The 69470-nt window shown below is 36.2% G+C and overlaps 8 protein-coding genes across 11 annotated transcripts; 5 read left to right on the top strand and 3 right to left on the bottom strand.

Moving 5' to 3' along the window:
• The first annotated feature begins 10278 nt into the window (after positions 1–10278).
• LOC132166468 (peroxidase 25-like) lies at positions 10279–12293 on the top strand. Of its 2 annotated transcripts, XM_088511693.1 has the most exons (5): positions 10287–10479; positions 10567–10746; positions 11030–11192; positions 11328–11330; positions 11869–12293. In XM_088511693.1, the coding sequence occupies exons 1-5, from the start codon at positions 10288–10290 to the stop codon at positions 12291–12293; spliced, it is 963 nt and encodes a 320-aa protein (XP_088367819.1). In that variant the 5' UTR covers position 10287. The 2 variants fall into 2 exon arrangements, with proteins under 2 accessions (XP_059433267.2, XP_088367819.1); XM_059577284.2 differs by lacking the exon at positions 11328–11330 and having other exon boundaries at positions 10279–10479.
• A 5678-nt stretch (positions 12294–17971) lies between these two features.
• LOC132166330 (peroxidase 25-like) lies at positions 17972–20049 on the top strand. Its single transcript, XM_059577133.2, has 4 exons — positions 17972–18227; positions 18308–18487; positions 18766–18928; positions 19588–20049. The coding sequence occupies exons 1-4, from the start codon at positions 18018–18020 to the stop codon at positions 20010–20012; spliced, it is 978 nt and encodes a 325-aa protein (XP_059433116.2). The 5' UTR covers positions 17972–18017; the 3' UTR covers positions 20013–20049.
• A 13174-nt stretch (positions 20050–33223) lies between these two features.
• On the top strand, positions 33224–36983 carry TED4 (Plant heme oxygenase (decyclizing) family protein). Its single transcript, XM_059575729.2, has 4 exons — positions 33224–34061; positions 35154–35377; positions 36379–36486; positions 36751–36983. The coding sequence occupies exons 1-4, from the start codon at positions 33632–33634 to the stop codon at positions 36841–36843; spliced, it is 855 nt and encodes a 284-aa protein (XP_059431712.2). The 5' UTR covers positions 33224–33631; the 3' UTR covers positions 36844–36983.
• Positions 36984–38054: 1071 nt separating this feature from the next.
• On the bottom strand, positions 38055–41431 carry LOC132165249 (DnaJ/Hsp40 cysteine-rich domain superfamily protein). Its single transcript, XM_059575733.2, has 5 exons — positions 41247–41431; positions 40991–41088; positions 40212–40275; positions 39153–39249; positions 38055–38326 (listed from the first exon to the last, which is right to left on the bottom strand). The coding sequence occupies exons 1-5, from the start codon at positions 41302–41304 to the stop codon at positions 38248–38250; spliced, it is 396 nt and encodes a 131-aa protein (XP_059431716.1). The 5' UTR covers positions 41305–41431; the 3' UTR covers positions 38055–38247.
• A 98-nt stretch (positions 41432–41529) lies between these two features.
• Positions 41530–47803, top strand: LOC132165248 (uncharacterized). Of its 2 annotated transcripts, none has more exons than XM_059575731.2 (4): positions 41530–41727; positions 45137–45310; positions 46777–47032; positions 47149–47803. In XM_059575731.2, exons 2-4 carry the CDS (start codon positions 45142–45144, stop codon positions 47471–47473), a joined length of 750 nt encoding a protein of 249 aa, XP_059431714.1. In that variant the 5' UTR covers positions 41530–41727; positions 45137–45141; the 3' UTR covers positions 47474–47803. The 2 variants fall into 2 exon arrangements, with proteins under 2 accessions (XP_059431714.1, XP_088367766.1); XM_088511640.1 differs by having other exon boundaries at positions 41610–41727; positions 44980–45310.
• A 1317-nt stretch (positions 47804–49120) lies between these two features.
• LOC132166660 (LL-diaminopimelate aminotransferase, chloroplastic) lies at positions 49121–57523 on the bottom strand. Its single transcript, XM_059577510.2, has 10 exons — positions 57354–57523; positions 57050–57126; positions 55836–55903; positions 55457–55573; positions 54639–54701; positions 53838–53942; positions 53325–53375; positions 52102–52422; positions 50042–50248; positions 49121–49781 (listed from the first exon to the last, which is right to left on the bottom strand). Exons 1-10 carry the CDS (start codon positions 57431–57433, stop codon positions 49488–49490), a joined length of 1383 nt encoding a protein of 460 aa, XP_059433493.2. The 5' UTR covers positions 57434–57523; the 3' UTR covers positions 49121–49487.
• A 1214-nt stretch (positions 57524–58737) lies between these two features.
• LOC132166770 (uncharacterized) lies at positions 58738–63362 on the top strand. Its single transcript, XM_059577654.2, has 9 exons — positions 58738–58910; positions 59159–59286; positions 59513–59585; positions 60225–60307; positions 60590–60628; positions 61627–61697; positions 61776–61890; positions 62159–62304; positions 63076–63362. Exons 1-8 carry the CDS (start codon positions 58865–58867, stop codon positions 62225–62227), a joined length of 624 nt encoding a protein of 207 aa, XP_059433637.1. The 5' UTR covers positions 58738–58864; the 3' UTR covers positions 62228–62304; positions 63076–63362.
• Positions 63363–64136: 774 nt separating this feature from the next.
• On the bottom strand, positions 64137–66898 carry LOC132165640 (FkbM family methyltransferase). 2 transcript variants are annotated; one of them, XM_059576285.2, is made up of 3 exons: positions 66015–66898; positions 64501–64584; positions 64137–64428 (listed from the first exon to the last, which is right to left on the bottom strand). In XM_059576285.2, the coding sequence occupies exons 1-3, from the start codon at positions 66618–66620 to the stop codon at positions 64222–64224; spliced, it is 897 nt and encodes a 298-aa protein (XP_059432268.1). In that variant the 5' UTR covers positions 66621–66898; the 3' UTR covers positions 64137–64221. The 2 variants fall into 2 exon arrangements, with proteins under 2 accessions (XP_059432268.1, XP_059432267.2); XM_059576284.2 differs by having other exon boundaries at positions 64137–64584.
• Positions 66899–69470: the final 2572 nt, after the last annotated feature.

The raw sequence follows: 69470 nt of genomic DNA, 5'->3' as shown, positions 1-69470 counted from the left end.
TTAAAAAAAAAAAAAAAACTAAGTAGCAAATAAAAAAAATGTGTGAAGGAATAATATCTATTTTTGGTCCTTTTATTTGGTATTTTTTTTTAAATAAAAAATATTATTTTTCTTCATAATAATGTCCTTCACACATTTTTTTATTGAGAAAATATATAATAAATCCCTGAGTCAACCCTTCAAAATTTAAATCACCTTAAGTTTTTTTTTTTTTTTTTTTTTCGAAAATTTAGTCCCTGGGTCAATTGAAGTGACAATAAAATTTTTTAACTGCTGTTAGGGCAACTCAAAATGCACTGTTTTACATAATTAAAATATTAATTTTTTATTAATTTAATTTAAAAAATTAAATCTAAAAAAATAAAATAAAAAAAATTTTGAAGGTTGGCCAAGGGTGGTGCTGCCACCCCTGGCCACCACCAAACTCCTATGGGGTGGTTTGCAGCCACCCCCAAGTGGTTTGCTCCACCCATGAGGTGGCTCGCGGGCATCCCAAACCCCGTGACCCCTGGGGTGGTTTGCGGCCACCCCATAAGGTTGGGTGGTGGCCAGGGGTGGCAACGTCATTTTTTTTTTTTAGATTTAATTTTTTAAATTAAATTATTAAAAAATTAAGATTTTAATCAGGTAAAACAATGCATTTTGAGTTGGCCTAATGGCAGTTAAAGAATTTTGACAGCAAAGATTTTATTGTCATTTCAATTGACTCAAGGATTAAATTTTCGAAAGAAAAAAATTTTGGGAGATTTAAATTTTGGAGGGTTGACTCAGAGACTTATTATACATTTTCCCTTATATATATATATATATATATATATATATATATATTAAAAAAAAAAAAAATAAGGCCAAAGTTGAACATAAGTTGGGCAAAAGAGTTGGGTACCTATCATCATTATATATATATGGGAAAAATATAAAAAAGCCCCCCAAACTACTAGCCATTTTCGATTTAGCCCCATAATGTTCCAAAAGTGATAAAATAACCCCCCAAACTACCAAACTATTGCATTTTGGTCACTCTGTTAGTCAAAACCATCAATTTGGACAGAAACTGCAAAACAACGTCGTTTTGTTACGGGAAAGTTACTACAATGCCCTTTTATGAAAAAAAAAAAAATTTGGCAAAATATAAAAAAGCCCCCCAAACTATCAACTGTTTTCATTTTAACCCCATAATGTTCAGAAAGTGATAAAGTAGCCCCAAACTACCAACTAGTTGCAATTTGACCACTCCGTTAGTTATTACTGTCAAATATGATGAAAAATTTTAAACTACGTCGTTTTGGCAAGGGTAAGTTACCAAAATGCCATTTGTGAAAAAAAAAATCATATTAAAACAAGCAAGCAAAACGGCACCGTTTTGCTTAAAATTAGGGTTTCCTTACACTTACCAAAACGGCGCCGCTTTGGTAAGTGTTAGGAATTAAAAGAAAAAACTCTAGACCCCACGAAAAAACTCCGAAGCCCAGTTTATCTCTCTCCCCAAAACCGCCGGCTACCACGTCGTTCTATCTCCGGCAGCCTGTAAATCTTATCGATAACTCAATCTTTTTATTGTATTTCATGGTATAGCTGTCGGATCGGTGTTGTTTATTTACGAACGTGATTTTTTTGTTTGATTTCTACGATGGGTAAGAATTTTTCAATGGCGGTTTGTAGCCACTGGATGGTGTGGCCAGCGGTGATGGATGGTAATGGCAGGGGCAGGGGCAGTCGGTTTTGAGAGAGAGAGAGGGGCGTTAAGTTTTTTTCACTTGAGGGAGAAGGTTGTCGGAGATAGAACGATGTGGTGGCCGGTGGTTTGTGGGAGAGAGATAACTGGAGTTGGGGGTTTTTTCTGCGTGGGGTCTAAGGTTTTTTTCTTTTAATTCCTAACACTTACCAAAACGGCACCGCTTTGGTAAGTGTAAGGAAACCCTAATTTCAAGCAAAACAGCACCATTTTGCGTGCTTGTTTTAATATGATTTTTTTTTTTTCTAAAATGGCATTTTAGTAACTTACCCCTGTCAAAACAGTGTAGTTTTGAATTTTCCATCATATTTGACAATAATGACTAACGGAGTGGTCAAATTGCAACTGTTTGGTAGTTAGGGGCTACTTTATCACTTTTTGAATATTATGGGGTTAAAATGAAAACGGCTGGTAGTTTGGGGGGCTTTTTTTTTTATATTTTTCCCAAAATTTTTTTTTTCATAAAAGGGCATTGTAGTAACTTACCCATAACAAAATGACGTCGTTTTGCAGTTTTCGTCCAAACTGACAGTTTTGACTAACAGAGTGGTCAAAATGTAATAGTTTGGTAGTTTGGGAGGCTACTTTTTTTCTTTTAGAACATTAGGGGGCTAAATCGAAAAAAGCTGATAATTTGGGGGGCTTTTTTATATTTTTCCTTATATATATATATATATATAAAGAAATGCGGATGCGAATACCCTAAAACTATTATTCGCATTTGCAGATATTAATTTTTGCTACCCACATCCGCATCCGCATATGCAGATAACAGATAAGTGCGGATAGCAAATGCAAACGATTATTATCCACCTGCATTTTTACCCTTAATTAAAAGTGGGGGAAAATTACAGTTTACCCCCCTAAAGTTGATAGCGTTTTTCAATTCGAACACCAAAGTTTCAATTTTTGCAATCCACCCCCTCAAAGTTCCAAATTTTTGCAATTTGACCAATTGTATCCAAAACTTTCCATATTGCCCCTAATTTTTATTTTTTTATTTTTATTTTTTTTAAAATTCTGGGTGGCTCTTTAGCTGTTTGGCCATTTTTGCACCCTAAATTTTTTTTTTTTCATAAAAAATAAAAAAATAAAAAATAAATCAGGGGCAATATGGAAATTTTGGGATAATATTGGTGAAATTAAAAAAAAAATTAGAACTTTGTGGGGGTGAATTACAAAAATTAAAATTTTGATATTTGAATTGAAAAACGTTGTCAACTTTAGAGGAGTAAATTATAATTTTTCTTAAAAGTGGTCAAACCAAAAACAAAAAGGAGAGAGAGACTTGAAATCCCGAAACTGAAACTCAATGCTAACTTTGACACTATCATATTTCAATAAACATGAAACCAAACATCTACATATCGATACTGATCAAATCATTTGCTGACAGTTAATAATATAAGTCGTTCGAATGAGCCTGATACGATCAATCGAGCACCCTTTATGTCAGAATATAAGTTTATTTATGTCACGTCATGTTACCTTTTCATAAAAAAAAAAAAAAAAAAAAAAAAAATCACACACACATGTTATCAAACAAAAAGTTACAGCTGCTAGCCTGCTACACAGCTTTAAACGTCGGGCTCTAGGGTTTGTTTGGTAATGGGGATGGGGATGGGCCAAACACTATTTATTACCATTTTTTAAAAAAATCAACATCAAAACATTCTAACTCTTTCACTTTTAATACCAAATCATTCACTTTTTATTATTATTCAAATAAAAAAATCACTACAAAACAAAACTTTTTCACTTTTCCATACCACTTTTTCATTTTTTTTATACCAAACATTCTTATTTTTTTTCACATCAATCTACATCAATATCAGTGTTTAGGCCATCCCATTTGCCAAACACTCCCTAAAGCTTTTCATTCTATTTTCACTACACGTACGAACTGTAACTAAAATTATTCGGATTCTTGTAGCTTTAACCTTTAGGCAATGTTCTAGGACAAGTACTTCTCCTTCTCCATCTCCATCTCTTCTTCTTTTCTTTTTGGTCAATTACTTCTTCTCAAATACAATGGTAAATTCCACCACCAATCTTATTTGTGACACTTATTATTACGCGAGAGGATCCATTATTACCAAAATACTCATCAATTACTCAATATTTGATTTAACGAGTATAAGAGCTATGATTAATTATTGATAATTTTTTACACAACTTAAGCTAGTGTTGAAGAGTTTAACTTATTTAATTAAATGAGTCAAGTTAAAAATAATATATACAATCTTATATTCATATTTCGACACAACTCGAACTCGACTAACAGCATAATGATAAAAAAATTTTGACATGACTCATGAATCTGACACGAATCCAATATAAAATTAGAGAGTTATAATTGACAATTTTATTTAATTAAATTGGTCAAATTATAATTAATTTATATACACCAAGCGAGTACAATTGCCACCCTTATTATTGCTTATTGTAGTTCACATTTGCTCGAATTAAAAAAAAGAAAGAAAAATGAAAAAGAAAAAGAAGAATATTGTAGTCAACAGTTGAAGCCGCTGCAACGTACTGGTAGGAAAAAACGCGGTCGAACATCGGCCTCCATTGCACTTTACAGCATGCATGTTGAGTCGTTGACCCATGTCAACGCGCTTGAACTGGGCCTTAGATTATGTTGCACTTGAACATACTATTAAATATAAGATTTAATAAAATCATAAAGGTCAATTTTAATTTGATTAATTTAATTAAATGGGTTAAAATTTTAAATTTTAACCACTAATTTTGTGTTGGATTTGCGAGTTGCATTAAAAACTTGTCATCCCTTATGTCGTGTATCCATTTTAAGTTTTTTTTTTTTTAATGGAAAAATTTTATACTCATTCATTGCTAAAAGGTTGCGAGCAAAGCTCTTACAAATAGAGCAAAAACTCTGAAAGCAAATCATAGCCGAAGCTAAAGTTACATACGTCAACAACATACCAATCAACCATTACAAAACATCCGTTAACCCATGACTATTCATCAGGTTTAAAAACAGATCTGCACCAAACAGACACCTTCTAATGTAGAGGTAGCGCTTATTCCTCGGCCTTGAGAGTAAATAACCCCCAAGCCGAAACTCTTCCTCCTCGACCCGATAGCCAAGATATCGTTCACATCCACAACCCAAAGGTCAAGACCAAAGCAGCAACAGGCAGATCAAAGAAAAACGTACAAGAAAATAAAGGGATAAAACGGAAATACAAGCAAAAATAGGGAAAAAAAAAAAAAAGGAAAAAAACACTATGCGGATAACGGCAGCCGGGAGGAAGCCGATTGCGTGTTGGCCGAAAATCGACGCTGAAGGTGGCGTTGGAAGTTCATCATAGTGGGGACGTGAGAAAGACCCAATAATGGATGGTGGACAATAGAACGGGCGCAGAGGAGATCGGTGGCGCACACAAAACAAACTGGGGGGGGGGGGGGGGAGGGGGGAGTTTGAGTGAATCTCCCAAGAACAGCATCCACAGAGTGTGCCAAACAAGCAACAGAAACAAATAACAATACACCAAGATTAACGTCAAAAAAACAAACCAGAAAACGAAATCAAAACCACAGCCGGAGGGAACATAAACCCAAAACACAGCCGGAAATACCGATCCAGTGCAAAATTTGGGATGGGCACAGGTGAAACCGGTTAGCAAGGTGGTAGCACATGCATCGAGGTGGAAGGCGGAGGGTAGTAGATCAGGCGAAAACAAACCGGTCCAAAGCCAAGCCTGATCCAGCAAAAAAACGCAGCAGAGGGTGATGGCGGGGGAGGAAAGCAGCAAGGTGGAGAAAGGGAGAAGGGCCATGCCCCATGCTAGAGAAAATCGGACCAGAGGGGGGAAAGAGCGGCAGAGAAGGGGGAGAGAGGAGGCAACGGGGCAAGGGTGATGTAGCTCGGATAATGATTTCTAGTAGTGCACTCGAGCACACTAAAGTGCGATTGAACGCACCTACGCTCATTGCGCCTTGTGACTGCGATTGATCACACAATCGAGCGCACCTGCTCTTTGGAACTGTGATTGAGCGCCCACGTGCTGCAATCGAGCGCACGCGGGACCATTATGTTATTTTTTGCGTTTTAATTAGGTTAAACCGACTTTATGTTGTTATTTTATTAGGGTTAGAGTTTTGGAAGTCTTTATTTCATTATTTTACTATACTTAGGGTTTTGGAGGTATTTATGTCATGTTTTATTAGGTTTAGGAGTCTTGGGGCTATAAATACATGCTTATAACCTCTAGTTTATGTTGTTTATTGAATTTTGTTGAATAAGAATTACTCATAGGTGAGTTTTTTTTTTTCATATTTTTCCTTGAAATTATAAATAGACTCTATATTTTGAGAAGAATTATCAGATCATTGATGGACTCAAGATCTAGAATTATTTATCCGCTGCTTATTGATGTTCCTTGCTACAGCCCACTAAGTCACGCTGCATCAGTTAGTATCAGAGCTCAATTACTTTCCATGAATGGGGAGGAGTAACCGCTTTGCAGACATGAACGAGGTGCACGTGCACACAGAGGCAGCACGTAGGGAGCAAACGGCAATCATTCAGCTGAACGGTTATCGCCACCAACCAAGATAGCGATTCGCGCAGGCGGAAGGCAAATTTAATGGTGAGTGGTGGCAATACAAGAAGGATCGACTCAAGGCTATGAGGGATCAAATTGAAAACCTCACTACCTAAGTATCTGACTAGTGTCGTCACAATGGGAATGGATCTAGAAACCCGTTTACGGAGCGCCGAAATGCTGGGACGTCAGCACCTTGCGCAAGCTCATGCCAATCAGCGGTTAAGTAGATTAAAACTCGATACACCGGAATTCCAAGGTTGCTTGCAACCTAAAGAGTTCATGGTGGTAGAAAAAAATAGAAAATTTTCACAAAAAGAAGTACCTAGGAAGATGACGGAGTTGGTGCCTAAGGAGGTGGCGGAGATCAAGTGTCGTTCGGTGTCTCGATACATTAAACATACGTGCCGACCATTTCAAACTATATGCGCCACGTGAGGCAAGGGGGCCAAGCTTATCATTGATCCAAGGAGTCATGAGAATATAGTCTTGGAGGAAGCAGTTCGCAAGTTGGGGCTTGAGACCAAGAGACATCCTACTCCCTATCAATTGGAGTTGCTCACAAAAGGAAACGAGGTAATAATTTCTAAACGTTTTCTAGTGTCCTTTACCATTGTAGCTAAATATAGAGATATTGTATGGTGTGATGTGGTCGACCTGGAGACGTGTCACCTGTTATTGGGCAAGCCATGGCAAGATGATAAAGCTGCTATCCATAATGAAACAAAGAACACGTACAACTTCATGTTAGGTAAAACCAGATTGATATTGCTATATAGCCCATGGGCGGAGCCAAAACCTTCACAAGGGGATGGTCAATCCTTTGTAGCCAAGCAGGAGTTGACAGACACGGAAAGCGGCATCAAGGGAGTGGTACCGGGGCTGATAAAGGAGCTGTTGGGAAGATTTGTCAACGTGGTCCGAGCAGAATTACCAAAAACGGTACCGTCGTTGCGAGACATTCAACCTCAACTTGATTTGGTGACGGGGTCAAATGTTCCTAATCTTCCGCACGACATTTAGAGTCCTAAAAAGTTTGAGGAATTGGGGAAAGAAGTGAAAGAGGTAAACCTTTCAGAGAGTATCGCAATTTTTCATGAAGAAGAGGAATCCTTGGAAGAGGTAAATCTTTATGATAGTTTTGCAATTTTTCATGAAGAAGAGGAACCCTTGAAAGAGGTAAATCTTTCGGATAGTTTTGCACTTTTTTACGACAATTCTACACATCATATGCTTGATAAGAGCCTCAAAGATAAAGTCTTCGATTTTAGTGTTGAGCTAATTAACTATGTTGATTTCATTGAAATAGATGTTATTTTATCAAATTATTCTAACCAAAATTGTGATAAGATCTATATGGTGGAGAAAACTTTTCTGTCACAGATTGAAAAGGTCTTTATGAGTTCTTTGGGGATTCTCATGGCCTGTGGGAAGAGCAAAGCATGAGAGAAGCATCACAAGTTTACACAACAAAGGGTTGTGTGGGGATTTCATGACATACATCGACGTGTGCCAATGATGAAGAGCATCGCATTTATTGTGGAGTGTTACTTTGTCTTGATCCTGAGGAACGGCGAGTGGGATGAGTTGACTGGGCATCCAAAGGACTGTGGAAAGAATCAGTCGAATTCGAGGACGAATTCTCTCCAACCATGTGAGAATGATGTAGCTCGGATAATGGTTTCTGGTAGTACGCTCAAGCGCACTAAAGCGCGATCGAGCGCACCTGCGCTCAAGCGCACTAAAGCGCGATCGAGCGCACCTGCGCTCAAGCGCACTAAAGCGCGATCGAGCGCACCTGCGCTCGTTACGCCCTGTGACTGCGATCGATCACAAAATCAAGCGCACCTGCTCTCTGGAACTACGATCGAGCGCCCGCGTGATGCGATCGAGTGCACGTTGGACCATTATATTATTTTCTGCGTTTTAATTAGGTTAAACCGACTTTATGTTGTTATTTTATTAGGGTTAGAGTTTTGAGTGTCTTTATTTCGTTATTTTATTAGATTTAGGGTTTTGAGAGTGTTTATGTTATGTTTTATTAGGTTTAGGAGTCTTGAGACTATAAATATATGCATATAGCCTCTAGTTTATCAGTTTATATTGTTTATTGAATTTTGTTGAATAAGAATTACTCATATATAGGTGAGTTTTCTTCATATTTTTCCTTGAAATCATAGATAGACTTTATATTTGGAGAAGAATTCTTAGATCATTGATAGACTCAAGATCTAGAACTATTTATCCGCTGCTTATTGATGTTCTTCGCTGCCGCCCACTAAGTCACACTACATCATAGGTGCATTAGGTAAACTTCTAGCACCCGTTGCGAAGAGGGCAAGGGGAGGAGGGAGGTAGCCAACGGCCTTCCTTCCTCCCCAAGCCTAGAGATACCTTACATGTGCGGCTGCGGCGCTCAGAGAGAAAGGAGCTAGGGTTTGGAATGTACATGATTGTGTTAAAGCATTCGGTCTATGACCTACATTCACATATAAAGCCCAAATTGCTACATTATACTCTTATTACTTGATTAATATTAACTATGCATAAGACTATATAGATTAATACTAACTTAACTTATTTAATTGAAGGAAAAATTACAGTTCACCCCCCAAACTTGACAGCGTTTTTCAATTCGAACATCAAAGTTTCAATTTTTGAAATCCACTCTCACAAAGTTCCAATTTTTTTCAATTCGACCAATATCATCCCAAAATTCCCATATTGCCCCTAATTTTGTTTTTTAATTTTTTTTTTTTATGAAAACGAAAACAAATTTGGGGGGTGCAAAAATGACCAAATGACCAGCCATCCCAATTTTTTAAAAAATTTTTTTTTTATAAAAAATAAAAAAATAAAAATTAGGGGTAATATGGGAAGTTTTGGATAAAATTGGTCAAATTGCAAAAATTGAAACTTTGGTGTTCGAATTGAAAAACGCTGTCAATTTTGAGGGGGTAAAATATAATTTTTCCTTAATTAAATGAGTCAAATCTTTTAACTTCAACTTACTAATTTTGTATTGGGTTCATATTAATTTGCGAATTGTATCAAAAATTAACCGTCTTAAAATCGAGAAATGATTTATTTCAATGAGGCTTCTTAACCCATTTGAAATGGGTATACTCGATCCTCACTTTTGATTGAAGTAAAAGTGAGGATCAATCAGCAATTGCGTCACCTAAATTAAAGTAAAATGTTAAAGAAATAAAAGTGAATTGTTGGTCTTCAAATGGGTATACTCGATCCTCACTTTTGATTGAAGTAAAAGTGAGGATCAATCAGCAATTGCGTCACCTAAATTAAAGCAAAATGTTAAAGAAATAAATGTGAGTTGTTGTTCTATTGGATAATTCTGTAGATGCATACTGGAATGCCAGTGTGGCTACCCATTGACCTTTTTTTTAAAAATAAAACGCATGTAGATTGACTGTATTAGGCACTAATGAAACTCTTGGAGTAGTATATACCAAACTTGATAAACATCAATTAAGTTACTCCAAGAATTAATTCCATCATATATGCCTGAGAATCGTGAATATTAAGCCGATCCATATAAACCCAGTGCATGTATGAAAGCTAATGTGAACACTTTGCCACGAAAACAATTAATTGAAGGAAAAGGAGAAAAAGATAATAGAGATTGAGAGAGAGAATCCCCTCGATCAAGGAATAAAAAGCTAAAAAAGTATCAAGGAAAAGAGGCCACCAAAGACCAGTATGCTGTTGAAATCCATCTCCAGGTCTCCAATACAAAAACAAAAATATGCACCATCTTCTACTACCCCAAGCGTACGTTGATCTCCACTAACAAAAATGTTTAAAGAAAGCCCAAAATTCTACGAAAAGTAGCTTTACACCACCCATATATATATAGATCTAATAAGATGAGTGCTACAAAGTTGGTAGTGAGGAGAAAGAAATTCTGAACTGGGATTAGCATAATTAATTTTGTTAATGGTGCAAATGGAAGCCATGTGGTTTTCTTTCCTTGTGATTTTAGTGGTGATTTCACCTGTTGAAAGCCAGCTGAAAACTGGGTTTTATTCTTCTTCCTGCCCAAGAGCCGAGGCCATAGTGAGATCCACCGTTGAAACACACTTCAACAGAGACCCCACGATTGCTGCTGGCTTGCTCAGGCTTCACTTCCATGATTGCTTTGTTCAGGTCCATCGTCTTCCTAATCCCCTTCTCCTCATGCATGAATATTTTCTGAAATCGACATTAATTGATGCATATATATAAATTGCACAGGGGTGTGATGGTTCGGTGTTGATCACGGGGTCTTCTGCTGAGAGGAATGCACAGCCAAACCTTGGGTTAAGAGGGTTTGAAGCAATCGATGATGCAAAATCACAGCTAGAGGCCTCGTGCCCTGGTGTGGTTTCATGCGCCGACATACTTGCACTTGCTGCTCGTGATTCTGTGGACTTGGTATATATACAAATCTCTCTTTATTTGAGTTGGTTTTTAAATAACGGGTCAAATAATGAATTATGTTCAATTCAACTCAACACTATCTATTTATCAAACAGGTCATACCCGCTTATTTAAATGAGTTGTGTCAAGATTGAAGAATCAAACATGTTTAACTAAACAGATGGTGTTAGAATCAACCTTTAATGAGTTTGTGAGTCAAACGGGTTGACACGCCAATCCTGCATGACGTGTTTCAAACTTCGGGATCTAACCATATATGTATATCCCCAAATCTCAGAGTGATGGTCCAAGTTGGCAAGTGCCCACCGGAAGGAGAGATGGCAGGGTATCTTTGTCTTCCCAAGCCTCAAATTTACCTTCTCCTCTTGATCCTGTCTCTATTCAGAGGCAAAAATTCGCTGCTAAAGGCCTTGACGATCATGATCTTGTCACATTAGTTGGTACTCTCTCTCTCTCTCTCTCTCTTAGTTATTTACATGGAGATGGTGTGTAATTAACAACAGGAGTGGAACTAGAATTTAGAATTTGGGGAGCAAAATTAAAAAATATAGGAGTAAATAGATAAGAGTGAAAAGGCGGTTAGCAGTTATTGGCTAAAATCGCTAATCGTAAACTCCTAGGCGGTTAACTGACAATTAGAGGTTAGTAACTCTAATAACCGCTAACCGCTTCTTAAAAGAAAAAATTTTAATTTTTTTTTTTAAAAAAAGAAAAATCAAAACGATGTCGTTTCTATGGTAAGACAATAATATCGTACTACATATGACATCGTTTCTAGATATATATATAAAAAATTTTAAACACAAAAATGACATTGTGTGTCATTTCATGTATTTTTATATATAAAATATAATATGTATATAGGCACGGTTTTGCTAACCGCCTACAAAAGCGGTTAGCGGTTAGTGCAGTTAGCAGGTAGTTATTAACCGCTCGCCTTTTCACCCCTATAAATAGAGTTTGAGAGGGCAAAATTAAAAAATTTAGGGGTGAAATTTAAATTTGTAAAAAATTTGAAGGACTTTTTTCAAAAAACAAAAGGTAATGTAGTTAGTTCTGCCCCTGATTAGCATACTTTTTTTTATGGGGGATTTGCATGTGGATGTGGATGTGCAGGTGCGCACACCATAGGACAAACGGACTGTTCATTCTTCCGGTACCGTTTATACAACTTCACGGCCACCGGCAACTCCGACCCCACCATAAACCAAGCATTTCTGGCGCAGCTTAAAGCCCTCTGCCCCAAAGATGGCGACGGCTCAAAACGCGTCGCGTTAGACAAAGACAGCCAGGCGAAGTTCGACGTGAGTTTCTTCAAGAACGTGCGTGACGGCAACGCAGTTCTGGAGTCGGACCAGAGGCTCTGGGGAGACGAAGCAACGCGTAGCGTGGTGCAGAATTATGCGGGGAGCATCAGGGGATTGCTGGGGATAACATTTGATAATGATTTTCCAAAGGCTATGATTAAGATGAGTAGCATTGAGGTGAAGACGACAGATGCACAGGGGGAGATTAGGAAACTCTGTTCCAAGTTTAATTGATCATCAAGAAATTAATCAACCCCAAGAAGATGCATGTGTGGGCTGACTATATTTATGAAGAAGAAATATATATGTACTTCTATGTGAAAGGAAAATGAAAATATTTCTTTCTTTCTTTTTTTTTTTTCAATTTCACCTCTACATTAAATCTTGTCCTCTATATTTTTTTTTTTTTTTTTCAAAGATTTAAGCATGGGCATTTTTACAAATTCTGTTAAATCCTGACCAACGCTTAAATCGTTTCAATTTTTCTTTTTCTTTTTTTCCCTGAAAAAAAGTAAGCATTTTGAGAATTCTATCGGCTTAATGTTCAATACCTTATTAGCGAAGCAATGTTGGAGGCTTATTCAATACCCTCAGAGTTTGGCAGCTCAGATTATTAAGGCTAAATATTATCCCAAGGCTTCCCTTTTAGAGGCAATGTTGGGGAGTAGACCATCTCTTGCTTGGCGGAGCATTCTATCGGCAAAACCCTTGTTCCATGCAGGGATGATTTGGAGGATAGGGGATGGCCGTACAATGAAGATATGGGGGGATAAATGGTTACCAAAACCAATGACATATATTATCCAATGTCCATGCCGTCAATTGGATGTGGATGCTACTGTTGCTGAACTGATTGATAGGAATACGGGTGGGTGAAATATTTCTCTTATCCATAGTATTTTTTGGAAAGAGGAAGTTGAGATCATATGCAACTTACCTTTGAGCCGATATTATCAAAGTGATAAGATGATTTGGCTGGCTACCTCTACGGGGGTTTTCACGGTTCGAAGCGCTTATTACTCGGAGAATAAGAGGAAAAATATGATGGCTGGGTAAGGGTCCAACCAAGCTCGGAGTAATGGGGTTTGGAAGAATCTTTGGAACCTTCAGGTACCCAATTCTACTAAGGTTTTTCTTTGGAGGGCTTGCAATAATATCATTCCTACTAAGGATAATTTATGGCGGAGAGGAGTAGTGGAGGCGGATCTATGTCCTATCTACCGTAGGGTCTTAGAAACGGTAGTTCATGTACAATGGGAATGCCCAACTGCTAGTGATGTATTGGGAGGTAGCCAACGAATGATTCAAAAATGCAGTAGTAAAGGTAGTAGCTTTTTTGAATTTCTGGAAGCTCTTTTGTTACAGTGCAATGGGGGAAGAGATGGCCGTTATAGCAACCACGGCTCGAGGCATATGGACCTGCCGAATTCACGTTGTGCATGGCGGGCCTTTTGCTCATCCGAACTATATTGTAAAAGAGGTGGAGGAGGTGATTGCCCAATTCTGGAACTCTCGGGATAAAATGGAAGATGGCCAGCCTAATAAACCTGCTCCAACCTGAACGAAGTGGATTAATCCTCCTTGTAGAACGATGAAGGCGAATTGGGATGTGTCTGTCAACTTAGATAGCAAACGTATTAGAGTAGGTGTGATTATATGGGACTCCAACGGTTTGGTGACACTTAGTCGCACTATGGAAGCCTGTCTAGTGCATATCATAGCTGAAGCAATGGCTTTACAAGCAATGTAATTTTGCCGAGACCTGGGATTATCGGATATAATTTTGGAAGGAAATTTACTTCAAGTGGTCGAGGCTATTATTGCAAAGGGAGATCAATGGCTTCGGTTTGGACAGAGTATTGTTGATGTGTAGGTGGTTCTCTTATGCTTTTGAAGGTGGGAGGTTACACATGCAAAACATGAAGCCAATTCACAGCTCATGGACTAGCTAAATTAACGGTGCAAGAACCTACAAAGAAGATATGGATGGAAGAGATTCCTTTTTTGTATTTTTGATGTAGTTCTTTTAAAGCAATATGCTTTTCTTGTTTAGAGTTTTTATACTCTAGATCTTTGCTATTGAAATGAAAGAAGTCTTTTATTAAAAAAAATAAATAAATAAAATAATAATAATAATAATTAACATTAAAAATATTTAAAAAGAGTATTGAAATTAAAAGGAGAGAGAGGAGTAGAGAGATACTTAAGTGGTTGAACAATCTAGCTTGAAGTAAAGATATGTTTAGGGAAGTATGTTTCATGACAATCATGATATGTTATCACTAAATGTATCTGGTAAGGTACATCACAAGCAAATATTGCATTGCTGTTGAGCCTTACTAAATAGCTTATAGAAATGAGGCTATCGACCTAACCACACAAATTGTCGTCCCTTGAACCACTTTATTAAAAAATTTGAAAAGGGCTTTTAAAACCTTTTGTAGTGAAGGCCAATTGAGGAATTAAATATGCTGGTTTAGCAAGCCATTTACTGTCATTGAAGAAGACGTGAAGAAACATGAGAAAAAAAAAAAAAGAAAAAAGAATATCTGGAATATTAGGAGACCAAATTTTCAACATACTAAAAGAAACAAAAAAAAACCTATAAAAAGTAAGCTATCTCATTCATTAAGTATAATACCAAAATTAGAGAAATGCGATCCATACTCTCATGTGTATACTTTCTTATGTGGTTGGAAAAATCACCATTAAATTTTTTATAGATCACTATTAAATTTTGGATCCATAGTGATTTTTACAACCACGTGCTATCCGTATCCGCATTATGTAACTACTATCCGCATCCGCATGGTTAATGCGGATATTATTCGCTATCCACATTGGAGGTAATGAGCGTTTTAAACCTTGAAGTTGTCATTCACTAATTATTGCTTCTAGTAAATACCAAAAAAAAAAAAAAAAATTATACTTGAAAACTATTATTTATATCACACTTGCTAATTATTTTGCCAATAAAATTTTCATCACATATATTATTTAATATTTAGCTTTAGTAAATCTATAGTTGGTGACAAGAAAAAATATTTAAAATAATAATAATATATAATAATAACAACATATAAGGCAATTAAATCATAACAAATCAATCCTCAAGAAGTAGTTCAATCGACTCGGACCATGCCTAATGAAGCGAAGGTCACTAATTCGAATCCTTCTCCCTCCTCTTGTGCGGACATGTTAAAAAAAAAAAACATAACAAATCAAAATACTTTCTTAAAGTGAAATCCAACAACATAATCCAACAAATCTAAAAAACATAAATTAAAAAATATTAAATTATATATATGGAAAATGATAGAGTTCCAACTACTTTGGCCTTATTTTTTTTATTTTTAGAAAAAAAAAACTAAATAGCAAAGAAAAAAAATGTGTACTTAAGTTGAGCAAAAGAGTTAGGTACCTATCATCTATATATATAAAAAAATGCGGATACAAATATTATCGCATACCCGAAAATTGCAATCTGCATTTGAGGATATTTGCTACCCGCATCCACATATGCAGATAACAGATAAGTGTAGATAGAAAATACGAACAATTATTATCGGCCTACATTTTCACCCTAATTGAAAGCGGTCAAACCAAAAATCAAAAGGAGAAAGAGACTTGAAATCCGGAAACTGAAACTCAATGCTAACTTTGACACTATCATATTTCAATAAACATCAAACGAAACATGTACAATATCGATACTGATAAAATCATTTGCTGACAGATAATAATATAAGTCGTTCGAACGAGCCTTATACGATCAATCGAGCACCCTTTATGTCAGAATATAAGTTTATTTATGTCACGTCATGTTACGTTTTTTTTTAAAAAAAAAAACACACACACACGTTATCAAACAAAAAGTTACAGCTGCTAGCCTGCTACGTAGCTTTAAACGTCGGGCTCTGAAGCTTTTCATTCTATTCACACTACACGTACGAACTGTAACTAAAATTATTAGCATTCTTGTAGCTTTAACCTTTAGGTAATGGGTTATCATACACACAACGCGGGCGAACTGAAACAAAAAAAAATTGTTTTTTTTTTATTAAAATATTAAAAATATATATTTTTTGTTTGGCGTGCTCGGCGTTCTGTTTTACGTCACCCTTAAGGAATATTCTAGGACAAGTACTTCTCCTTCTCCTTCTCCTTCCCCTTCTTTTCTTTTTGGTCAATTACTTCTTCTCAAATACAATGGTAAATTCCACCACCAATCTTATTTGTGACACTTATTATTACGCGAGAGGATCCATTATTACCAAAACACTCATCGATTACCAATATTTGATTTAACAAGTATAAGAGCTATGGTCAATTATTGATAATTTTTGATACTATCTATAAATCTGATACAAAGTTAATGTTGAAGAGTTTAACTTATTTAATTAAATGGATCAAGTTAAAAATAATATATACAATTTTATATTCATATTTCGACACAATTCGAACCTGACTAACAACATAATAATAGAAAATTTTTGACATTATTCATGAACTCGACATGAACCCAATATAAAATTAGAGAGTTATAATTGACAAGTTTATCCTATTTAATTAAATTGGTTGAATTATATATAATCTTATATACATATGTCTAGACACGGAGCTGGTACAATTGCCACCCTTATTATTGCTTATTGTATAGTTCACATTTGCTCGAATTAAAAAAAGAAAGAAAAAAGAAAGAGAAGAATAATGTAGTCAACAGTTGAAGCCGCGGCAACGTACTAGTATAGGAAAAAACGCGGTTGGACATCGGACTCCATTGCACTTTACAGCATGCATGTTGAGTCGTTGACCCATGTCAACGCGCTTGAACTGGGCCTTAGATTCTGTTGCAGTACTTGAACATACTATTAAATATAAGATTGCATAAAATTATAAATTTGATTAATTTAATTAAATGGGTCAAAATTATAAATCTTAACAACTAATTTCGTGTTGAGTTCACGTTGGGCTTGCAAGTTGTGTTAAAAACTTGTCATCCCTTATATCATGTTGAGACATATGCATAAGATAATATAGATTAATACTAACTTAATTTATTTAATTAAATGAGTCAGATCTTTTAATTTCAACTTACTAATTTTGTATTGGGTTTATGTCAGTTTACGGAATGTATCAAAAATTAACCATCTTGAAATAGAGAAATGGTTTATTTCAACGAGGCTTCTCGATCAACCCATTTGAAATGGGTACACTCGATCCTCACTTTTGATTGAAGTAAAGTGAGGATCCATCAGCAATTGCGTCACCTAAATTAAAGTAAAATGTTAAAGAAATAAATGTGAGTTGTTGGTCTATTGGATAATTCTGTAGATGCATATTGGAATGCCAGTGTGGCAACCAATTGACCTTTTTTTTTAAATAAAACGCATGTAGATCGACTGTATTAGGCACTAATCATACTCTTGGAGTAGTATATACCAAACTTGGTGAACATTAATTAATTAAGTTACTCCAAGAATTAATTCCATTATATATGCCTGAGAATGATGAATGAATTTGCATATATGCAAAGTGATTATGCTGATCCATATAAACCCAGTGCATGTTGAAAGCTAATGTGAACATGACCTTGCCACGAAAACAATTAATTGCAGGAAAAGGAGAAAAAGATAATAGAGATTGAGAGAGAGAATCCCCTCGATCAAGGAATAAAAAGCTAAAAAAGTATCAAGGAAAAGAGGCCACCAAATACCAATATGCTGTTGAAATCCATCTCCAGGTCTCCAATAAAAAAAACAAAAATATGCACCATCTTCCACTACCCCACGCGTTGATCTCCACTAACAAAAAGGTTAAAGAAAGCCCAAAATTCTATGAAAAGTAGCTTTACAACACCCATATATATATAGATCTAATAAGATCAGTGCTACAAAGTTGGTAGCGAGGAGAAGAAAGCACCAGAAATTCTGAATTGGGATTAGCATAAATTTGTTAATGGTGCAAATGGAAGCCATGTGGTTTGCTTTCCTTGTGATTTTAGTGGTGATTTCACCTGTTGAAAGCCAGCTGAAAACTGGGTTCTATTCTTCTTCCTGCCCAAGAGCCGAGGCCATAGTGAGATCCACCGTTGAAACACACTTCAGCAGAGACCCCACGATTGCTGCTGGCTTGCTAAGGCTTCACTTCCATGATTGCTTTGTTCAGGTCCATCGTCTTCCTAAATCCCCTTCTCCTCATGCATGAAAATTTTCTGAAACTGACATTAATTGAAATTAATTGCACAGGGGTGTGATGGTTCGGTGTTGATCACGGGGTCTTCTGCTGAGAGGAATGCACTGCCAAACCTTGGGTTAAGAGGGTTTGAAGCAATCGATGATGCAAAATCACAGCTGGAGGCCTTGTGCCCTGGCGTGGTTTCATGCGCCGACATACTTGCACTTGCTGCTCGCGATTCTGTGGACTTGGTATACAAATCTCTCTTTATTTGAGTTGGTTTTTAAATGGAGTCAAATATTGAATTAGCCAATTAGGTTGGAGACAACTCAACACGATTTATTTATCAAACGGGTCATACCCGCTTATTTAAATGAATTGTGTTAAGATTAAATAATTTGACACGTTTAACTAAAGAAATCGTGTCAAAAGCTTGTCGGTTAAACGCATTGACACGAACCTGACACGGGTGTCACGACCTGTGTCAAAGTTGGGGACCTAACTATATATTTATATCTCCAAATCTCAGACCGATGGTCCAAGTTGGCAAGTGCCCACCGGAAGAAGAGATGGCAAGGTATCTTTGTCTTCCCAAGCCTCAAATTTACCTTCTCCTCTTGATCCTGTCTCTGTCCAGAGGCAAAAATTCGCTGCTAAAGGCCTTGACGATCATGATCTTGTCACATTAGTTGGTACTCTCTCTCTCTCTCTCTCTCTCTCTCTCTCTCTCTCTCAGTTATTTACATGGAGATGGTATGTAATTAACATCAGGGGTGGAATTGGAAATTGGAGTTTGAGGGGCAAAATTAAAAAATTTAGGAGTAAATAGATAGGAGTGAAAAGACGGTTACGGTTGACAATTATTGGCTAAAATCACTAATCGTAACGGCCTAGGCGATTAGTAAAATCTACTAGGCGGTTAGCGGTTAGTAACTCTAATAACCATTGACTGATTCTTAAAAGAAAAAATTTTAAATTTTTTTAAAAAAAGAAAAATCAAAACGATGTTGTTTATATGGTAATACATTAATATCATACTATATATAACATCGTTTCTAGATTTTTATACATATTTAAAATTTTAAACACAAAAATGACATTACAAAAACCGCTTTCAAAAGCGGTTAGTGCGGTTAACGGGCGGTTATTAACTATCCGCCTTTTCACCCCTATAAATAAAGTTTAAGGGGGTAAAGTTAAAAAATTTAAGGGTAAAATTTAAATTTGTAAAAAATTTGAACGGCTTTATTTTTATTTTTTATTTTTTTATTTTTTTAAAAAAAGGTAATGTACTTCGGTCCATTAACATACGTTTTTTATGGGGGATTTGCATGTGGATGTGGATGTGCAGGTGCGCACACCATAGGACAAACGGACTGTTTATTCTTCCGGTACCGTTTATACAACTTCACGGCCACCGGCAACTCCGACCCCACCATAAACCAAGCATTTCTGGCGCAGCTTAAAGCCCTCTGCCCCAAAGATGGCGATGGCTCAAAACGCGTCGCGTTAGACAAAGACAGCCAGGCGAAGTTCGACGTGAGTTTCTTCAAGAACGTGCGTGACGGCAACGCAGTTCTGGAGTCGGACCAGAGGCTCTGGGGAGACGATGCAACGCGTAGCGTGGTGCAGAATTATGCGGGGAGCATCAGGGGATTGCTGGGGATAAGATTCGATAATGATTTTCCAAAGGCTATGATTAAGATGAGTAGCATTGAGGTGAAGACGACAGATGCACAGGGGGAGATTAGGAAATTGTGTTCCAAGTTTAATTGATCATCAAGAAATTAATCAACCCCAAGAAGATGCATGTGTGGGCTGACTATATTTATGAAGAAGAAATATATATGTACTTCTATGTGAAAGGAAAATGAAAATATATATATATATATATATATATATATATATATATATATATATTAATTTTTTTTTTCAAAGATTTAAGCGCGGGCATTTTTGCAAATTCTGTTAAATCTAGACCAACGCTTAAATCGTTTCAATTTTTCTTTTGCTTTTTTTTTTCCCCTAAAAAAAGTAAGCATTTTGAGAATTTTGACACCCCTCTTGAGGGATAGAGGAGTGAATTTGAAAATAAAATTGAAAGATGGATATACCAAATTTAAATTTTTTAAAGTTTAGGAAGGTAAGTGCCAATTTAATAAAATTTAGGAGAGTTAAGTAAAATTTTCCTTATAATTTATAGGCTCTAATTGCAAGTTTATGATTATTATTAAAAAGAGTCTCTACATGCTTATGCATATTATTTATTTATATATTCATCTATTAGAGCACTCACAATGAAGGAGCAAAATAAAAATGCCTCTCCCCCTCTCCCGTCCCGAAAAGAAAAGAAAAAAATGAGGAAGGAAGTAGGAGGGGAATGCAGAGTCCATACATTTAGTATGAGGATGGAGAGGCATAGGGATAATGGGGAAATAAGATCGTTTTCATTTTAAATTAAATTTATAGTATTTATTTTTTGGTTATAATTTAAAATTTGTGCATTTAACGATGCATATGAAATCAATATTGACACATCTTTTGAAAAATTTAAATAATATAAAATTATATATACAGTTAGATATACTAACTTTAAATCCTAACCATAAAATGAAGAGTGCATACTATGCCGACCACGTCGCTCTCCAATTTCAAATTGTGTTTAATTTTCTGATTAAAGACATGTTTTGAGATGAGATGACAAATCTAATGGTTGTCGTTGTTTCTTAATGAATCTTAGTCCTTGGGGTTTATTTATTTTATTGAAAAAAGGGAAGATGATTAAAATTGATTTGAAAGAAAAAGAATAAATAATGACAAGACCGGTCATTCAACCTTAAAATGAGGATTGATTTCGCTATCAATGTCTCCCATGCTTGATTTTGAATTAATGCTCGCTAATCAATTCCCTAATTATCCACATTTTGGATTTTAGTGTCTAATGGATTTTTCCTATTATAAAATTAATCTTCTCCCAACAAAAACCAATCTGTTCAAGAGAAAGGTGACTACTTCACCAAAGTCCCCAATCTGTAATTTAGTAGAAGAAAGTGTTGAGCATATTGTTTGGTCTTGTTCATCAGCGTCTGATGTATGGAGCTACAGTCCTATTAAATTTCAGAAGAGCACATGTGAAAATAGGAACTTTGCAAAGCTGTTTGTGTAAGATTCTTAATTATGGAATCTTTGTAAATTTTTCAGAAAGGATTTCTCCCGTTATGATGGAAATCTGGTAGAGAATAAGAGTGTTTAGAATGCAAAAAAACCAAGAGAAAACTAAACTAAGATTTCACGTGAAAAATAGAATAATGATTCTGCATTCTCATGGGACTCTATTTATAGAGTCCCAATACAACTCTTGGTCAAGAGTTACTACTCTTGACCTGCTACCTCCACCTAGAAGTAATTTTACATTCCTGTAAAATCTACATGATCTGGTGTGGTGATGACCACACTAATAATAGTGTGATCATCATGTACATCATCATCTCCCACTTGATCATACTATTATAATTAGTAATGAAACCTTAGTTGTACATGTTTATCTTTAGTATCACAAAAAACATGTCAACTCCTTATCTGCCATATAATCTAGGTATTTAATATTAATTATCCATAGTTAAGAATACAGTTCATACTCAATACTATAATTAATGATTTTTTACATAATAACTATATGTAAATTAAATTGAAAATTTTTTTATTCAATTTCTTATCTCTAAGGTTACCCTATTTGAGATAAATAGTTATACTTGTCAGTATACAGAAAAAATGAAAAACATGCATACCATCATTTATTCAGGCGTCCTTGAATCCTTCTGATTATGCTATTTTTACCATGTAGCCTTTTCTTAAGTTTTCCTTAATCCCATTTTGCTACATGCTCTCTAAATTTATCTAGAGTCAACCTTTTGGTCATGGGATCAGCTACCATCTTTGTAGAGGGAATAAATTCAACTTTCACTTCACTTCACTTCTCTCCACTATATCCTGAATATAGTGATAACTTATGTCAATGTGTTTGCCTTTGGAACTTTGAGTTCCACTTTATTAAAGAGATGACAGACTTATTATCACAAAATACATTGACAGGCCCATCTTGCATTCCAAGATTTAAACTTTTAATGAAACGCTTAATCCAAACAGCATTGCTTACCGCTGTGCTGCATGATATATATTCAGCTTCCATTGTGAATTTTGCAACACAATTTTGTTTCTTACTTAACCAAGAAACAATTGTTCCCCCAAATAAGAATATATAATCGCTTGTAGATTTTCTGTCATCTACATCTACAAAATCTGCGTCAGTGTATCTTGCATTGTTTAGATCTTCTAATCCAAAACATAAACCCATGTTTTTAGTTCCTTGCAGATACCTAAATATTCTTTTAACTGCTTGCCAATGCTCTTTTTCAGGATTGGATTGATATCTACTTACCAATCCTACAGCATGACAAATATCAGGTCTTGTGCTAGTCATAGCATACATAAGACTACCCACAGCTTGAGCATATGGGACAATTTCCATTTTAAGAATTTATGTTTGGTCTCGAGGACACATTGTTTTGCTCAAATGTTGACCCTTTGAAACAAGTGTATTTAGAGGTTTACATTTATCCATATGAAACCTTCTAAGTACCTTTTTTATATATTTCTCTTAATCTAAGTATAATAATTTCGAGGTCCTATCCCTTGAAATTTTTATTCCCAAGACATAAGTTGCTTCACCCATATCTTTCATTTCAAACTTAAATGCTAAGAAATTCTTTGTATTTTGAATCATTTTTGAGCAATTTCCAGTTAATAATATGTCATCTACATATAGTGATAATATAGTCAACTTATCATTGTCATAGTGTATGTAAACGCAATGATCTAGTGGACTTACCTCGAAACCGATTTTCATGATGGCCTCATGAAATTTTAAGTACCATTGTCTTGAAGAATGCTTTAGCCCCGTACAATGACCTTTTCAATTTATAAACTTTTTCTTCATGTTCATTTACATTGAATCCTTCAGGTTGAACCATATAGATGTCTTCTTTAAATTCTCCGTTTAAAAATGTTGTTTTTACATCTAATTGGTGCAATTCTAAATTCATCTTAGCTACTATGGACATGATTATTCTTACTGAGGTAAATTTTGCTAAGGGCGAATAAGTATCAACAAAGTCCACACCTGGTTGTTGAGTGAATCCTTTGGCTGCCAACCTAGCCTTGTATTTATCAAGATTTCCATCTGCTTTGAATTTCTTCTTCAGTACCCATTTACATCCAATAGCTTTTCTTTGCTGTGGCAGATCCGTGAGTTCCCAGACGTCATTTTTGTTGATGGAGTCTAGTTCATCATTCATTGCATCTATCCATTTGTCTGCATCACCACCTTTCACAACTTCTTTGTAATTGGAAGGATCATCTTGAAGATTTATGTCATCTATACTTAGTACATAATGATCTTTAAGTATGACTGATGGTCGTCTTTGTCTTTTAACTCTCCCATTGTTTTTATGATTAGGGTTATTGAGATCCAGTCTTCTTTTACTCCCACTGTCTTGGAGATTTGTAATATCTTCATGTACAGATTCTTCATCTTCTGATAGCCTGATATCTTTCATAGGAGTGATATAATTTGAATTTTCTTGTGTAGATTGTTCATCTTCTAATAGTCTGATATCTTCTATAGGATTTATTTGATCTGAATTTTCAAGAAAAACAGCATCTCTGCTTTCTATTAATCATTTTTCAAAATGGAAGAATCAATATCCACTACCATTCTCAACATATCCTATGAACTTGCATTCTCATGTTTTATCTTTTAATTTATCCCTTAAAGGTTTTGGGATAAGTACATGGGCTTTGCATCCCCATACTTTTATATTTTCTAAGTTGGGTTTCAGACCTGTCCAGATTTCATAAGGGGTTAAAGGTTTAGATTTTGTCTTAACCCTGTTGAGTATATAAGCTGCTGTGGATAAGGCTTCTCCCCAAAAATGGATAGACAAGTTAGCGAATGCCATCATTGACCTTGTCATTTCCATTAAAGTTCTATTTCTTCTTTCTGCATTACCATTTTGTTGAGGCTTATATGGTATTGTGTACAAATGTTTTATACCATTCTCTTTGCAGAAAGTATTCATAGCTTCATATTCTCCCCTCCTATCATTATTCAAGGTTTTGATAGATCTTCCTAATTGTTTTTCTACCTCTAATTTGAATTCTTTGAATTTATCAATAGCTTCAAATTTATTTTTGATGAGGTAGATATATCCATACCTTGAATAATCATCGATGAAGGTAATAAAGTATTCCATTTCTCTATGTGTCTTAGTTTTGAATGGTCCGCAAATATCTGAATGAATTACTTCTAATAATTCTGATGATTTCCATTGTTTAGAAAAAGACTTGTTAGTCATTTTTCCTTTAATACATGATTCACATATATTAAAATCTCTCGAATTAATATGAGGTAGTAATCTACTTTTGCTCATTCTTATCAATTTATTTATGTTAATATGGCATAATCTTAAATGCCATAGATAAGAATTACTTTTAGACACATGTGAATAATGTGAAATGGAAACTTTATTATCAACTTTAATGGAATACGTATTGTCAACTTTTGTACCCTTTACAGATGTGTTTCCTTTCCTAATATAGACCTTCCCAGATTTAAATTTTATCCCATATCCTTTGTTATCTAATATAGGAACTGATATTAGATTTCTCCGGATAACAGGAACATACAAAACATCATGTAAGACAATAACTGAACCTTTGACAAATATCTTACACTTTCCTTCTCCTAACACGTCACTATAGGTGTTGTTGCCCATGTAAACTTTGTGCTCTCCAACAGCTTTCTCTTTGAAGTCCACAAAAAATTCCCTCTTGTTTGTGATGTGTCTAGTTGCTGCTGAATCTATCCTCCATGAGCTAGAAGTTGATTCTGGCATCAATGCTCAGTGATTGTCATTGCAATCTCCTTCTGTGGTTTAACACCGTGGAGTTTTGGACAATTCTTTTTAAAGTGTCCAACTTTTTCACATTTGAAACATGCTCCTTTAGCTTTGACTTTACTGTTTAGCTTACTCTTCTATTTTCTTTTGAATTTTTGTGGCTTGCTTCTTAATGTAGGAGGAGTTCGAACAGTTTGATTTGAGTTTTGAGCCATCATCAAATTACTAGATGTTCCTTCTCGCCTTCTTCTTTTCATTCTCTCTCCTTCGAGTACTAGTATCACTGGTAAAGAAATCACGGAGACTTCTTTTCCACTAAGTGTTAAAGAAGTTGACACATGTTCCCATGATAAAGGAAGGCCGTTAAGTATGGTGGTTACTTGCATTTTGTCTTATACAGGATGACCAGCATTTGCAAACTCTTTTGCAAGTAATTCCATTTGATTAACAAATTTGCCTACATAGTCATTGTCACTCATACGTGTACAGTTGTATTTGTTTAATAGCAACTATACATGTGTATCAGATCTAGGGCCATACTTTGCCTCCAGTGTTTCCAGCATTTCTTTAGCAGACTCATAACTTTCAAATAGAGGAATGATATTGTCTTTCATATTGTGAAGAAGGATGGCTCTTGCCATTAAGTCGGCTTCCATCCATTTTTCATGCTTCTGTTTGGCTTCGCTGTCATTTAGTTCGGCTGGATCAGGCTTCACAGATGTAAAGGTATACTGTGTTTTGTCATGTGTGAGTACATAAGTTATGTGTCGTTTCTACATTCTAAAATTCATTCCATTAAGACTCTCGAGTCTAGAGGAATCAATTATACTTTTAATAGCCATTGTTAGAAAGTAGATTTAACAACACAATAATAATAATAATAATAATAATAATAATAATAATAATATTTATTATTTTTCAGTACAATTTTTACAATTGTCTGAATAACTATAATAATTTGTTTGTGATTCTAATTATTATTACAAACTAATATTGTCTATAAAAAATAAAAATAAAAATAAGAACAATAAATAATAACAACAACTTCAGATCAATAATCTTCGGGAAAAGTCAGACACGCCATGTATTTGTTCAAATGTCCCCAATAATATCCAAGAGATGAATTTGGTGGACAGACCCATTCACCCGTCCTTGGAGGAGTGTAGCGGTGCATGCCCGTAGGCCACGGATCCCTGGGTTCTGCTCAATGGTCCTAACAATCCATAAAGGATGCGGACCCCTTAGGCGCCTGTCAGATGAGATCTCCAATCTAGCCAAATCAGGAAGAGTGAATGCAACCTCCTTGTGTTGACTTGGAGCCAACCAGCAGGGTTGGATAAACCTTCGGTGCAAACTTCAATGACTTTGATTAGAAGTCTCACCTCTTTCCCAATTATTTATAGGATTATAATGCTGAAAATTATTAAAATTATTGTAAATAGAGCCTGCAGAATTGTAGCCCTTCGAATTAGCTTTCCAATGGTTTTTGAATGAACGAAATCGGGGCCGAAACGAGCCAGAATGGTCGAAATTACTGAAATTCCCCTGAACCGGGTCTGGTGAAACCGGATTGCCTGAACCACGGGTTGAAATGCGGGTTAAATCCCGGATTAGATTTTGGATACGGGCGAACAGGCGGGTTGGGCTTCAGCGGGTCAGATTGTGATGCAATGGGTCGAGATTCAGCTGGTCAGGTTTCAGCGGGTTGGGCATAAGTGTATACGGGTTTTTGGTTTTTCTTGATTTGGGCTTGGGCTCGCAACACGGACTTTCGGGCCATGTATTTCCACTTTGGGCTGGAGCGAAATGGTTTGCGAAGCGGGTTGAGTGCAGTCTTTCGAGCGTGCTCCAGAAGACGTGGAGCGGGTCGGTCAACCCAATCCGGTTCTGAAACGGCGTCGTTCCACTTTACTGGAACGGCGTTGTCTTGATAACAGGCGCTGAAAGGCGCCTGTTTGAGGAGGCACGAAACGGCGTCGTTCTGGTTATCCAGAACGGCGTCGTTTGAAAAGAAACTGAAAGCAGTTACCTAAGGTTGCTGGACGACGTCGTTTGATGCAGGGGCTTCCTCACTTTGTGAAACGGCGTCGTCTGGGGTTGGGGAATTGACAGTTTTCCTCAACCCGTCGTCTTCTTCCTTTCGAATTTTCTTCCTCTACTTTGTGATCTGAGTTTTTGGCTTTTGGATTTTCTTTTGGGTCTTCTTCTGGATATTCTTATGGATCTTCTTCTTCTTCCCACGGAGCAAGATATGTGAAGTAATCGTCAGATGAAGACACACACGAATTTTCTTCTTTTTTCTCACAGTTTTTCGAAGCAAAATTCGTAGATGGAGAGGCATTATCAGAAACTTCAGGAGTAAATTTTTGGGGAAAAATTTTCTCAGAATCATGTAAAAGAAGACTGAGAAATTTTCTCCAATATTTTTGTTCTAAAAAATAAGTTCTCCTTAAAGCACCAATATTACCGGTATAATGTAGTTGACCGATTGTGATGATAAGGGGTTTTTCCTCTGGCTTTTGCAATGATTGATGCAAATTGTAGAAAGCCACAGAAGAGGCTAAACCGATGACTTGTCTGTGAATTGTCTAATAAATTTCAGACAAAAGTTGTTGAGGATCTTCAATTGTTTCTTCTGGTTCTTCAATCTTCTCTTGTTGTTCCATATTACTATGCTCTGATACCACTGTAAGATTCTTAATTATGGAATCTTTGTAAATTCTTCAGAAAGGATTTCTCTCGTTAGGGTGGAAATCCGGAGGAGAATAAAAGTGTTTAGAATGCAGAAAAACCAGGAGAAAACTAAACTAAGATTTCACGTGAAAAAATAGAATAATGATTCTGCATTCTCATGGGACTCTATTTATAGAGTCCCAATACAACTCTTGGTCAAGAGTTACTTCTCTTGACCTGCTACCTCCACCTGGAAGTAATTTTACCTTCCTATAAAATCTACATGATCTGGTGTGGTGATGACCACACTAATAATAGTGTGACCATCCTGTACACCATCAGTTTGAAGAGATGATCGGTTGTTATGATCAGCAAGAAATGCAGCTCTTTGCGGTTATAGCAAGGAGTATATGGATGTGGTGTAACGATGTTGTACATGGGGGCATCTTAATTTCTCCCAATCAAGTGTTCACGAATGCAGCTTTTGGTTTGGAGTATTTTCAGTGGATAAATGCACAACCTGAGGGGACCGATAGCGCAGCGCAGCACAACAAAGTCAAATGATCAGATGGCAGCCACCACCGGTGAACATGGTAAAAGTTAACTGGGACTTTGCTATAGACCAAAGAAATTCTTGTGTTGGTCTAGGCCCATTAGAAAGGGATGCAAATGGTCATTTTTTGGTTGCTTGTGGTATCAAACAGAGGATAGTAGCGGATCCAGTAGTGGTTGAAGCACTTGCTGCCATTCACGTAGTGGTTTTTGCCAAGGAGCTAGGATTCTCAAATGTAATTTCCGAGGTAAATGCTCTAACGATTGTGAAGGCAGTAAACTCAAATGGATCATGTGAGAGCAGCTATGGTCATTTTGTGGAAGATGTGAAACAGTATTTGAGTGATCTAGCAACATCAAGTTTTGTTCATGTTGTTAGGGGGCAAAATTCTGCTGCCCATAGTTTAGCAAAAGAGGCTTGTACCCATGTCACCGATAAATATTGGTGGCATTTTATCTCATCATGCATTGGTGGTATTATTAGGAAGGAGGAAACACCCCTCCTTTCTTGATTTGCTCTTTTTGAGCTTCAATAGGATTTTCCAAAAAAAAAAAATTCTTGTGGGAGCTTGAACTTGTGACCATTTACAATTAAGGCATCATCTCCTTCAATGTTAGATTTAAAATTAAATTATTTAACTCGGGCAATGATCCATAACCCTTAAACATACTAGATTGAGCATACACTTCTCTAAAATCATATCCAATAACTTTGATTACACTTTTGCCCTAAAAGAGGATCAAGATATTTACAGCAATGAGTTGTAGGGCTCTAGTGATGCTTTTGTAGCACTTTGATGGTGCATTTAGGATAAAACATTGAAACTCGGAGCAATCAGATCATGACTGTAAATTTTTGGACAATATGATCATGTAATCTGGTGATTTGATCTAGATTGTAGGATGCTATTAAGGTAGATCTAACGGTTGGATTTACTTGATTGTTAGTTAATCAACTGTAAGTTTAAATTAAGTTTGATCTAATAATTGAAATTAAGTAATATTTACTAACAGTTTTGATTTAGTGATTATAATTAAATGATTGTTAATTATAAATTTAATCCAACAATCAAGATTTAAGTGTCTTTTAATATTGAATGGGTTAGATTTGTTAGTTAATTTAGAAAATACATGTATGTTAATGAAATACATTAAAATTGTTAAATTGACACTATATATACCCCGCTTCAAATCAGTTTTAAACACTGACATTTTCTCTCTTTCTATTTCTCTCAAAATCCTTCTATAATTTTAAAATTTGTGTTTTTCTCCTTGCTATAATTGAAACTCTTAGGGTTTCATTTTGTGCAAAACACAGTCAAACTTTAGAGGTTTTCTAGGCTCCTTTACATCGTGGAGAAGTGTTTGCTATAATTGTGTGCACACCAATTTTTTTTATAATAATAGACTTTTCATTAAAGAATCACAATATTTTAGAAACTTTCCATCTTCTAGCACTTATTTATTTGTTTTTCCCATTTGATTTTAGGGTTGAATATTTGATAATGATTTGATTCCCTTATGAAAATCTAGTTGAGGAGAAACTCAGTAATACATGGAGAAAAATTTCTCCACCCAACCGTGTTAGTACGTGAAGCTCAGACCTCATTGGAAGAATTTCAAAGAGTGAATCGCAATGCCCAATGTGGAGTAGCTAATGACTGTGAACCAACAGTTGTAGTATGGCAACCTCCACCGCGTCATATGATTAAGATGAATTGGGACGCAGGGCTGAATGCGAAGGAAGGACGTGTGGGGCTGGGATTTATAGCCCGAGACTCGAATGAGAAATTTCTTGCTGCACGTAGTTTGCCTCTTACTGTTCAAACTGACTCAACATCGGCATAAGCACTAGTGGCGGTGAATGCTATTATTTTTTGCAAGGAACTAGGGTTTGAAAATATCATCTTTGAGGGCGACTCCATGCAAGTTATCAAGGCTATTGAGTCAGAGGGGCCATGTCTTAGTAGCTATGGTCAATTTATAGAATGTATCCAAAGAGATCTACGTGGTTTGGAAAACGCCAGTTTGATGCATGTAATGAAGGACGCCAATAATGCTACGCATATGCTAGCAAAATTGGCTACCGCCCATGTCATTGTGTCTACTTGGTTGGGGGACGTCCAACCAAGTGTAGGTGATATTGTAAGGAGGGAGCAATCCCTCCTGCTTGTGTGATCTTTGACTGATCTTTTGAGATAATGAATATTCATAATATTCCTTAAAAAAAAAAAAATGATTTGATTCCCTTATTTATTGTTATCGATTTTTTAAGCCTTATTTATTTTGGAATGTTGGAGAATCAAATGATATTAATGCATTTTTTTTAAAATTAAGTAGGGGGCCTTAATTTTTTTTTTTTTGGAAACGGAATCCATATCAGTCTCATTCATATAAATTATGAGCATAAAACTCTTACAAGCAACCATAGCCGAAGTTACGGGGTTACAAACGTCACAGATGACGTATTACATTCCAGACCAAAAACAAATCCACTAACTTATGACTAATCTACATATTTAAAAACAGATCTGTGCCAAACAAATTCAAACTAATGCATAGGTAGTGCTTATTTCTCAGAACTGAGGGTAGACAAACCCCCAACCGAAGCTCTTCCTCCTCGACCTGAAAGCCAGGATAACGTTCACATCCACAACTCAAATGTCTGGACCATAGCAAATAACCTAGAGGGCATCACGCATGCAGATCGAGAGGGGACAGAGCCTTATTACAAGCAAAAAAAATAGGAAATAAAAGAGTACAGGGAAATAAATGGACTAAAACAGAAATACAAACAGAATAAAACTAGAGAATCACACTAAGCGAGTAACGGCAACTGAAAGGAAGCCGATCGCGTGCTAGTCAAAAACCGACGCGGAAGGTAGCATTGGAGCTCATCGCGGGGAGACACGAGGAAAGACCCGACAGTGGATAGTGGGCGGCAGAGCGGGCATGGAGGAGATTGGCGTCACACACAAAACAAACTGGGGGGGGAGGGGCAGAGTTTGAGTGAATCCCCCAAAAGCATCACCAACAAAGTATGGCAAACAGGCAAGGCAACAAAAACAACACACCAAAATACACGTCAAAAGACAGACATAAAGGAAAGGAAATAAAACAACCAGAAACAAAATAAATAAATAAAAAGCAGTCGGAGAGAACCGAAATCAAACCACATCCGAAGAGACGGATCCAGTGCAAAAGGTGTGATGGGCACTGGTAGATTCGGGTAGCAAGGTAGTGGAGCATGCGTTGAGGTGGACCAGGCAACGGGCGGTCAATCGGGCAAGGACAACATGAACCAAAGCCAAACCCGACCCAGCAACAGGCGCAGCGGATGGAGAAGGGCGGAACATCGGCCTCCAAAAAAACCCTAAAATCAGAAAAGGGGCAGAGAGGGAGGGAGAAGAAGAAAACGCCCAAAGAGCAAGAGACATCAAGTAAATAGGCTAGCTCTAACGTGAGGGGAAGAAAAGGATGAGGGGGAGGGGGAGAACAAGGAGCGTCTTGAGGGAGAGTTCTCCTAGGGGGCCTTAATTAAAGCATATATATTGATGGTAAATACGTATTTAATTTTTTTTTTTTTTTTTTTGGAAAAGTGCACTTTACCCCCCCCCCCCCAAATTTTGGGGCGATTTTCAATTCGACCAATTTCATCCAAAAATTCCCATATTGCCCCTAATTTTTTTTTATTTGTTATAAAAAAAAATTTCAAAAAAATATTACGGCCACCACTTTGGCCATCTGGCCATTTTTGCAACCCCCAATTATTTATTTATTTATTTATTTTTATTTTTTTATAATGGATTACTATTATTATTTTAATTGGGAGCCTTAGGAAGCGGCCAAACCCACTTAGAGCATCTCCAAGAGACTATGTAAACTAACTTTTTAGTTAAAATAACATTTTTTTCTTCCTCCAGCAGTGTTGTAAAATAGCATTTTTGTCTAGAGATGCTACAGTTGTAGCATCTGTTACTATTATTTAATTATATTTTCTCTTTCATTCAATTTTTTTAATATTTTCTCTCTCCTCTCTCTTTCTCCCCTTCTCCCTCACGCTCCCTTCTCCTCCTTCAGCTCCTCCTCATCTCTTTTCTTTCCCTGTCCCTTCTCCCTCAACGCCTCATCTCTCTCCCTATCCCTGTAGGGCTGTTGCCCAACGGCCAAACAACCATGGAGCAACAGCCAAAAGCTTTTCTGGGTTTCAATCTATCCGATTAGAACAATCGGCAAAAAAGACCGGTGCACAACCGGCAGCCAGAACTCGGCCACCCACGGAGTTTCGCCCGCCATACATCACCTTGATGGGTTTCAAGTGGTTCAATTTCTTCAAAATGATGGTTTTAGGTGGTTCAATACAGTTTGAGGTGAGGGAGAGAGAGAGAGGAGTGGAAAAAAAAAAAAAAAAGATTAAAAATGATATTTAAATAAAGTAGACATCGTAAAATAGAAAATCTATTGGAGTTCATTGCGAAAATGTAGTAGTTAAACTAAAAAAGTGATATTTTGAGTAGCTAAACTACAATTTATCGGTGGAGATGCTCTTTTAAGGGTTAACCCATATAAGTTATTCTCTCGGTACAAATTACTCTTATTCATTATCTATCCCTGCTGGCTCCTACCAAATAAAGTAATGTAAAACGAACTTTGAATTGAAAAACGACAAAAGTTGTCAATTGTGATAGTGTAAACGGCATCGTTTACCTTTCTTCTCTTTTAATTTTCAATTTTGGACCAGAGTCCAGAAAGCCAAGACCACAAGTAAACGGAAGTCGTATTACCGATTCGCCCCTGTCCATCGAAGCCCCAGAAAACGACGCCGTCTCGGATCTTCCCCGGCATGAGTCGCGTGACTTTGCCCTGACGAAACAAAACACCTTCCTCGAATTCTATCCAGAAATGTCAGCCTGTGAAAAAATAATAAAAAAGAAAGCTTTAAAATAAGGCAAATTATTTCGCACAGGAAACAGAGCTCTCATCGATACTCACACAACAGTACAACACACAAGCCCATACCAGAGCATCAATTATTTTTCAAATTTTTATTAAATTCCCCACTGATTATTTAATATTTTTCAAAATTTTAATTGTTATTGCGTCGTCTTCAAGATTACGTGAACCGCCGTTTCAAGCCAAACCCACATTAGTCTCTGTCTGGTACTCAATAGAACATAGTGTTTTCACTCCAAAGCTTCCGTGCACTCTTCCTCCATGGCTTCTCTGACCCCAATTTCACACTCACGCTCCTGTTTCACCAAACCCCACCTCCAAATACCGCCTCCTATAGCAAACCCTGGTTCCGGTTTCTCGCTCACGAAAAGTGGCCGACTTGGGTTTCGTCGTAGAGTGAATAAGATGCCTCTGAAGATGGCGGCGGTTGTGTCCGCGACGACGGCGGAGACGCCCAGGAAGCGGTACCCTGGGGAGTCGAAGGGGTTCGTGGAGGAGATGAGGTTTGTGGCGATGAAGTTGCACACCAAAGATCAGGCGAAGGAGGGGGAGAAGGAGGTCAAGGAGCCGGAGGAGCGGCCCGTGGCCAAGTGGGCGCCCACTATTGATGGGTATTTGAGGTTCCTTGTCGACAGCAAGTTGGTCTACGACACGCTCGAAGGGATCGTCCAGGAGGCGGCTTTTCCTTCATGTGAGTCGGTTTTTAATTCCTTCTGTTTATTTTGGATGATATACTGAGTGCCCTTTTGGAATTTTTGGTGTTTGAATGGGTTTTGCCGTTTTGGATGTGGGATTGATTGCTTTGGGTGTGTCATTGTAAGATTTTGTTATGATCAATTTCGCTTTTATTGATTTTGCATTTTTTTTTTTTCTGTACTTTTGGTGAGTGTTGTGGAAGTGGGGGAAATTTTTCTTTGATTTAGATGTTATTTAGCATTCAGCTTGTTGATTTGATGTTTGGATATGTATATCCTCGTGCACTGACCGGCATTGATGATACTCAGAGTGTGTGTCTTTGTATACGAGTCTGAGTTCAATGTCTTCTTTTTTTTTTTTTTTTGATACTTCTGATAGGAAATGATGCTCAAATATACCAAAAGCATATGTTATTTAGCATTCAGCTGTGGTCTTACAAAACCTACATGCTGATTTTTTTCCCAATGAATTCTTGATCTGATGATATCTAGGGCTCTCGGATGACCTTATAGTGAGAGGTCAAAGTTTTAAGCTATCATTAGGGCTCGGTAGAAAAATTTTATTTTTGCCTTTTGAACCGACAATGTCGGTAAAGTCGGTTATTTCACCAATTTATTCCGCCAAATTTTATTTTATTTCGCATTTCGAACCGAATGGTGGTCGGTAAAATCGGTGTTGATAATGTCGGTATGTGGAAATGTGGCAAATTTGTCGGTAAAGCGGTTCAGTTAAAAAACCTCTTCCGCCTACTGAACCGAAAAATTCGGAATAAAAAAAATCATGCTGCCTACCGTCCTCCATCTAGTCGGTAACGGTCGGTGTCGGTCAAAATCAGTCGAAAGTTGGTTGGAAGTTGGTGAGTCAGTAATTTGCTCAGCCCTAGCTATCATGCTAGGGTGGGATAGAGATCTAGTGTAGGTGTAGTTTAAAATACCTCAATTTTGAGAGCAACAATATCAGTCTTCGCCTTTTGGCCATCACCTAGATCAAATCATATGTACGCACAGATGCGTGCAGTTTTGTTGTGTGTTTATTCTTCACTAATGACAGAGCTAAAAGATTAAACATTGTGTGTTGTTGGTTATAGATGCCGAGTTCAGAAACACAGGATTAGAAAGGTCTGAAAAATTGGCTAAAGATTTGGAGTGGTTCAAGGAGCAAGGCCATACCATTCCTGAACCTTCTTCTCCTGGTGTGAACTATGCAGAATACTTGAAGGAATTATCAGAGAAGGATCCTCAAGCATTTCTTTGCCACTTCTACAATGTATATTTTGCCCACACTGCTGGTGGTCGCATGATTGGGAAAAAGGTAAACAAAGATCATCTTGGAAAGTGTATAATATAACATACTTTGTCATGGCCTATGTCCTGAGGACTCAGGTCCACATGCTACTTGTGGGCGTGAGCTTATGTGCACATTCTTTGATATGCAATTCTAGTTTTAAAGGGGCATCACTGAATTCTTCGAGCATCCTATTGCCTCTAATTGCCCCAAGTTATACTGATTTCTCCACATAAAATAGCACGTTCCTCATTTTTACTTATTTTGGATATCTATAATAGAGATATTCATTGTAAGAAAGTAAATAGGGGACTTTTTAACGTATTACAAATGTGTTTTTCTCTTCCTTTGTTATACAAACTCGTCTACCTAGGTGTGTAGACACATCTGATGTGTGATGTTGAATGCAGGAACTTCCCACTTTCTAGAGCTCTAAATTTTCTGTTCTTGTGCATATAATTTGTGGTTTTGTTTAGGCTAACTATTTTTTAGCTGTCATGAAGTATGAGTTCATTGTTTAACTAAAATTTTTTCATAGCTGCACATTCACCTAGTAAATGTGAACGTTACGAATGTACTTTTCAAGTGAAATGGTTACCTTTTTTTTTTCTCGGACCAAGTGAGATGTTAGTAACATGTAGGGTCATGTCTCTTATCTGATTCTGAAAATGCACCCTTTGTTTGAAGCAAAGATTTGAGAATAAAGAGGGAAGCAATTCATTGAATACCATTTTCTGGGGTCCTTTCAGCAATTTACAGATGATAGCATCTAAGTGAAAACCCAACATCACCCTTTCCTCTGTTTCTGTTCAATGCTACCTTTTTATTTATTTTTTATTTTTTCTGTTTTTGGAAACGATTTGATGCCTTAGATAGCATTGGTATTTTTTCTTTTGTTAAGAAATATGAAGATTGGAGAATAAGAGGAGTGGATCAGGTCTATTAAGAGTGATCCCAGCTAACGATTGGCATTCTATTTTAGGTTGAGGTATCTAAATCAAGTTTCTTTCTTTATTACTCTAATTCAGGTAGCAGAAAAGATACTCAACAACAAGGAGTTGGAATTCTACAAATGGGACAGTGACCTTTCCAAACTGTTGCAGAATGTGAGGGAGAAGTTGAATAAAGTCGCTGAGGTATTTTCTTGCTACCCTTTACATTACAAATCTTTTATGGTCATACCTCCTTTGCTTTTTTGTTTTTTCTCCCCCTCCTCAAGCTCCTGTAGGATCTGGGCAGTAAATCGTAAATACTAATACAACTCTTTTTTTAATGAAACCAATTACAACTAACATTCCTCTGGTTGGGGATAATCACAAATTACTGTCTTTTTGAAACCATCACTACACGTCGTCGTAGTTAGGAGTAAAATGAACTTATTCGTGTGTGGGTTTTCTCAGGGCTGGACTAGAGAGGAGAAGAATCATTGTTTGGAAGAAACTGAAAAATCATTCAAGCACTCTGGAGAGATTCTCCGTCTAATATTGTCATGATACTCTGGAAAAATCAGTCAAGTACTCTGGGGAGAAGGACCATTGTGCAGGCGATGATGCAACCCTAGAAGATTTCTGTATATATTCAAAATGTTGTATTTTTCTTTCTAATTTTAATTGTCTGTGAAGACTTGAACTCACTGTTCTTGCAGCCATTTTACATATAGTTTTTCTTTTACGATATTGAATGCTAAACATCTCAAATTTTCTTTCCAAAAGTTGGTTTCCAAATGATGTGTTACCATCCCATGAGTTGGTAACACACTTCTCAAAATAGTAAATTTCATTTGAGAAACTAACTTTTAAGAAGAAAATTTGGGATGTGTAGCACTTGTCCGTCCTCCTACTTCGTTGCCTCACACAAGTTTTCCTTCTAAAGTATTGTCCTCATAACGTCATTAACCTATCGTCTTGTTATTTAAGCCAAAAGAAATCGTAATTTTTAAGAAAAGAAACTTGGACAATACTTGTAACCTTAAAATAACAATTGTTTAAGCTTGGGGCTCAATGTGTAAAGCATATCTTTCTAAGAAGTTTAGGTTGGAGGTTTATTTTAAATGAACGGTTTAAATTGTGACAATAAAGTTTTTTTGGGTCACTCCTAAACCACCCTTTATGGGTATCTCAAAAAAGCAACTTTTTTTCTTTTAAAGAAAAAAAGCAACTTTTTTTATTTTTTTTGGGGCTTTGTTGTCATGATCAGGACCATTCATTGGGTGTGTTATTTTTAAACGTGATACACCTAATGACCACATTGCATGCCAAATCAACTATTGGATCTATTTTTTATTTAATGAAGATTAATCGAAAGGTTAGTTGGAAGTGCTACGTCAGCTTTGTTGCATAAAATGTTAGATAGAATTATAGTATTTGGTAATGCTAAATATTATATTTGTATCCACATTGCACTCCAAATCAACCATTGGATCTATTTTTTATTTAATGAAGATTACTCGAAAGGTTAGTTGGAAGCGCTACGTTAGCCTCGTTGCATAAAATGTTATATAGAATTATAGTATTTATCATTTCTCATTTACAGTACATATCCAGCTAGCCTCTCTAAAGAGTTAACAAGAAGCTGTAATATTTGTTAATTCCAGATAAAAACTTCCAACATATTTAATAATTTTGGCTGTTTTCTCTTTCTTTTTTATTCATTACTAAAATAATACAAGGAAAATTTGTATATAAGAGCCAGACAAGAAGGAACAAACATTCAAAGTTCATCGACTGCAAAAACATAGCAGAGTTTCAATTCGGAATAAGTCCAATAATGGCAGCCAGGAATTTAACATCAAGTCTCAACATTCATGAACGTGTATAAAAGTATATTGACGTTCAGAAAAAGAAGAAAAACTGGTGAAACATAATACGAATCACTGAAGCCAAAAATTTTGCAAACTTCTATTCATCAAAGGTGCTCATGAACCCACCAAGAAAGCCAGCTCCATTACAATTCCCACACAAAATATCCCTTTTACCTCTGCAAGAAAACATATACATATTATAAAACAGGAGTCCAGATGAGAGAAATCTACCATCAATCCCCATAGAATTCAGGGCAAGGCAGAAATAAATGCATGTCTGATCATGGATTCAAGACAAAACCATCTCAATCCCCTTATAATTCAAGCCAGCTCCATTACTATTAGTGCATTTCACTTGCACTCTGTCTATGAGAGTATTCTCAAGACGTCAAAAAAAACATTTTGACATTGATACTGTAATATGTGCATGATAACAGATAACCAGGTCCATACAAGCCTATTTTCCTGTCTGTTAGTCAGCCAAAAATAGAAAGGTAGATTTTTTTTATTAAAAAAAAAAAAAATTCTAAGGGCCTGTTTGGGTGTGCATTTGAGGGGCCTAAAAGTGCGTTTAACACTCAAAAAAATCCGTTTGAAGAAAAAAGTACTTGTTTAGTAAAAAAAATTGAAAGCGCTTTTAAGAGTCCAAAAAGTCTAAGAATTGCCAAAATGCACTTTTGGGAAAAGCTTAAAAATGAAGCTTTTGCCAAGAAGCGTTTGTTGACTTAAAAACTCTATTTCTCAAACACAATTCCAAACATACTCTAAATATACTTTAATAAATAAGGAAAATATCAAAACATATCTAGGAAACAGTTACCCAAAAACTCCAAATATTGTCTTAGTTTTGATTTGTGTCGCTTCATATTTCAGCACATTCGATATCTCAGCCAATGATGGGGAAAACAACAAATTGCTCTGGTTTCTCTATGGTGATGATGATAGAAATGATGCACACAAGGACATGATGATGATGATGAAGGGACATTTTAACTTGGATACCTGCAGAGCCAGCATAATCCACCAGCTTTGAACTGTCCATTGAAGTGGTCTACAGAATTAACTCCACTACCCTTGCATTGACCACACGAAATGGCACCTGGTACAGGAAGATAAATACTGATCTGAAATTTACCTATTTGTGGTATTAAAATATACTGAAAAGCCAAGAACTTAGAAGTTATTCTTTGCAGAAAGTACATGTATATACACTATTTGACATACAGAAAATATAATTTGGTAAAGAAGAAAGTACTTTTTGGGCCAGTTAGACAGAAGGTTTAGGCAAATCTAACCAACTAAAAGGTTTAACAGAAGGTGGCAAATGCACTAAAGAAATATGACTAACCAACATGGACTCTTCACAACAATCTTAAAGCTAGGAAGTTGTAAGCAGTCTGGCAAACATAAAGGACACAAGAAGTACAGAGACCATTTTAACAAGCAACCTGATTGATATATATATATATATATATATATATATATATATATATATATATATATATAATTTCAGCAACAAAGTTCCACACCTAGCCCCAAATATGTTATGAAAGTAGTTGCTATATAGACTGAGAAGTTTAAAAGCAGCCTGCGAAAAATATAAGCAAACTGCATACAAGAAATCTACTAGCATCACGCAAGAAGCAAGAACACTAATTTTTGAAGTATTTAGTTTGTGGGTTGGGAGCAAATCATAGTACTTCTGAGAGAACATCTTCTTAGAGTGGAAGAAGAGAACAACCATTTGTCGTCTGCTGCTACAATCAAGGTACAAAAAGTCTAGATATCGCTAGACATGGTTCACCTTTTTTTACCATAGCATCACATAATCATCAACATGATTGGCTAGACATTTGATGAAGGAAGAAAAGATGAGGCCCAATTACTCTTCTTTAGCATATAGTGTTATGTATTTGGGTCTTATCCCAACCATGTCACTAAATCCTCTTAGAGTTAGCATCACAAAGTGCGTTATGAGCAAATTTCAGCACAAAAACAAAGATATCTCATCATAAACTAAAATATAAGACTGAAATGAAAAGTAGCAGTTCACAAGCGTACCATTTCCATCACAATCAGAACAGACTATGCTACTTGGTTTGGCGCTCTGATTATTTTCCGCAGCCTGTTAATCCAAGACCAAAGTGAATTTCAATTGCAAAGAAGTTCGAAGGAAAAAGTAAAGTCTTCAAACAATGATGCAATTTCAACTCAAATCTCCTTGCCTTAAAACACCTTTACCCAGAACCATATCACTCTTTCTAGGGTGCAATCACAGATCTTAGTTATCCTCAATTCTCCTACCCTTGACAAACGCTGTTTGGATACCAACCAAGCAAGGGAGAACAATCTTCATCTGGTTATCTGCTGTAATACCTTCACTTTTAGTTCTATCTTTCCCATTACTGCTTATCCATTACAATATTCATTTATGCTCGTCTTATGGGCATTATTTACTTATCTCTACACCATTGGTCCATAGCGTGGTGAATCTCTAATCTATTCAAGATATCTTCCCTTCAATTTATTATGAACAAATTTGAACATGTTGCAAAGCATTTCTACACTTAGTTTGTCCTTTTCAGTTCCCTCTTATCTCATATATGCCAAATCCAAGATAACAAAAAATGACTACTCTACATAACAGCTATTCCCAAAACCCCAAAACCTTAAGTTCTATGTTCCTACTCCTAACTTGGCATCTACAGGTGATTTAAAAACAAACAAACCAACAATAAATAAAAATCAAATTTGGGCTTGAACCCATTATAAGAAAAGTGAAAGTTCAGCCAAACAGGGCAATATAGAGCACATGCCTATATTGGCCAATTCTCACTTACCTTAACCTCCAAAGATTGAAATTTAGCAGTCTGAGACTTCTGAAACGCTTCATTTACCCAAAGAACCTTCCGACCAACCGAATTGCCAATAACTATCCCTACAAACAAAGCGCAAAAAAAAAACCCATCAAATGTTCATCAAAGAAAGAAGAAAAGGCAAGAAATATCACATCTACAATAACAAAACATCCAAAATTAAAGCCGAAAACTTGTGGAAAAAAGAGAGAGAGAAAATAATACATAATAAAGACTATACCTGGTTTGTTAGGGGACTGAAAGGAACAAAAAGGCGTGACACATAAAGAGTTGGCCATTCACAGAGGTTTCCCAATTCCTATATAGTTATATCGTCTTTTACAAGAAAAGCTGGCAGACAAAGGGCTGAGCTTCAAGACTGAAGTGTCTGTCTGTGTGCGCTTCAAAGGAGAACAAGATAAGGCCCCCCTTGGGCTTGGGTGATTTATCCTATTCAAATTCCTACGTGTCGTTTCTTTCTTCGGTAAGTAATTCCTACGCGTCGTTTGTAGTACTTTTATACAGAAAAGAAGAGGACAAAAGTAAACTCGATTTCCACGTCAGCCAGTTGCGTCAAAACACCCCCAAAATTTCATTTGTGAAACCCTCCACCCAAAATTCGCCCTCCCGTGCGACGCCTCCTCCACCCCTTCACCGCCAACCACCGGACACCAACCATTCGAAGCCGCAACCGAGCAGTCCAGGTACGCCGCAGACAATTGGTAAGTGAACTCTCTCCATCTCTCATTGCTAATTTTTAGTTACTCTGTTCAATATATTCTCTTTACCAGCAACAGAGAGATTCCAAAGTTATTGGAAATCATCCCAAAACTTTCACCCAATATTGGTAAAAGGATTTTAGGAAATCAAAATTTTGAAACTTTTCCTCGGGTTAGTGATTGGGTATTGCTGGGTTTGTTGTGAGATATTGATTATAGTAGTAAAATATTGAACTTTTTGATGATTGGTTTCTTGTATGATTTTTAGGAAGTTTGGGCATTCTATCTGTTTGATGAAATGTATTATTGGGCATAAAAGTCTGGTTTGAACATAAAATCTGCTATTAGAAGTTCAAAACATACTTTGCTCTTATATAGAACTCCAGGGATGAACTCACTAAGAACATCAAATAGGCCTATGTATACTCTTAAGCCAGCCGATAAAAACTCAAAGTTCATTTGAACAAATCTGTGACTGCAGTCTGAATTTCACCTTAGAATTTTATTTTTTATTTTTTGGATGAATGAGCCTTTCCATAAAAGAACAACAAAATACAAAACACTCAAGGAAATCTGCTGGAACAACTTGCCTCAGCAACTACCCTTTACAATTGCTCAACCCACCATAGCAGAACCCCACAAACTACAACTCTATACGAACCGAGAATGTATCAACAAATACAAACCAAAAGAGCTACAAACAACAATACACAGCCAAACAAGATGACACCATGGTAGACATATTACTACTAACAGAGGACTCCCACTTCTGCATAATTTTTGCAGAACTACATACTCACCTTAACAGCAGTTTAAACCCCTTTTAACCATACCAATCTGGCAAGCTAAACCACAACAACCACAAGCCATCATCTCAATTTACCATCTGCAGCAGTCAACATACCAAAAGGAAAATTCATCTTCTGCATAATTGCAGATTCTCATTAGGCATCCGAAACTTTCTTGTGGCCACAATTCTAGATCGAATCTCCCAAATTATATTTTGCACAATTTTCTCCTCTGATTTTGGCTGATTGCCATATTTAAGCTCATTTTTGCTTCTAAATATGATAAACAACCGTACGCAAACTAAGCTTCCATAAAATCTGTTTCAAGTTTCCTCCCTTCAACTCCTTTTCTCCCCACTCAATGGTCGCTTCTCATTTGAAGCTAGGATTGTCAATTAAATTTCTACTCATGTTTTCTTTCCACATTCTCCTGCTGAAGCTGCATTGAAAGAAAAGATGATCTCTGCTTCCAAGCAACTCCTGCAAAACCTGCAAAGCACATCTCCCGTATATCCCTCAGTTCACCAATTTCACCCCAGTTGAAAGGCTATCATGAGCCACTGGCCAAGCTATGGAAGCCTGCCTAGGAATAGCCATGGGATGCCATATCAAATGCCACCGATTCCACCTTAGACTTGCTTATGTATGTTTCTTGCTAGGACCTTTGCCTCATAAACTTGGTCATTTCTGAAACATCTGTGTGTTTCAACTTACGTTAATATGGAAAGCTACAACTATGATGAATGGCATTTGCTTAGTAATGCGAGTGTGACAAGTATTCTTCAACTCTTATTTATTTTGTGTCGTCACTTGATTCTGCTCTCTATAAAAATAATGGTCATCATTGTTACTTGTCATCTTGCTGATGTTGACAACTTGATTGCAGAATCCCTCTCCTCCACACTTCAGTTGAAAATCTAGGATCTCTGCCTCTGTGTTGAAGGTATGAGTTATATACTGAAAATATTGTTTTTGTAAGGAGCTTTGTGATTTTTCATTTTGCAGTCAAAATTGAAATTCCAAAGCAAACCCGCCCTCAAAATTCAAACCAATCAAAATGTATATATATTTTCTTTTATATGCAACGACAATATTTAAGATGCTATAGTGAGGTACCGATCCAAATATCTTGCTTTTCATATTTTAAAAGACTATTTATGATCTTTTATAGTTTGGTGATACTTCTTTCAATGGTAGACGTTTGAAGTTAAGCCCGTTGTGTCCCAAAAACATATGGAGATTGGGATAGACAACAATATGGAGGTGTACAACTACTCTATAGCTGTACACCTCAATAGCTGTTGGAAAACTATGTAGACAAGTCAATACTACATATTCAAACAAATTTGGCTCCAATTTCATATTTCGGTGCCAAATAAACTAAAGGGAATTTAGATATAAACTCCTTAGGTCAACGCACTTTCATTAAAAACTCCCTAAGTGTTTTTTTTTCGGAAATTGACTCCCTGGGTCAATCGAAACTACAATAAACTCTCTACCGTCAAAAAATTTTAACAGCCGTTAGTCCACTCAAAACTCCCCGTTTTATCTGATTAAAATATTAATTTTTTATTAATTTAATTTAAAAAATTAAATCTAAAAAAATAATAATAATAATAATAAAAAGAAAAATGCCACCCCTGGCCACCCCCCCAACCCCTATGGGGTGGCCGTAAGCCACCCTAAGGGTGGTTTGCCTACCCCTGCGGGCCACCCCAAACCCCCAATGCAGCCACCCCTTTCCACCCATGGGGTGGCTCGCGGCCACCCCAAACCCCCAATAGGGTGTCCCGCAGGCCACCCCATGGGGGTTGGGGGGGTGGCCTGTGTCACCCTTCAATTTTTTATTTTTTTTAGATTTAACTTTTAAAATTAATTTAATAAAAAATTAATATTTTAATCAAGTAAAACGGGGAGTTTTGAGTGGCCCTAACGGGTGTTAAAAAATTTTAACGGTAGGAAGTTTCTTGTAGTTTCGATTAACCCAGGGACTAAATTTCCGGAAAAAAATACCTAGGGAGTTTTTAATGAAGGCGCGTTGACTTAAGGAGTTTATATCTAAATTCCCTAAACTAAAACCACATTATTTAATTATGGAGTGATCCAAAACCTGGAAGCCTAAGATATGGGAATATGTGGAAATCTACTTGACATAATTCAGGTGATGGTTGAAGGCTCTATTAACAATTCCAATCTTACTACACACGTATTTCGATTATTTTGTTCTGTTGAGGTACACTCAGACGCCAAAAGGGTGCTGATATCTTGGAGTTTTTGTTGGATCTAGCTTGCTTTGACGAATCATGCTTTATTTAAATGCTTTTTGTTTTATTTGGTTTTTGTCTTTGCCTTTTTTTTTTTTGCCTCTTTTAATAAGTGTTATCCTCCTATTTTTCTTTTGATTTGCACTTTTATTTTATTTTATTTTATTTTTTAATTCATTTGCTGTTACTGAAATTTGATGCAGTTAGGTTCCAGGAAAACTGATGACAATTTCCTTCTTACTCAAGCTTTCCCCACTTTTTTCACTCTAGTGCTACTGCTTCATGCCTTTTTGAAGGTTAAGGTTATACTTTGCACAAGCAAATTGTTCACTCGTGTGTTCTGTGAAACTTGTTTAACAGGGCAGATGGATCTTGAGACAGAGAACAGAATAGCTGCAATGCTTATGAGGGAAGCAGCAGAATTGCGGCGACAAGCAGATAAGGAAGGTGTGCGTGTTTATCTTCGACAGCCTAAAGCAAGGTTTCGGCCTAATTCACGGTTTCTAACTGCTACTGTTCTTGGGGTTCAACAAGGTTAGTTCTGTGATTAAAGTATTCATAATGTCGAATTTGTTCCTTGTTAATGGTGGTTTTTAATGCCTTGTGAAAATAAATATCTATGAAGCAAATTTGAAGCTTTCTTGGGGAAAGCTCTGCATTTGCTATGAAACTGGTCCTTGCCTTCCTTCATGAAGGCTGAGGCACATTATAGTTTCAGGTCTCTATAACTTACACCTAGGGCTGTATTCGAGCCGAGCCGAGTTTGAGGCTGCTGTACTCGGCTCGAATATATTACTTGGGAGGTCAAACTCGACTCGAGCTCGTAATGAGCTTTAGAATTCTGTTTGAACTCGGCTTGTTAAGAACCTAGCCATGTTTGAGCTTGGCTCAAACTCAGCTAGGTTCATGAGCGAAGCCTCCAATCGAGCTCGAGTGACTTGAGCTCGATAATATTTATTTATTAAAAATTGTTGTATCATCATTGTAATGTTCAGTGCATATTATTAGTTGTTTTACTGCAAGTTTCTTGTGCTTATGATGTGTTTTATAATCACTATATGATTATGACCTTGTTCTACTCATAGATCTGAAAGTCTTTTTTTCGGTGAAGGAACGAGAATGTGATGCATGTGTTTCACATGAAGGAAACTTATGTTGCTTCAACTTGTTATGTTTAATCCCACCTGCGCATTATAGGAAACATAAGACAATGGTTTACAAGTTACTAGGCCTTATATTTCCTTGGAGTTGTAGGCACTTGAGATATATGGATATACTAAATGAAGAAAAAAATTCCAAAATCCAAAATGTGTCTTGACAGTTATTATGAACTAAACCTAGGGGGATATCAAATGTAAAATAACAACGCTGTAATTTGGTTAGGAAACTATGAATTGGTCAGTACTTAACTATGGTTTGTAAGATAAATAACAAATATGGATAAATATGTGTGTATGTACCCATATTCAAGTAACCTATATAATATCCCATATTTATTACATAATAACAAATATACATACTTATATTTATAAAAACTATATCTATAAACGAGCAAGCCAAATAAGTCGAGTCGAACATATATAAGTTGAGCTCATGAGCATTATCTGAATCAAGCCAAGTTTATCATTTAATATTCTTGCAGATTTTTGTGTTGACGAACAGCTCATTTATTATTCTAACAAAGACCGAATCGAGTTTAATCATGCCGAGCCGAGTTCACAAATGGCTTGGCTCATTGAACACTCCCTACTTTGGCCTTATTGATGTTCAATAAGTTTTTTATCTACTAGATATATCAACTTGTTGCTATCCTAAAAAAATTGGGCCTTTGTTTGTTCATTGTGGCTTTTATGTGTGTGCGCCTGACTATCAATGAGTTTGATTTTGATAGTGAAGAATAAGAATAGGGTTGCATAGGCTTTTTCGTATAAATTACATGTTAGAGTTCTTTATATGCGTTTGTCATCTGGAAGTTGAGATTTTCCTTTTCTTTTAATTAGCAAATCGAGCTGTGGAAGTGGATGAGATGTGGCGAGCCCGGCAGAAAGAACAAGAGCTGGATGATAGGCTTAAAGGCCGATCTAGAGATGGGAGCAGTGGTGGCAGCAGCCATAGGGATCATAACTCCGCAAGCCCAAGTAAGAGGCCTCCCATAAATGTCAATGATGCCAGTGCTTCATGCTCATCAAACGAAAGAGTATACGAGAGTGGCGACTCAAGAGAAGATGAAGAGCTTGAGAAGTTTCTACACTCAAGGTCATAATTTATGCTCTTTGTTCAAGTGTGTGTGCTCATGCACTTGACCCACTCAATTTTAAAATAAGTATGTCAATATGATTTGTTTGACATCAATGTGTTTTTCCTGGTTGCAGGGTCAAACGTGGCAGAGGTGGTGTAGGCCCAAGGATGGATGAAACGGGTCCATACCTTCCACCATGTCCAGATTCCAGGGAAGAGCTGTCAACAAGCCCTGATGTATGGAAACGCCATATGGTCTATGGACCCGAGAAGCCTTCTTCACTAAAGACGTACGATTCTTCAGAGGAGGAGCTTCACAAGGAAAAGCAGAAGAAGAGAAAGAAGGTTCGCTCAGTGAGCTCTGACAAGCAGCACTCAAGGAAGCACAGATCCAAAGATAAGTCTATGGATAAGAAAAAGAAGAGCAAGGATGAGAAAAGAAACAAACATCACAAGTAAGGGCTGTTTTGTATTGCGCTGTTGTTGTGTGTCAAAGGTCACAAGTTAATTTTTGTCAATTTGAATGAAAATCCTTATTTGTACAGAGTTGATTTTCACAATTATAGAATTAAGGAATTCAATTAGAACACGTAGGAGTCGGAGCACTGTTACCCAAAAGATGTAGAATGCATATTGTGATTAATCTAACTTAATTAGATTTAAACTTTGTAAGTTTTATGAATTTGAAGCCTTAGCCAGCTGGTTGCTGCACCTGCATTAAACTCTAATGAAGCTGGCAACCAGCTACATCTGATCATTTTCAGGTTAAAATACTCGATATTTCTTGTATTTTGTCTAAAATGAAATTCCCTTATAAATTCCATTATTTTGAGTAGCTCTTCTTATGGCAAATAATATGGATGAAAATTTTCACATCCCACTTATGTTTGCAATGATTGTGGGAGGAAGCTGGTAACAATTTTTCCGTACATGCAAGCTTAAATAACCATTTTCCCATTTCCCCTCTACTATATTGAATTCAAAAAAAAAAAAAAAAAAAAAGCAACAAGTAACCAAGCACACCCTTGATTAGCTTTCTTAAAAACTCAAAAATAATGTCAGACAAATACCAGTGAAATCAGAATAGCACTCAAAAATAATGCTAACACAGCACATACACTAACAATGAAAGACCATTTTTCTTCTTCCGAGATGGACTATTTTTGTTTTGCCAGGTCAGTTTTTGCTCTTTCCCTCCAACTGTGTCATGTTCGTGTAGAGCTGATTCACGCAAATTCACAATCAAGATTGTGCCACTTCTTAAGTACAAATGAAAGTTTATGGGAAAATAGTATATCTTTCAAATAAGGAAGAATAGTATACGAATCTTGGGTAGAATTTACTCTTTAAAACTGGCTTACAAGAGGAGAATACTCAAAAGCTTATATACAAATGGTTAAGATTGTACTTAAACCATGTTGGACATTTAGGATCGTAACATATCGTCAAGCTCTACAGTCGACGTCCACGGTGGCTTACTCTATCTCATAAGTCGCCTCCTTCATGACTCAAACCCAAGAAGTGGTGTTTGGCTTTGATATCGAATGATACGAACCTCAAGTAAAACTCATCCTTAAAAACCGACTTACAAGGAAAAGGTACCCAAAAGCTTATATATACATAGTTAAGATTGTACTTAAGCCATATATGACGCTTAGGATAGTCAAAGACATATTTCCACCACCTAAATAGCAACCATTCAATCATTGCTCCGTAATCCTGTGCAAATTAGACTCTTTGATATAGTTTCCTAAGTGCAACATTCCATATTAACCTATTCCGAAACAATCAGAAACTCTAAAACATCTTCTGCATCAATTTCTCCAGCTCGTTTAAAATTCCTAAAATCTGAAGTGACTTGGCTTATGTCTAATGACTCTAATGTAATGGAGTCCAAGCATGGATTGATTTGCAAAAGATTTTTTCAAATGATTTTCTAATGTCTATAGACACACAAGCAAGCTAACACACAAGCAAGAGTTTTTTTTCTAATGATTTTCAAAACCTCCTAACTACACAATTCACAAACTCATTAATGGTGTCCTCTCCAACCGCTATGAATTTGATTACTGACTGCTATTATCACTGATTTTAAAGAAAAAAAACAATCGAAGGAGAAAAATATAAAAGCATAAAAATGTGTTCAGATTCTGGGAATAAATTAAAACCCCAAATCTCAGACAACAATGCATGCCAAAAATTTCTACCGTGAGCCAGGACCATCAAAAAAACCTACAGAAAATCTCCTGCCTAAGCCAAATCCCATTTAATCATAAAGATTGCTTATGTTGGAAATGCACTATTCTTGGATATCTCTAGGAGACTCCAAATTATTACAACCTTTGCTTTCAATTTAACATGATCAAAAGCAAACTCTATTTCTACAACTGATGAAATGATTGTGAAAACAAATGGAAGAATGCAGGCATCTCTGCTCCAAACAGAGATAGCTGAAAGCAGTTGGATCCCTGGTTTACTTGTATAGCTGCTTGAATCTTTTACAAGCTTCTAAAACATTGCTCCTGTGACCAAAGGCGCTAACCCTGATGAACCCTTCGCCAGCAGGTCCAAAACCACTGCCAGGGGTAGTAACCACATGAGTTTTCTCCAGAATCTCACTGAATACATCCCAAGAACTGCGGCCCGGAAAGTGGACCCACACATATGGTGCATTCTTCCCTCCATACACATTGAACCCAAGTGAATTAAATGTCTCTACTATTATGTTAGTATTTTCCTTATAGAAATCGATCACTTCATGCATTGCCTGAAAAATAAAAAATAAAAAATACAAATCAACAGATCTTGTTATATCTGGATTTCATAACATTTTGCTGTCTCTTTGGGTAGAAAAGAGGAACATGAAAAGCAAAATCAAATGGATATCTTGTTACCCAAAAATAAGTAAATAGATAATGAAAAAAAAAATTATAACTTAGAAAACAATCGGATTTATGGTGGCAAAAATTCAATTTTATTTTTGTATACATTAGTAACTAATTAAGAAAATGAGACCAAAAAACAGACCTTAAGGCCTTCTGGTGAAAGGCAAGCTAGACCACCAGCTTGGGCAATGTTGGATGCACCATTGAAGCAAGTACAAACAATGCGGTTGAAGTCCTTGGCTACAGGAAATCCATCGGAAAATAGCAGTTGCTTTGGAACAGCGGTCCAACCCAGACGAACTCCAGTGAAACCAGCGTACTTGCTAAATGATGACGTCTCAATTGCAACCTGCAATGCACATATTTATACTACGAAGTCATATATTTATACATTGAAGTGTGATGGGACATAACTGAAAAAAGTTTAAAATTCAAGGGTAATTTTAAAATTTTGGGGGGACTTATTACATAAAAAGCACAAAATTTAGAGGTGATTTTAAAATTTTGGAAAAGCCTTACCTAATTCCGCCCCTGTATTTATGAAAATAAAAGTCCACAGCATTGAAAGGGGAAAATATAGATTAACCCCTCTTAACCATAATGAAAAGTACTCTCATTGCACTCAAATCACAAATCACTGTACCAAAAAAAAAAAAAAATTGAAAATCAATAGTTGCAGTTATAAGCACGTCAACTCAGTGGCACAAGAAGCAGGAGAAGACTGGAAGAAAGTTTTAGCTAAGGCATTTCTCCAAAGAATAACTCTCAAATGCAGATCTGCCATAATGTATTTGATTAGAGAAGATGAAAAAAAGTCCCATTCAAAGGATACACGGGATATAAACCAGGATAAATTGGAAAATTTTGAAACTTTATGGAACTGAGATCCTAAACTGTATTCTGGTGATAATGGGTGGATAACTAAGATCTTAACCTCAGACCTTGCCTAGCAAGAGAAATGTGGGAAGTAATAATGACAACTTTCCACAAAAATATTGTCCGAACTTCCTTTTGAGGCATGAGCCAGATAGAAAATGAAGTTATTACTAGCTATCCTTAAAAATAATCTGATACTTGGCAATAAATACACTAAATGCTCTGAAAAATATAATGCAACATTCAATGTCATTTCCATAGGATGTCTTCCCAACCTTACCCTTGAAACATAAACAATTACTGCCTTATAAGTATACATTTTGAACTCGAGAAAGAAACAGTTTTTAATAACAATAAAACTCCCCATAAGACTGTCCTTATGACATAGGTAGACAAAATGGAAGTATATTGATTTTAATAGAGATGCATTTCTTAGAGCATCCCCATCAAGCTCTTCATATTTAACATTTCTCTAAATTTTTAACAAAATCCACAAAAAACATCATTTATCAAACTCTTTATCCAAAGTTAAATTTAACATTTGCTTTAACTTCTCTCCAAATATAAAGACACCAAAAGCAAAAGCTATTTATTTTTTAATATTATTTTGGTTGTTGGGTGGCATTTTGGTAAATTTCTCACATGGAATCGAAGTGAGTGAGTTTCATGGCAATTACATTTGTTAATAAAAAAATAATATTTAGTTAAAGTAGAGAAATATTTAGAGAGTTTGATATTTAGTAGTTTTAAAAAGTGGCTAGTTAAATCAAAAAAAAGTACATTTTCAAAGTTAAATTTAGAGAAATTTTAAAGAGCTTGGTGGGAATGCTCTTAATGTGGAGCATTTGGAGAGAAATGAAATTGCGTCTCTTTGAGGACTACGAGTCCAAGGTGCTATGTTTAAAATCCTCTTTTTTGAGATCTCTCTTAAATTGGACTGTAGTTTATGTTCCTAATTTCTCATCTTCAAATTTGTTAGATCTTGTTAACTTTTTAGATTGTAGAAGCTTCTAGGGTGATTGTCTATCATGTATACTTTTCGCATGCGAGGGCATTGCCTTTTTCTTCCAATAAAATTATTATTCATGAAAAAAATAAAAAATAAAGATGCATTTCAAAATAAGAACAATTGTAGATTATGTGAGGAAACTATACCCAGCTGTATTCTAGGACACATTATTGATCTCATTTCATCAGAAACCACACAGCATGTCACAGAGTTGACCAACAAATGTAAGGATAAGAAATATAAACAAATAAAATAAGAATCCAAGCGCAGATTTGCATGCAAGAAATCTAAAAACGAATTTTCATCACCAAAGTTACCTCTTTAGCTCCAGGAATTTCAAAGATGGAATGGGGGAGGTCCTTGGACGCATACATGGCGTATGCAGAATCATAGACTATGATTGACCCATTGTCCTTAGCAAAGTTTACCAGCTGTGTCAGTTGCTCCCTGGTTGCAGCAGCACCAGTAGGATTGTTTGGTGAACAGAAAAATATGATATCCGTTCGAGAAACACTCGATAAATCAGGAAAGAAACCATTCTCTGGAGTACACTTCATATATTCAATGCCCACAAACTTTTGGTCATCCTTCTGAAACTGTCCAGTCTGGCCCATTATAACACCTGAGTCTACATAAACCTGCACTTTCACACATTTCCAATAAGGAACTGATACTGCACAACTTTCAAATCTTTAACCTTGCAAAGACATTTGCATGCAATGCTGCAAATACCTTATCTAACACACTAGCCTGATGAAGAAAACCATTGTTTTTCCATTTTGCTGAAAGCAAGGTAAATGTTCAATATGGTTGAAATTGTGAAATAACATGCTCAAACAATCATCCTCTACTTCACGACTTGCATCTAAGTGGTAAGATCACCTAACCAACAATCCAAGTCAATTGTCGAAATCAGAAGGTAGCCCTAATAAATGAAACCAGATGTCAGATTTATGGAACTTCTTCTAGAGTGACTGAGTACATAGAATTGAAGGTAGCCCTAATAAATGAAACCAGATGTCAGATTTATGGAACTTCTTCTAGAGTGACTAAGTACATAGAATCGTATTACCTAAAAAACTAACTTCCCAAGTGAACCTTGTTTTATTCATTTATATAGAATTCTCATTGCTTACCAAAGGAAGAAAAAAAAAGAAGAATAACTTCCAAAGTAAACCAACTCTATGTCTGTATCACACGCACCTCCGCCACTTTTTGTATAAGATATTGCATGGCTGTTCAAAGAAACACGGCATTGTTGAAAGTTTATCAAACATGCAAGCCTCTGACCGGTAACTTCATGCAAAAAAAAAAAAAAAAAAGATGAAAAGGAAAAGAAAAAAAAAAAAAAAACAAAAAGAATTAAAAAAATATTCATAATGACAAAATAAAACGACCAAATGAATGTTGACAAGACCAACTCAAATTTTTTCACTTGATACATACATCAATGGAAATAGATAATTTAAACAGAAAAATGAAGACAAGTCAAATGCAACTGGAGAATAAATTTCTTTTATTTTGTAGAAGAATAAATTACCGGGTATGATGGGTCTTGCACTGCTATTGTAACATCAGCCCCAAAAACAACCTGCCAAGTGTAGAAAGAAAGCAAATTCAAATAAAGTTTAAGTGAAAAACCATTAGTAATGAGCCATATTATCTTTAAGACAGTTTTTTACCAAATTGAGTTGGAGAAAATTCATCCAACATAGTCTATAAAAATGACATGTGTCATTTTTCATGTGAGAAAAACATGATTTTTAAATAGGCACAGGCTTTTTGAATAAAATCTCTTCCAACTTTGTTCTTACAATTAAAAAAAAACATGTGTTTCTCACATGCAGATGACACATTTTTATAAACTAGGTTGGAGGAATTTCCTCCAACTCAGTTTGGAAGAAAACTTTGTCCTTATCTCTTTAGGCTTCCAACATCAGAGCATCATGCATTGATGGTAAACAAAAACATCAACACATTCAAACAAATAGAATTGAAGGCAAAGACTAAAGTAAGGAATTCAAAACCACGACTTGAAAAAAAGTGAATAAACCTGAAGGCGGGATAAATCACATTTTGCACCATCTGAAACAAATATATCATCTTCCTCTATACCAAGGTTTCTATAAAATGTTGAAGCAATTGCAGCTCTCAAAGCCTGTACAGATCAACAACAATGTTAGCCTTCAGCAATCATGAAGTTAATCATCAAAAGGAAATGGAAATCTCAACTAAATCTCAAATAAGAAAGGCTCATTAAAACTAGGAGGCTTCTATTCTTTGGCTTTGCTAATCTGCTCTTACTTGTGTCTCGATTCTAAGCTTGATCAAATCAGTTATGAACCTAGAGGAGGGTTGTCTCAGGTCAACAGCCAGCATAGAAACTTCAGCCAACCTTAATCAGCATGAATCCTCATATTTTGAGAGGTGAATGGCAACAAAAAAGAACTTTTGTATACATCAACCAACAGTAAGAAGCACAAAAAAATATTTGACCGTGAGAAAATTGTTGTATGACCATTCACAATATATTTCTAAAGAAACCACTTAGTTTCCAACCATACACTTGAATTCTAGATCAATCGCTTGTATTATGAATAGTGCCCATGCATGTTTTCAAGTTCTCATTTCCGGCTGAATGATGCCATATGAACATGCAAGGGAAACTCTGCATCTTCAGCACATAATTTTGATACATAAGTAGTAGTTATTCATCATCAATAATGGGAGTATATATTGACATTGAAGACAAACTCAAACATCAGAACCCAATTTTTAATAGAGGTATCTACAATTAACAGAGAAGTTTAACTCCATGAAACAGTCAAAAATAGGAATCAAGAATGCCACACACCTTCTCACCCTGCTCAGCTCCATAACCACTGTAACCCTCAAGTGTTGACAATGCACGTGATCTCTGCCAAAACAAGAACGATTTGAATCAGTAGTTAAACAAGCAACAATCCTTTTCAATCAGAAACCAGATAAGATGTAAAACTGTGCGAATTTTCATTAAGACATACAAGAACATGACAAAGGAATAGTTTCAATTATGTCAAGTTAATGGCACTCCTAAATTTCTCGTTTGGGTCAGTACTTGTGCAAGGATTCTGTAAGTTGAAAAAATATGCACAATTATATGCCTCATGAAAAGAATTATGACTATCTTCTCTTCATAAAAGATAACAGGTATTAACTGTGTAAATATCAATAGTCCAAAGCTAAGGCCATAAGTTCCTTTTCCTCAATGTCAGAAGTTTGGGAAGAATATCCTTATTAATAAACTTAAGGAGAAACAAACAAGTAGACTTGAAAAAAATGCACTATGAAAACAAAAATAAAGAATAAACAGATCATAAAATTCAAGACAGTTTCGAGAAGCCAGTAATAAAAGCAAATTTAAGATTAAGAATAGAAGAAAACTCTTTTGATCAAAATCATCATCCATCTGCCATACAACACTCCAAAGGTTTGTCATCCTCAATATACATAACTTGAAATTTTCAATGTCCATAATATAGAGAAATACATACCTATGACCTGCTGAAAAGGATAGTGCAAAAAGAGCAAGAAAAACATCAAGAAACGAAAAACAACAAATATACTTTCGACGTTAACAAGCAGAAACTTCAAACACCCAGGAATAAGGGGGGAAGGGTTAAGACGTCATACCTTTTCCATTGCAGAAGTTATAACTTCTGGAATAGGCTCAGTAGTGTCACCAATTCCAAGGCTTATAACTTGTGCATCAGGGTACTTCAGCAGATGGGCAGCCCTCCTTCTGGAAATCTATTTTCAAGAAATTTTATGGACAAAAATAGGGTTACTAAAAATCCGTGTATGAAACAAAACATAGGCCTTTTGTGGGTTGGGTGAGGACCAGAGGTGGGGAAGCCATACAAGAGGAGTTAAATCTTGTATGAACTGAAAGCCAAGAAATTGGTCCCCAAAAAAAATGATGCACCATGATATCAATCATAGGTCCAATGACTGAATTGGTAACAGCTAGAGTATAACAATATAGCAAATAAGAGCACATGACATCACCGACCTCTGGAAAAAGGTAACCTGCTTGAAGTTTTGCCATGTTTGCATTGCGAGAGACCGTTGTCTTGTAAGCTTCAGAACAAACAGCAAACATGTTTAGCAATAATTAAATGTCAAATATCAACAATCAACACAATAGGAAGAGATGCTTCTAATTCCTTTTTCGTTTAAGTATATTTGACCCTGAAAAATTACCCAGATTTTGAAGTTTGTGCCTTGAAAAGTTTTCCTGCTCTTATGTTTTCCAAAAGGCTACATTTGAGTCTTTTTCTCTTATATGGCTATTGGAGTAACAGAATTGACTGATGTGGCAATGTTTTTTATGCTGCAGCATGATTTCTAAAAAGAGATGCTTCTAATTCCTTTTTTGTTTAAGTATATTTATCCCTGAAAAATTACCCAAATTTTGAAGCTTGTGCCTTGAAAAGTTTTCCTGCTCTTATGTTTTCCAAAAGGCCTCATTTGTGTCTTTTTCTCTTATTCCATCTATAGGAGTAACAGAATTGGCTGATGTGGCACTGTTTTTGATGCTGCAGCATGATTTCTAAAAAGAGATGCTTCTAATTCCTTTTTTGTTCAAGTATATTTGTCCCTGAAAAATTACCCAAATTTTGAAGTTTGTGCCTTGAAAAGCTTTCCTGCTCTTATGTTTTCCAAAAGGATAAAATTTGTGTCTTTTTCTGTTATGCCATCTATAGGAGTAACAGAATTGGCTAATGTGGCACTGTTTTCAATGCTGCAGCATGATGTCTAAACTAAAAAAAGTATCATCAGCAATCGCAAAACATTGATAAACATTAGTAATGTGGATCACTAATAATCAGCTTGTGTACAAAACCACCACACAATAATAGCATCAGTCGCAGAATAAAGTAATTTTCTACATTTCCAAGCTATAAAGAAGACTTCGAGCCAATGGAGTAGCTCAATTGGCCTCACAAAGCGGAGTCACTAGTTCCTTCCCCTCACTCCCCTTGGACCAATTACTTATTAAATATAAAAATAAAAATAAAGAAGACTTTGCATAACAGACATATAAGCAAAGCCATATGGCCCATAAGCTCCCACTAGAAAAATAACAACAAAAAAAAAAAAAGATTTCTTTTTGCAATAAACTTAAATTGAGCAATCATTCACAAAACATTAAACCCCCCGCCAAAAAAACGAACTATAGAATCCAAAATAAAAAAATTGAAGTGAATGAAATAAAAATCGTACCAGTCTGAGCTTCCTGAGGCGCCGCAACGCACTTGCAAATGCTGAATCTTTTCGCCGGAAGCGAAACATTCTTAGTTCTGCAGCATAGAAAACCACAAGAATTCAACTAATATGATCGTTTAAACCACAAAGCAGAAATGAAAAGGGTTGATCGGCAGAAAAAGGAGAGGAATACAAGATTAGGAATTTTCTAGATGAATTACTTCGGGTTTTTTTTTTTTTTTTTTTGGATGAATTACTTCGGGTGTTATTGTTTGTTTTCAGGCAGTTTCTGGGGAACCAAACAGCGGAAAGAAAATGGTACCTCGAATTGAAGTTGGAATGGGCCACGAAAGCAGAAGAGGACGAAGAGATTGGAGTGGAGAGGTGCTGTGTGAGAGACATTTTGAGCTGAGGTTAGTGGTTGGCGACTTTTGACGCTCAGAGAACGGCGGAGGCTAGGTTTATAATTTGAGCGGGACGAGAAATCCTCTTTTGGAGAAATATGATAGAGGGAAGCCAACTTTGCCCCAACTTCTCTCCAACACGTGGTTATTTTTTATTTTTTATTTTTTTAAAAAAAAAGGAAAGTTTACGTTTGATCCTCAAATTACCATCCAATTAATAATGTTCTCCTAAATTATTAATTAATTGTCATTTTATCCCCTAAAGCCAGCATAAAGACACAAATGACCCTAAAATATTTATAAGAAGACAAAAATATCATTATAAATTCGAAAAAAATAATTTAAAAACTATTTTGTTTTTTTATTTTTAAAAGCGAAATCACCCCTATTCGGAGAAATGGTTTTGAATCCAGAAAATCTCACAAATTTTCATGTATTTGGCTTTGAAATCCGGAAAACAGCCATGAGAAATTAACGAAATTCAAAATGTAATTATATCCTTCAATGAGAACAAGGAAAATTTAATCATAATCTACCAAAATTTATAGCAGAGTCGAATTCATCAAAAAAAATAAAAACATTTTAATACTTCTTCGTCAATTCAACAGATTGAACGACTGAATTACAAGAAAATTGAGTTCGATCACACTAATTTATGAACATATTGCTTTAACTAGACAAGCAATTAGCAATTCAGACAAATCTTTAAGCACTGTGCCAAACGCAATTTTTGTTTTCTTTTTGCTTTCAAAATCGACATACAAGATTGCAAAAATCGAAATTGAAAACCCTAGGAAAGAGAGAAGTGTAGCAAACTGCGAATGATCTTGAGGGGGAGTTTGTCGAAGTAGCCATGGTCCTTGAGCTTTAATATATTGATGTGGCAAAACGGTGCGTTTAGTTTAGAACTGACGGGCGTTAAACATTTGAGGAAAGATCTAATGGTATGGATTTTTTTTGTATTTTCGATTGACCAAAGGATAAAAAAAAAAATTGAAAAAAAAAAAAATTAGGAATTACAATTTTGAGGCGTTGACTCATGAATTTATAATATATTTACCATTTTTTAAAGAAAAAATGATAGGTTTACAAACAAATTTTACAAAAAATCTTTTTTAACATGACGTGATACAATATGATTGAGTTTTTCAAAAGTTTAATTTATTTTATTTTTAATTATGTTGTAAAAATTTATTTGTAAGCTTAGCATTTTTTTTTTTTAATGTTATATATATATATATATATATATATATATAGGGGTTACAACTTACAACGTATAGTTTATTTCTTCGTTTAGTAATTCCTGCGCATTTCTGTACAGAAAAAAGAAAGGACAGAGGTAAACTCGATTTCGACCTCAGAAAACAGTGGACAGAAAAATAAACAACAAAAGGCACAGAACTCAGTTTCCAAAAACAAGGAGCTAAAAATGGCGAGCGCTCTCTTATCTACTTCCCCCTTTGTCTCTGTGCAAAGTAAGCATTTCCAATGTTCTCAGCTTCAAGTAAAAGCTTGATTTTTTATGTTTTTAGTTTGCTTTTAAGCTTCATATTGACTCGATCTTTATGTAAATTTATCTTGATGTTTTGTGCAAGATAAATATAGTGAAATAATTTCTAATTCTTGGAAAACTATGACGCTTAACGCTGCAATCTCCGAACTGTGTTACTAGAACACTGTTGAACTTCGATTTATTGAACTGGGTGTCTGCTATTTCAAACAGACAGAGAAGTGGGTGGACTTGTGAGGAATTTCAGAAGCTCATTCTATGGCAAAGTGATGTTCAACCAAACTTGTGCGAGAATGAAAGCTAATAGCAGCCATGGAGACCGTGCCGTAGTTGCCTCAGTAGTTAGTACCACTCCATCTTTCTATATCTTGTAATTCTGATTGCATTTTTTGGAGTTGGGTTTTGTGGAAATTAATTAATATCTTTTCGGCAGCATAAGCGAAAAGAAATTATGGGTTTTAGTTTAATAGGAGAATTATAGTGAATTAGAAGGAGTTTTGCAAGATGGGTCTGTGTCTTTAATCTGGTCCAACTTGTTTATTGGGAAGTTCATTTATGTGTTTACAGCTTGGAAGGAGGGTCAAGAAGAAAGAGACTGTGATTCCCGACCCGGATTATCGCATACCTGTAGTTTTTCTTGGTGGGTACTGACTACTTTTCATGTATATTGCAAGGTTGTATTTGGATTTTGTAAGTTATTCTGAACTTATATGAGGAAAGGTCCTAATGAATATTGCCAAACAAGATATATTATTCCATAAACCCAGTGTTGTACTCCTTACTCTCACATAAAAATGTTTCCCACAGGCAGGGTCCAAGTATTCATGTGATAGAAAGGAATACTGCACTAGATGTTCTGAATAATTTGTCCAAACCAAGGATTAGTCCGTTGTGTGTATCATCATCTGTCTTTAGTTATAGACTGCGTGGTTTTTGAATTGGTTCAATCCTGTTTGTTGAAAATCATTGTCAAACTACATACAAGCCTGTTAGCTGGTCTCTGCTTAAATATAGATTATTACTCGGATTGGTGATTAGCTAAATCCAAGAGACACGAGAATTTGTCTAGTTTCACACTACCAATGTCTATCAGTATATTTTTCGAATATAAATTAATTAAATCCTGATTGACAATCTTAGAACTATTAGATTTAATTCATTAGGCTTTCTTGGGAACATTGCATCTGATAATTGCTGAATCAACATCCTTCCTTTCTCCAAGCAAGAGTGCATCTATGTTGTAGATTTTCTTGTAATGTCAAAACAATAATTGAAACAGGTCTAGCTGGGGGGCTAGCCTATACAAATAATCTGTTGCCAGCTGCACCTATTGGTCTCCTTGGATTGCTCCTATTGTTCCAGGTAACAATAACTAGGGCTGGATGGTGTAAGAGGTTTTTCGCAATTACAAGCATTGAGGGGTCAGACCTGCCTATTTTGATTTGGTTCTTTCCTGATTGAACTTAAAATGATTTTTAAGATTCCTCGATAATGGATCTAACACAAGAATGATGACAAAACATGGATGAAAAGCAATCCTTCAGTTGAAGATTTTTATAGACTTCCCCCATTTCATCATGTGTTGCAACTTCATGCAATTATTTTTCGCTGAAACCACCTAACATATTTGTTTCTGTGTTCCAGACTACAAGAGTGAGGTTCGTCTTTGATGAAGAGGCTCTGGTTTGTTCCCTAACCTACCCAAAAAGCATACCAATAATTTCAAATAACGAAACAGCTTAAATGTTTATATAAATCAGCATGTATGTAGTCATTTCTGTGAATATATTTGTTTGCACTAGTGCATCAGGTTGAAGGTTGGTGTGATCTTTTGAAGAACACACTTCTTGTGTTTATTCGACAAAGGGTTCTAGCAACTTGATTGGTTTTAATTTATATTCGGTTGGTCTACACTGGAGCCTATAGGCAATTTAGTGTAAAAGCACTACTTGTAGTAGAGTGTTTGCATGCACTAACAGTAGCATGCACACATATGCATGTCTGTGTAAATTTTTATTGGTTTCTATGAGTATCAATATTATTTGGAAGTGTATATTTGGCAGCACTTGTCCCAAGACGTTGATGTTGCCCATATCTGGAATCTATTTAGAGATCTAACATGTGCCTGAGCTCAACTCTGATGAACTAACTTTGGTGTCTCTCCCCCCTTCCTCTATCTCTCTCTCTAAGTGGCAACTAGTTTTACAAAATGGTCAAATACCTCAATGCTGCAATCTGAGGTCCTACTTTTACTAGTAGATGTAGTTTTTTGTCGTCTTCTACCTAGGCTGTTCATCGATTTGGAGTTGGCAGCACTTGTCCCAAGACGATGATGTTGCTCATATCTGGAATCTTTTTAGAGATCTAGTATGTGCCTGAGCTCAACTCTGATAAACTAACTTTGGTGTCTCTCCTCCATTCCTTTGGCTCTCTCTCCAAGTGGCAAATAGTTTTACAAAATGGTCAAGTACCTCAATGCAGCAATTTGAGCTCCTACTTTTACTAGTAGATGTAGTTTTTTGTCGTCTTTTACCTAGACTGTTCATCGATTTGGAGTTGAGTCCTAAGGTTCTGACCTTGGTAAAAGATCAATCATGTTTAGTATAATTTATTCTTTTATTCCATTCGCAGTTAGTCTATTTTCACTTTACTAAACCTTTGTGTTGCTTCTGTGGTTTTAGGAGGTAAAGGTAGGAGAACAGCTTCAGGATTCAGGTGAAAATGTCTTTGTGGGTGGAAAAAACCGTTGGAAGTGAGCACATGTTATCCATCCATTAGTTTTAACAATTTCAACAGAAGGTTGTCAACTCACTTATTTGATTTATTACAGATATTCAACATTCGTGAATTGGGAGCTTTGGTGGCCAAGTTTCCCTGTTCTCGTGTATTTTAAGGAGACACAAACAAAACCTGAAGGACAAATACACTTCTTTCCAGTGATTTTTGTAAGTACGAAGGAAACAAAATCAGACATTTTATTTAGCATTGTAGTCCAGTTGTATCCAGCTACTTCTCTTTTGAGTGTTTGAAGGATCAAGACCATAGAGTCCTGCTAGCATCTTATCAAGGTTTGCTGGAAACCTAGGGACATTTATAAATGTAGAATGGGAAGGTGTTTGGTAATTGACAGCAATTCTTACTCAAGTTTAGAGCCTAAAGCTTTGATTCCTTAAAAAACATATTTAATCTTTGCTGTTTTCTTGTGACAAACAGAATGGGAAGCAACTTTACGATGTTATGGTGGAGAGAGCTGGCCCTTCAAAAAATAGTGGGCCTCAATAATCCTAAAGGCTTGAGCTTTGTGCTCACAACCATCCTGCTGTGCCATCTATAGCATATAGATGACTGTAGTGAGCAAGGTATGATAGTCACTAACTAGTATGCTGGTTTTAGCCAAACATATTAGGATTCGGTTTTCCTAATTAATGTTTAAAAGAAACAGAATCATTAACTAGGATGCTGCTTACTGCCAAACATATCAGGATTTGCTTTTCCTACTTATAATGTTTAAAAGAAGTTCTAGTATATTATTATTGTTAGAATAATTTCCATGTTAAGCCTTGATTTAATTTCCTTGTAGGTATGTCATTAATTCCCTTCTTTTTCTAGTCTACCTCATCTAATTGTATTAGACAATTCAATACAATAAAGATATAGCCCTAAGGGTTCTTATCAGTGGTGGACGTAGGTCCTTAAGGCTAAATCACCCAAAACCTTTTGTGTTCTTTTTCTCTATTTGCTTTCGCTATTGTTCCCTTCTATTATATTTTACATAAATTTCTACATATCAATCCCTTTAAAAAAAGAAATGAATGGGGATTCACTTGTTTCTTCCCCTTTCAAAATGTTTGATCCCATTCAGGCTCCATGGTTATATATATGTGATTTTGTCAAGCCTTTTTTCTATATAATGCATACATAGTATGACCATTAATAATTCTTGCATCCTGGAGCTCTATCAATTTGGAAGATTATCAGTTTTCACTTCAACTAGGATATTTCTTCCACATCATCACGTAATAGATAAACCAAATTTCTTGAATCCCAAATCTTTGATAACCAGTCATTGACTCTCTCTCTCTCTCTCACTCTCGTGTGCATGTTATTAATTATTTATGTAATTTTTGCAGGTAACAGATCGTTGTGCCTGATTGTTGAAGCTACATTTAGTACATATATTTTTACACTGGACTCTAGAATGTGTTATCAGATATTTTGTTATTGTAATTACACTATCATATTCTGGCGCTGTTTTAGCCAGCTCAAACTTCCTGACTTGAGAATGTTCTCAGGAAACGTTCTATTATGCACAATGTATACAATTAGTTTGTAAGAGGAAAAGACAGTTTCCCTGTATGTATCGACATGAATGGCCATATGTGGTTAATTCAAGTGAGAGTTGTTCTCCCCTTTTTAAGTTCTATTTACACCCATTTCACACCGGCTTATCAATGATCGAGTGTGAATTCTTTTGCTAATTTCTCCACTCCATTTATTTCACAATACATTAAGGTTAGTGGAAAGTTTACTAGTTCAATTGTGCTCTTCCTAAGCACCCAAATTACCTTATGTACCATATGGCTGCGGAAATTTCGAAAGATACGAGTAGTCTCTTATGCCAGCCATTTTTATACCAGACAAGTTCATTTTTCCCTAAGAGAATTAGTTGCTAAAGAAATACAATTACGCTGTAACTAGGAGCAAACAAAAAAGAGGCGAGGACTCTTCTCCTTTCTCTTTCTCGCGCAAGCATGCATGTGGAATCATTGTAAATTCCATATCCTCAATTCATTTACTAAAATTTCAACGCATGAGTCCATACAAGACCAAGTAACAAAATACAAAGAATTTTACATTTTTAGGCTTACAAATAAATGTACAGCCAACAAAGTCTAACTAGCAAGCAAGCCCACAGCAGCTTCTTCCAAACCCAAAGTCTCTTTACATGTATCGTCACTGTCTGCATATATGTTTCCTCTGAGCAGTACAGAAGCCGACTTTGAACCATGCAATTGCCAACCGTGTTCCAGAGGTGTCATTGGGACATCTGACCAATTTATCTGGTTTTCTCTCTTTAGAGCACCTCTAAGATTGTATGCAAGCTCCAAACAAAGGGTAGTGAAAATAGAGAAATGCTGCATGCACTCCTAAGTCTTTACTCTCCAATATGGTAGTGAAAATTATCATTAAATTTTAAATAAATCACCTGATTTTCACTGTTATGTTAGAGAAAGTACACTTGAGAGTGCATATGGATATCTCTCGGGAAAATAATGTCAACCACTCTTAGTACAGTGCGCATCTGTACCATGCAGGGTGCAATGATTATAACCCACAGTTTGTAGGAAGTCTCGGATCTCTTTGGCACTGCTATTACTGGCTTGCAACAGTCGCTCGTCTTCCTCAAAGATGAGATACGGGGCTTCCCTTCCCTTTCTCATTAGCAACTTTGAGGCTCCTTTCAGCACATGATATTCCCAGCCCTGAACATCTATTTTGATCAGAAGCACATGCACCGACTCAGGAATTACTTCATTAAGGGGTGTGGACCTTACTTGAAGTGCTATCTCTTCATTGGATTTGAATGCCAGTTTCGCACCAGTCGCTGAAACAGCACTATTGTCAAGCCGACCAACCAACTGCAATACAAGCAAGGATTAGCACTAGCAATGCAGCAGAAAAAAGAAATAGGTAGCACAACAAATTTAAATGGGATCACAAAAACTTTTTCCTATTTGAAGAATTTAAACATAGTAAATGGATCAGAAGAACAATATAGCCTGACTTAAAGGGTTTCCTGATCCCTCAACGAATTGGAAAAGCATCCAGATGAAATGAATTTGAATTACATGTGTTACATCTAAAAGTAAAATGGTATGTAGTACACAAGTTTAAACACTTGCAACTCATTACCAATTTTACCAGAAGTGAGGCATGCCTTCTTATTAGAGGTTAGTCATTTCATGCTTCCATGTGAGATTAACCATGAATTCTGCATGGTGCATATTTATGGAGCAACCTCTCACTTAGTTAATGTCACTTGGCTTTATACAAAGTAGCAAAATAACAAGTACTTGGGGCCATTGCAACCTCCATCCATATCTACATAACGAAAACCAACCAAAACCAATCACAAGCACCTCTTAGTTCACTATGGAATCCAGTACATCAGCGTCCCAGACCTTAGCCTAAGACCAAGGCATGATCATAATCTGCAGCAAGAAGCCAGCCCAATCACACCTTAACAGGTTCCATGACCTTAAAAGGCCACCTTTTATGTTCTCAAAGCCACATAACCTCAAATGAGCTCTCAGGAGTACATATTATCTCCACCATTTGTTCAATCCAATGAACACTAACAAGTAAAGAATTTAGATAGATCCATTAGGAGACGCTAACCTACCATCTAAATCATGGCATATAATCAAATCCAAACCAATACGTAAACAAATCACCAAAATTGCCACCCCTACTTTGAATCAAACATTATAAGATTGATGAAACATCTTAATGTAATTTTAGATATATTCCAACAAAATTAAACTTCCATTTTCGGACATCCTATCCCATATACACATCACTTATGTAATTTAAAATCCCATTTCCTTTGGCATAAACTATTTCTTTCCAAAAACATGAACTACTACTATTAATTAATCCCAATCATGCACATTACGAGAACCTACACCTTAGATTCCGAGGGAACTAGACCTTTTACAAACACAAAGTTTGAAGGTAATTTTCTAATTACTTTTATTCACCAAAAGTGGATTTAATTAATAGTACAAGTAGGAGAATAACAATCAATGAAAAATTAGAATGCTAACTAGACTCTAACACTAACAAATAGAGATTATACTCCTTATTGACTACAAATACTATCTGATACGATAAATCTAATCTTAAAATACTGATAACAAAACAAAACTAATATAAACTAATCTTAAAAAAATCCCTAATACATAGAATTCTACTCTAATACAATGTCTCTCCTTTAACTTTACGTTACTTCCCTAACACCATAGCACAGCCCCAACAACAATAACATAAAGCGCAAAACAAACAATACCTTGTGGAACGTAATGTTCCCACTCCGGTCCGACGCGGCAGCCTCGAACACGGTGACCAAATCCCCAACCCGATTCAGATAAATCCCATCACAAATCCTCTGCAAGTTCTCGAATACCGGCTCGAAGGCCAAAACCCTAAACCCCATCGCCGCGGCAGCGAAGCTGGCCATGCCCACATTGGCACCCACATCCACAACAACCCCATTATCTCTCCCTTCACCCCTCAGCTTCTCCAGAACCTTCTGGACCGAAACCGAGATATCGGGCTTCCGAAAGAGTTTCCCTTTCAGCATTCTGACAATGTTCTTGTGGGGCTTATCGGGCAGGGTTCCAAGGTCGGCGAGCGAGTAGAGGAAGGGATATCGGAGGCCCTCCACGAGGTTCGCAATCACGGGGTGGGATTGGGGGCACTTCTGGCAATTGAAAGGTGGGATTGGGTAGAATGGGAAATCGGATTTGTAGGTGGGGTTGGTGATAGGGTATGAGGATTGGGTGGAGAGATAGACGAAGAACATGAGGAAAAGGAGGGCGCTAATGAAGAGTAAGCAGACGGTCTTGGAGAGGTGGAACTGCGACGGTTTTTCCCTTTTCCAAGCATTCGCCATCAATGATAAAGTTGAGGTTTTCCGGGAAAATTTAAAACTTTCTCGGGAAACTGAGTGGATCTCTGGAGAGAGATTTCTTGATTTTTTTTTTTTTTTTACTTCTTCTACCTTGGAAAGGAGTGAGCTGAGAGTGGGGATGTAATGTGGATGTGAACGGTGTAGGCCAATTTTCCGGGAAAGTGGGATTTTCCGGGAAGGTGTGGGATTGGATCTGTGGAGTGAGTGTTTTGTTTATCTGGTGAAAGAGTGAGTTAGGAAGCTGTGAGCCTGTCTGCCTGAGTGCGAATTGGGAGAGACTTGCCCAAAAAATAAATAAATAAATAGTGCAAGTCACGGTATTTCAATTTCAAATAGTGCAATTTTAAATATAGTGATCATAAAATTATGAAGTTAAATATTTGGTAAAACTAGTTGATTTTTAAAACTTTATTTTAACTTTTAACTTTTAAAATGATGCGTTTTGAAAAATGTAATATCAATTTTTAAAAACACCCACAAAAAATGCACTTTTAGTATGTATGGCCAACCAGAATGCGTTGACATGGGATGTGGGAAATAGCAATATACAAGTAGCATTACTCTTAACATTAAACCCTAGTGCTAGTAATTTAACTCACAATCCACGAACACAATACGAGCCTGACATGTAAGTTTAGAGCTAGGGTTAAGGTTAATCGGGTTTGGATCCCGTTTATGACCCGTTTAATAAATGGGTCGTGTCGTGTTAACCCGCGGGTTTACGGGTTGACCCGTTTATTATTATTATTATTTTAACTTAATTTTTTAACCCAAAACAAAAAAGAATTGTCATTCATTTGTTTTGTAGTGCATGCTATAGATGTCCATTGGAATTAGACACGTATCTTAAAATTGAGCTAAATAGATTGTCCATATGTTTGTTGAATTTATGCTAGTTATTTTAAGATATGTTGAGATGTACATGCTCAAGCTCAATCAACACTAATAATGGATCAATGAATTATGTTTTGTTGTTTTGGAGGCTTTCTATCAATTCTCCCAACCACTATTCTTTTGCAATTAAAAATTGCCACATTGCTTCTTGGTTGTTAGGATTTTACCATTTTGGTTAAGCTCTAAAAATTAAAATGACTTAACTGCGTGTCGGGTCGGGTTGTGCCGGGTCATTTCGGGTCAAAACCTATTGACAACTAAATTTAACGTGTTTATGGGTTGATCGTATCAATCCGAAATAACACGTTTATCTAAACAGGTTACACGTGTCGTGTTGTGTTACCCGTTAAGAAAACATGTTTGACATATTTATATAAACGTGTTGGGTTTGAGTTGACATAAACAGATTCGTGGGTCAACCGGGTTGACACAAACTTGACACGCCAACCCATTTTGCCAGTCCCGTTAACAGCATTTATATAATCCATTAAAACAATTACGGGCATTTTTGTAATGTTTATTAATTATTGATAATGCAGCTTCATAGTGGTGGACCGGTGGTTCGTGTCGGTTGTACGTGTCCAACTTGGGTCGAGACTGGAGAGGTGGGCTAGCTACTTCTGTACGACGGTAGAAATTTCGCTGGCAGTATTGAGTTTACCGAGGAATAAGCATTTGTGTACAATAAGATCCTAAATGCTTGCCAAGTCGAAATGTGGGCCTCAAAAGTAGAGGAAATGAAGTTGATGGATTTAGGAGGCTCGAGTTGGACTGTTGTAACATCCCCAGCCCGTTAAGGCTGAGTTTGCCACTTTTCTTCTTTTACAACAAAAGTTATTGCAAAGATCTATAAGGTCTATCAGAGTACTTGATTTTAAAGGATACGAAAAATGTATAAAACATTATTCAAGAGATTTTATTACAAGCGAAATTAGAAAACATTAAACTTTAGTTGCGGAATATCATATCATTACAATAACTTATATGAAAAGACTTTGAAAATTAATAATTATTCCCACCCCATTCCGGCCTCCTATTCCAGCATCCTTTCTACCTGAAAACAAGAAATAAAACTGAATGAGCCCAAAGGGGCCCAGCAAGTAAAATCCACAACCATAAATAGTTTTACTCCTTGTTCTCAGTTTTGAAAATCATTTTCGCAAATAAATATAATTCTAGCCATAATAATATCTGTATGTACGGTTGCATCTCCCGTAACATATACATACTATTACCTCTAGTAATAGATCATCGTTGTAAATCATCTTTATAAATCATCATCATAATGCATTATTATAAATAATCTTTGTAAATCATCATAGCATATCATCGTTGAAAATATAGTATCATTTTCTCATAATAGGGCCCATGTACACTATTACCCCTGTGCACGAGGGTTGCGGGTCCTTGTGACCATGGCACTGAACTGTGGCCACAGCCATGCCCGACCGTCAATTAACTCTTTCTTGGTGCACTCAACGGTCTAGTTGATGGAATACCACCTTCTGGCATAGCCTCCTTCAGTGGTTTCGCCTCCATCCGAGTATCGGTACCGAACTCTCATCTTTACTTATCTTGGGGCCAAAAATACTCTCCTCCATACATGTGCCCTTATTTCATAAACATTTATCTCATCTCTTGTACTTTTCTTTGTACTTCTTTTGATGCATCTTAGGGCAACATGTAGGAGGGTTTATCATCTTTTTTCTTTCTTATAATCATCATCATTTCTCAACTTTCTTTTCTCAAAATGGAAACCTTTTCAAATATAAACTTGTTGTACTTAGAAAGCGTTTAAATAAATAGAAACTTTCTAGATAATTCTTTTAGAAATCCTTCATGCATGCAACATAACTTCATAATACATAAATAAAATAATCATTTACAATTTACTAAAGAATGAATAAATAGCATGACATGAAGTAATTTTAGAAGGGG

The sequence above is a fragment of the Corylus avellana genome, chromosome 11 (assembly GCF_965113065.1).
Source record: "Corylus avellana chromosome 11, dhCorAvel1.hap1.2, whole genome shotgun sequence".
Lineage (NCBI taxonomy): Eukaryota > Viridiplantae > Streptophyta > Magnoliopsida > Fagales > Betulaceae > Corylus > Corylus avellana.
Note: the sequence above shows the minus strand (reverse complement) of the source record. Positions and strands in the feature narration are given on the sequence as shown.

Excerpts from the sequence above, each read along its gene's own strand:
- LOC132166468 (XM_059577284.2), top strand. The coding sequence starts at position 10,279 with ATGGAAGCCATGTGGTTTTCTTTCCTTGTGATTTTAGTGGTGATTTCA. Across the intron at positions 10,480-10,566 it reads TCCATGATTGCTTTGTTCAG|GGGTGTGATGGTTCGGTGTT; the intron begins GTCCATCGTCTT and ends TAAATTGCACAG. Across the intron at positions 11,193-11,868 it reads TGATCTTGTCACATTAGTTG|GTGCGCACACCATAGGACAA; the intron begins GTACTCTCTCTC and ends GTGGATGTGCAG.
- LOC132166330 (XM_059577133.2), top strand. The coding sequence starts at position 18,018 with ATGGTGCAAATGGAAGCCATGTGGTTTGCTTTCCTTGTGATTTTAGTG. Across the intron at positions 18,488-18,765 it reads CTCGCGATTCTGTGGACTTG|ACCGATGGTCCAAGTTGGCA; the intron begins GTATACAAATCT and ends TCCAAATCTCAG. Across the intron at positions 18,929-19,587 it reads TGATCTTGTCACATTAGTTG|GTGCGCACACCATAGGACAA; the intron begins GTACTCTCTCTC and ends GTGGATGTGCAG.
- TED4 (XM_059575729.2), top strand. The coding sequence starts at position 33,632 with ATGGCTTCTCTGACCCCAATTTCACACTCACGCTCCTGTTTCACCAAA. Across the intron at positions 34,062-35,153 it reads GGAGGCGGCTTTTCCTTCAT|ATGCCGAGTTCAGAAACACA; the intron begins GTGAGTCGGTTT and ends TGTTGGTTATAG. Across the intron at positions 36,487-36,750 it reads AGTTGAATAAAGTCGCTGAG|GGCTGGACTAGAGAGGAGAA; the intron begins GTATTTTCTTGC and ends GGGTTTTCTCAG.
- LOC132165249 (XM_059575733.2), bottom strand. The coding sequence starts at position 41,304 with ATGGCCAACTCTTTATGTGTCACGCCTTTTTGTTCCTTTCAGTCCCCT. Across the intron at positions 41,089-41,246 it reads TCAGTCCCCTAACAAACCAG|GGATAGTTATTGGCAATTCG; the intron begins GTATAGTCTTTA and ends CTTTGTTTGTAG. Across the intron at positions 38,327-39,152 it reads GGATTATGCTGGCTCTGCAG|AGGTAAAAGGGATATTTTGT; the intron begins GTATCCAAGTTA and ends GTTTTCTTGCAG.
- LOC132165248 (XM_059575731.2), top strand. The coding sequence starts at position 45,142 with ATGGATCTTGAGACAGAGAACAGAATAGCTGCAATGCTTATGAGGGAA. Across the intron at positions 45,311-46,776 it reads TGTTCTTGGGGTTCAACAAG|CAAATCGAGCTGTGGAAGTG; the intron begins GTTAGTTCTGTG and ends TCTTTTAATTAG. Across the intron at positions 47,033-47,148 it reads GAGAAGTTTCTACACTCAAG|GGTCAAACGTGGCAGAGGTG; the intron begins GTCATAATTTAT and ends TCCTGGTTGCAG.
- LOC132166660 (XM_059577510.2), bottom strand. The coding sequence starts at position 57,433 with ATGTCTCTCACACAGCACCTCTCCACTCCAATCTCTTCGTCCTCTTCT. Across the intron at positions 54,702-55,456 it reads TAACTTCTGCAATGGAAAAG|AGATCACGTGCATTGTCAAC; the intron begins GTATGACGTCTT and ends TTGTTTTGGCAG. Across the intron at positions 53,943-54,638 it reads GAGCTGAGCAGGGTGAGAAG|GCTTTGAGAGCTGCAATTGC; the intron begins GTGTGTGGCATT and ends TGATCTGTACAG.
- LOC132166770 (XM_059577654.2), top strand. The coding sequence starts at position 58,865 with ATGGCGAGCGCTCTCTTATCTACTTCCCCCTTTGTCTCTGTGCAAA. Across the intron at positions 59,586-60,224 it reads CATACCTGTAGTTTTTCTTG|GTCTAGCTGGGGGGCTAGCC; the intron begins GTGGGTACTGAC and ends TAATTGAAACAG. Across the intron at positions 61,698-61,775 it reads GGTGGAAAAAACCGTTGGAA|ATATTCAACATTCGTGAATT; the intron begins GTGAGCACATGT and ends GATTTATTACAG.
- LOC132165640 (XM_059576284.2), bottom strand. The coding sequence starts at position 66,620 with ATGGCGAATGCTTGGAAAAGGGAAAAACCGTCGCAGTTCCACCTCTCC. Across the intron at positions 64,585-66,014 it reads GGAACATTACGTTCCACAAG|TTGGTTGGTCGGCTTGACAA; the intron begins GTATTGTTTGTT and ends CTTGTATTGCAG.